Source organism: Dermacentor variabilis, chromosome 3 (genome assembly GCF_050947875.1).
Source record: "Dermacentor variabilis isolate Ectoservices chromosome 3, ASM5094787v1, whole genome shotgun sequence".
In the NCBI taxonomy this organism is placed as follows: Eukaryota; Metazoa; Arthropoda; class Arachnida; order Ixodida; family Ixodidae; genus Dermacentor; species Dermacentor variabilis.
The window spans coordinates 193917596-193989684 of NC_134570.1; the positions used below are offsets into that span (position 1 = coordinate 193917596).

The 72089-nt window shown below is 46.6% G+C and overlaps 1 protein-coding gene across 1 annotated transcript; it reads right to left on the minus strand.

Moving 5' to 3' along the window:
- Positions 1–17329: 17329 nt before the first annotated feature.
- LOC142574968 (uncharacterized) lies at positions 17330–38806 on the minus strand. The gene is made up of 6 exons (XM_075683945.1): positions 38662–38806; positions 36655–36873; positions 32462–34492; positions 31734–32215; positions 30887–31029; positions 17330–17450 (listed from the first exon to the last, which is right to left on the minus strand). Exons 1-6 carry the CDS (start codon positions 38804–38806, stop codon positions 17330–17332), a joined length of 3141 nt encoding a protein of 1046 aa, XP_075540060.1.
- Positions 38807–72089: the final 33283 nt, after the last annotated feature.

Below are 72089 nucleotides of genomic sequence, written 5' to 3' on the forward strand. Positions count from 1 at the left end.
ACTAAGTGGCCCAACCGCTTACGCTTATTATTTCCACCGGTTTATTCGATACTTTCGTGCGTGTTGCGTCATCACTGAGAAGCCTAAGGAAGGAAGGCATCGCTTTCCTGTGAGGCAAAGAAGAGCGAATTGCGTATAACGAGCTGCGGCAGCTTCTCCAAATGTCTCCGCTCTTCGCACGCGTTGATGCAAACGCTCTGCAGCGGTACACATTGACGCTACCACTGTAGGAATATGTGCTGTACTCGTGCAATAGCAAGACCATACCGAAAGATTAATACCTTAAACAAGCAGAACCCCATCACGCGTGCATGAGAACTATTCATGAGACCCCTGTAAAAGTGTTTTCGTATACTACGGGCGGTTATAAAATATCATTCATATCTGTGCGTTCGCTCATTCTATGTACTCAGCGATCGTCGTGCCACTTCTTGGGTAACGAACCCACAATATACATTAGCACAGTTCATGCGCTGGAGCGTTAGGGTTCAAGTGTTTGAGCTGGCAGTCAAACGTGGAAAGTGACATTTGGGCGGCGACGGCATTTCTCGCACCCTACTTAAACCCCCTACTACAGAACATGAAGACGACGCAGGCTATATCGGAGGGTTCGACGCGTTCGCTATTGCACAGTAGCAACAAGATGACTCGGAATACGGGACAAATTTTATTGCTTGGAAGGTCGCTTTCCCGATGTCCCAGATGTTTTTGCAAGAGGATTTAAATCGCTTTTCTTGTGCATCAGTGTCCTCCGTATACGATGAACTTTTCTACGACTGGAAACGCCTACTTACTCGTCATCCGAACATCTTTCAGGAATAAAAAAGTGCTGGCATGCCACAATGACGCCACTTATTGTCACCTGGGCTACGAACGAACGTTTCCACAGTTAGACAAATATACGGCAAGCCGAGGCTCATGGCAAGTGTTACATATTGCGTTCGGACATGTCTGAAACATCAGAGATGCAAAGTTCCATCTGTCAAACCAGCTAGACTCTTCCACCTCATTCCAATTACAATGTACCCGTAGCAGTGTATGGCGTGGTAAGAATGGAACTTCTTGGGCCGTTCAAAACTTCTAAAGTGAAAGCTCTACTCCTCGAGCTACAACTCCCAAGGTCAATCTCGGCGCGCGTTTGACCTTCAGCTGCCGGCGTCCAAGTGTGAAGGTGCGACGTCACGTCACGTGATCCGTTGCGCAGAGGCGTCGCCGCTGTTTAGCAATTCACTAGGCGAGGGTTTAACGCCGGCGCTTGGTCGCTGAGTGCCGCCATGGATGAAGCGCGCGCCGGTGCGAGCGCACAAGATCTCCGCCGCAGGCGCCAGGCTGAGTCTGAGCACCCTGCCGATAGAGCTCACCGGGAAGAAGCACTGACAAACCGTGTCTATGTTTAACGGGGCTTTTGCTTGTATGGCTAGGTTCAAGCTACGTCGAATCGCCGTCACTTTTTCATGTGGGCGCAGATAAATTATCTTTGCAACAGTCTATCTTACTGGTTAGCCCGAAACTAAGGTTATGGAGCAAAGCACAACAGCTGAATTTGCCATATTTTTCATAAAGACTGTTATCAGTCTTGGCCTTTCCGTAGTAGTGATTATAGTAGTGATTACTGAAAGCGGTGCTGCATTTACACCTGGCTGCTTTACACCATCTTGAGACTCAGCTGCGGTGTTCACCGGTGAGCAAAACAAATGGACAGACGGAGCGTTTTAGCAACACACTTGCGGATAAGGTTTGCATCAACTTTGATGTGCAACATAAGAACTGTGACGAGACATTGCAATTTGTAACATTTGCTTCCTATAAATGGGAATAAAAGGTACAGCGATGCTCGATTTTTACGACTCGTATCATAAGAAACCAACAGAAACACCAAGTACAGCATAGGGGAAATTACTTGTACTTGTTAATTCAGTTAAATGAATGATAATCAATTGAAAAAAAGTGGATGAGAAATCAAATGCCTGCAGGAAGTATACGAATCACGTCTTCGAACTACGCCTGCGATGCTATTACCAACTGACCTACCGCGGCGCCGTTTTGCCATACGCTTTCTCGACTATGTATGTTCGTCTAATAGAACTAACCCTAGGAGTGTTGGCAAGCCCCACCACTCAAAATTCTTGGCAGTGGATGTGGCATATCCTTTCTGCCACACACGCCACGTTTAGGTGAACTTTTTTGGTGAATGCAAGTGGTTGATAAACCTACAATGTACCTGAAGGCATCAATGCTGCCGGATTTGAGACTCTCGCTACGCAATAAACGAGAAGAAAGGGAACACAAGGGTCCGGTTTTTATTAGTCATATAATAAGAAGCCAACAAAGACACCAAGGACAGAATATGGGCAATTACTTTTATTTCGTTACTGGACTATGACGGAAATTCAAGTGGATGAAACAACTGGCTGGGAGTGGGATAGGAACCAACGTTTGCGCATTTCGCGAGCGATGCTCTTACCATTTGAGCTACCACGGCACTGTTTCCCATCCCCTTTCATGGGCATTTATGTGTACATACTGGAAATTACCCTAAATGTGTTGGCCAGCGCCACCACTCTCGAGAGTTCGCGGACTCCAAACGACGTTATAAATATTCCTGTTAATACAATTCAGCAAGAGACAAGAATGGCACCTTTCCTTCTTTTCCTCGTCAAGACAATACAAGGCGGAATGCTGCCTTATTAGTGCAATGGCAACGAAACGGATGCCGATGACTTCGATCAACGGGCTGAAGAAGCCCTATAGCGTGCACGCGTACGGATACTTCGAAAGCAAAACTATGACTCAAGACGCTACAGTATTTCTTACCGATTCGTCTCCTACGAGCATGGCGAAAGCGTTGGGGTTGAAGCCCTATCCACCGCCGTGGTCTCTACGAGAAACTGTTGGGGCGGTAGTTCGAGCAGTACAAGTTCTTCGACGCTTAAGTGACGTCAGCTATAAAGTTCCCGACAGCCAACACTGCTCGAGGGGTAAAGATCATGTACCAGAGGTGGTGCATGTTATCCGGCTGAAGTATTACGTTTCTGAATGGCTTCCCACACCACAAACGTGAGCAGCCCCTTGTGACGTGATTAGAGCATCGGGGCCATGTTCACTTTGAAGGGAGGCTAATGCCACATCTTAAGGACACCGAAGAGGAAAATGAAGTGAGGAACATGACCATACACCAGCAGCCTGGTAAGCAAACTGGTAAGCAACCTGGTGGCTGAGGTAAGGACGAAGTTGATGTATCGACTCGATAAATATAGAATCAGCCACTGCCTTACCGTGATCGTGACTCTGATCTTATTTTGTCTAAAAAATATGGAGTTCATTTACTCTACGTTTCGTGAAGTAGAATGAACGTACTAAACGGTAGTGCGAGAATACGAAGGTGAACTTGAAATGGACAAGCTTCCTAACACTTGAAAAAAAAGGAGCTGCCAGCAGTGTGTGTTCTTTCTTGAAGTGGACGATTGCCGCTGTACAGGCGGAATAGTAGTAATCCCTATGCTACGCTTTAAACACGAGCGGTGCCACTTTCATCTTAAAGTGCACTCTAACGACTTCGTAAATGTCCTGTTATTCCTTCTTCAATTTGCAACACTTGCAGATTAAAAAGAAACATTTATGTCGAGATTCCAGCATGATCAGTGTGAAATGTAGGTACCAGCGGCAGTGAAATCAAATTGTATGAAAACGCATTCGTTGTGATTTCGGCCTCCTCACCTGTGGTCGAAAGCAATACCCGACTTGACCGTGCTATATTCCTTGGCCTTGATTTGGAACAATTTCCAGCTGTTCCGCTCTGCTGCGGCAACTATCTTCGCGTCCACGATGACAACGTCGGTGTAGAACAAGTATGTGCAGAGACCTTCGGGCGGGTACATGGTCTCTGCGATGGCAGTACGGCCCACCGAGCATAGCATTTGCCGTACTGTAATGAGATCAGAAGGTTTACCACAATTTTATGGCGGTAACTTATAAACGAAGTATTCCTTTCCATTCTCTAAGGTTAGCTTTCGTGCTCGTAGAGGGTTCTGAGAAGGACCATAACATTTGAAAGTGCCCATAGGCAAATCAACATTTAAGATTTTTCTCATGGGTTGGTAGATAACATTTCTGGAGGGCCTGACTATGTTATTGCGAGAGCTTTATGATGCTCAGTAGGCAAGAAAAGACTAGAAAAGTGAAGACGGTGGTGAAACAACATTATAATTGTTATGCAGACTCCAAATTACGTAAAGAATATTGATCAGCTTGCTGCTCAGTTTAGGCAGCCCGTTATTGTTAGTCAAAAGTTTATTTGTAAGAACGAGCAATATACCTTAGCCTATATACCTAGCTTTTTTATTATAAGATATCAGTTTGGGGGCTCCCAAAATTTCCAATACAATTTCAGTAAGGTTACTAGGCCTACTCAGCAAGAGGGGAACGTTATCTCAGCAATAAATAACCCAAGGACGTCGAAATTTATTGAATTTCACCTATTTTCGGTATGAGATATTTGAATGAGCGAGCAGTATATGATTAGGACTGGTGCTTTAATATAATCCGTAAAGCAATCAATTACATTTGCCTGTCTTCTGCGCTTTATGTGATGAATGGTGATGTCTGTTTTGGTTAATCTATGTGTTTTCGCAGTCGTTGCTTCAATATTTTGTTTACATCTTGACAATCTCCTTCTAAATTATGCGGGCCTTATTGAAAAGAAAAGTACATGGAAATGTCACAGAAAGACATAGTAATTTCTTTTAGGACAAAAAATTTTATGCGAACGCGACGGTCCGCTCAATTATAAAGTTGCTGCGTTTTACTTGCACTTAAACATTGAAATTACGTTTCTGTGTTGCAGCCCCTTTCTGGCGGTCGCGTTGCTCAGCCCCTTACCACATCACCCTAATCATAACAAGAGGGTTCAATAGAACTAGCAGAGAATTCCATAAAGCGACTTTGCTACATCTGGCCTTTTTCATGAGTACTAAAACCTCGCCTCTTTCGGATACGAATATTCTTCCCATGACGCAAGTTATTCTATCACCGAGTATTAATATCACGAGTGGCGTGGATGTCTAGAGTTGCGGGGACTGTTCCTGCAGAAATTGCGGCCTAAGACAGGGCTGAATATTGCGCTGCGTTACCGGCGAGACCGGTTGTAGCGCACGGGGACACTCTGGTAGGGACGCGTTCTCGCCTTTCCCCGTATAGTGACAGCTGGCCTTTTCAAAAGCTTCGCCTCCGCATAAAACCGAAGACACTGTCGTCTGACACGATGCACCGGATTCTAAGCTTATCGCTGATGAAATGGCGCTCGTATTACCGACTGACATACGCGCCACCCATAATACCTTTTGCAACATAGCGCCAGAAATAACCACCTCCCAAATCATGCTAAACGCACTTTTGTATAGTAGCTGGGGTTGCTTTTTCATAAAATTTTAGGGCTCACCCAATAGCACCCAATAGGTGGACATCCTTGGCAAAGGAGGCCCAGTACTTTCTAGAACCTGTTTCACCTGCTGCGACATTGCGCAGCGCTTCTTGCGGCTCCTTTTTCCCAATGGTGAACACCTGATGGGAAACTCAGTTAATCTTCATGTAAGTAAGCTAACACCCTGCCTCTGGGAAGAGTGTTATGAAGGTGCCCTGCATTGGACCCGACAAAGCTTGCTGACCGGCATCGCAAGTACCATCACGATGCGACGATTTCGTGTACTTCGCGCGACAAATGTGACGTAAATGTGTGGCACTGCGATCACTGGTTAGAAATGTGATATTGACACGTGTACTTATATTTAACGGGCGACCAGGTTTCGCCACCTAACAAGTGTTATCGCACAGCGCGGACGCGCCTGCATGTATTCGAAGTTTCTGGAAAGTTATCGATGCTTCTATCCGCTGTCTGTTGTCGCCGAACCTTGTGTTATCTGATTTCATCGTGTGACTCGAATATTGTACAACTTTGTGGAAGGCATGCGGGTCCCAACGATTACTCTGGAACATACGATGACTGGTGTATAAAAGCCGACGCACTTGACCCGCTGATCAGATTTTCGACGATCGCCGACCGTGTTCGCCGCTATTGTTGTCCTATAAGTGCAGCCTGTTTTTGTGGGCAGAGGTTCGCCCAATAAACGTTTTGTCTTTCACACTATTTGCTACTGTGTTCTTCAATGGCACCACCACGTGACATCTGGTGGAGGTGCTTTTCGCTCATGTACCGGACGCACCCGACAAGCCCTGATCCAAGCCAGGACCGCAAAGAGAACACCAACGTATTCCCGGAGCATCGAGCAAGCCGCCGTGTTCAACAGCTGCCCCCGGAGCACGGACTTTTACCTGAGAAGACCAAGAAGATTGCGGACAAGGCAACCCCAATGGCAGCCCCAGCGTCCCCCATCGTGCTGCAGCAGCCCAGGGAACCTCCGACGTTCAGCGGATCAACATTCGAGGACCCGGAAACCTGGCTCGATACGTATGAGAGGCTCGCTACGTTTCACAGCTGGGACAGCGACGACAGGCTGGGGCATGCCTATTTCGCACTGGAAGACGCCGCCAGTACCTGATTCGAGAATCGAGAAGCCACCTTAACGACGTGGGACCTGTTCCGAAGCGGCTTCTTGCAAACGTTTACAAGCGTCGTGCGAAAAGAGCGAGCCCAAGCACTACTAGAAACCAGAGTGCAGCTGCCAAACGATGCGATCGCTATCTTCACGGAGGAGATGGCCCGTCTTTTCCGGCACGCCCACCCGGAAATGTCAGAGGAGAAAAAAGCCCGATTCCTGATGCGGGGCGTCAAGCAAGAACTTTTCGCCGGACTTATTCGTAACCCGCCGAAGACCGTAGCTGAGTTTTCTGCAGGGCCATCGACGATCGAGAAAACTCTGGAGATGCGCACCCGGCAATATAACCACCAGGGGTTCACGCCGCAGTACGCCATCCAATGACTGGATTCCGACGACCTTCAGGAGACCATCAGGGCCATTGTGGTGCGCGAAGAACTGCGCAAGGTCCTGCCTTCGTCGCAGCCCCAAGTGGCTTCGATCGCCGACATCGTGAAAGAATTACCGCAGCCCCAGCCAGAAGCGATATCATACGCCGCCGTCGCACGCCGTCAAGGTCCCCCTCCGCGACCACGCCTGGGCCCTGCAACGACGCAATTCCGTCGTCCTCCGCCGCCGCCGCCAGCACGCCCACCCGTTGCCCAGCGCACCTACGCGAGGAAGACTGACATTTGACGAGCCCCCGACCACCGCCTGCTCTGCTATCACTGAGGAGAAGCCGGCCATGTGTATGGCCGATGTCCATACCGGGAGATGCGACTGCGAGGTTTCGCAGTCAACGCTCCGCGCCCGCAGCGAGGTGAACGCCCTCGCGATATCGCCGACTACCTCGCCGCAACTCAGTGGAGCTCGCGACGACCATCGCGTTGGCCATCACCAGGCGGCTACCTCGCGCCGCAGCGCCGACCATACACTGGCCCAGCCCGAGGCCGGTCAGCGAGCCCATATCCGGGAAACTAAAAACAGGAACCGATGGAGGTGTGGTTGCTGTTCGTCGAACTGACGAAGATCCTCCACCGCCGACGAAGACGACAAAGAAACAATCTCGACGACCTAATGACGACACGCCGCCGTCCCGACGAAGTCAGGAAGCCAAGACTACACCGACGAAAGACGGCTTGACGGCGCGACGTTCCAGCTTCAGTTCAACGCGACGCAGCCGTGATCCGACGCCAAGACCCAACTGCAACGCCAGACAAAGAACCACCGACCTCGATGTACTTCTCGACGGCCACGCAGTCACTGCCTTAGTCGACACAGGGGCTGATTATTCCATAATGAGTGGACACATCGCCGCCGAGTTGAAGAAGGTTAAGACTGCATGGGAGGGCCCCCAAATTCGGACCGCTGGAGGACACCTCCTTACGCCGACTAGAATCTGCACGGCAAGAATAACCGTTCATGACCGGACTTACCCTGCCACCTTCGTTATCCTCCAACAGTGTTCACGAGACGTCATCCTCGGCCTGGACTTCCTGAACCATCACGACGCAATCATAGACCTGAAGTCAAAATCGATATCGCTGTCGGAAGATAAAGCGATACCGCCGGAGAGCTTTCGCAGTCACCATGCCTTGAGTGTTCTCGAAGATCAAGTGAGCATCCCGCCTCGCTCGAGCATTGTTATTTCGGTCGGCACCGAAACACCCACTGACGTAGAAGGCGTCATCCAAGGCGACCAAGGTCTACTGCTAGACCGTGAAACTTGCGTCGCAAGATGGATCGCTCGACTGCATGGAGGGAAAACTGAAGTGTTGCTGACAAACTTCAGGCAAGAGTTCAAGCACGTCAACAAGGGCACGGCGATCGCGCACACCGAGGAAATTCTGGAAACTAGTAATGCGTTTGTCCTCACGGATTCCGCCGCATCTACACGGACGACGATGGTTCCCGAACCAGACTACGACATTAATCCAAGTCTCTCCGTGATTAAGCAACAGCAGCTCAGAAGTCTGCTCCGACGATACAAAGGCTGCTTTTGACGTCATCGAGGATTCGACAAACACCAGTCGCCAAGCATCGCATAATAACCGAGGAGTGCGCTCGACCACTCTACCAGAGCCCTTACCGAGTTTCGCCGCGAGAACGTGCAGCTGTAAGAGAACAAGTCGACGAAATGCTGCGCAACGATATCATCCGGCCGTCAAAAATCCCGTGGGCATCCCCTTTTGTCCTGGTAAAGAAAAAGGACGGATCCCTACGTTTCTGCGTTGATTATCGTCGTCTGAACAAGATCACGAAGAAGGACGTATACACCATCCCACGAATAGACGATGCATTGGATCAGCTCTGCAACGCTAAATACTTCTCGTCAATGGACCTCAAGTCTGGCTATTAGCAAATACAAGTCGACGAAAGAGATCGCGAAAAGATGGCTTTCATCACCCCAGACGGCCTCTACCAGTTCAAGGTTATGTCATTCGGACGGTGCTCGGCGCCTGGAACGTTCCAGCGCGTCATGAACACGGTGTTACCAGGATTGAAGTGGCAGACCTGGCTCGTTTATTTGGATGACGTCGTAGTCTTCGCTGGAAATTTCGACGATCACCTGAGGCGGCTTGCGACACTACTAGAGGCCATCAAGTCGTCAGGGCTTACTCTGAAGCCGGAAAAATGCCGCTTCGCTTACGATGAGCTTCTGTTCCTAGACCACGTAATCAGCAAATCTGGTGTCCGTCCAGACCCGCAAAAGACAGCCGCCATCGCACAGTTCCCACAACCCATCAACAAGAAGGCAGTGCGTAGATTCCTTGGCATGTGTGCCTACTACAGGCGCTTTGTCAAGAACTTTTCACGCATCGCCGAGCCTTTGACCCATCTAACTAAATCCGATGTTGACTTCAAGTTGGAAACGCCGCAGGCCGACTCATTTGAGGAACTCAAACGACGCATGCAGTCGCCGCCGGTACTTGCGCACTTTGACGAGTACGCCGATACAGAAATCCATACTGACGCCAGTAGCCTAGGCCTCGGTGCCGTTTTAGTCCAGAGAAGAAACGGAGTCGAACAGGTGATAGATTACGCTAGCCGGTCACTGTCAAAAGCGGAAGGCAACTATTCTACGACCAAAAAGGAATGCCTCGCCATCGTTTGGGCTACAGCTAAATTTCCCCCTTATCTTTATGGCAGGTCATTCAAAGTCGTCAGTGACCATCACGCGTTGTGTTGGCTATCGAATATAATGGATCCTTCAGGACGACTGGCGCGGTGGAGCCTCAGACTACAAGAATACGACATCACTGTAACCTACAAGTCCGGACGAAAACACTCCGATGCCGATTGCCTATCACGCGCACCCATTGATCCGCCACCGCAAGATGACGAGAATGACGACGCCTTCCTTGGAATTATAAGCGCGGAAGACTTCGCTAAACAGCAACGGGCAGACCCGTAGCTAAAAGGCCTCGTCGAATATTTGGAAGGGCACACCGACGTTGTCCCCAGGGCACTTAAGCGCGGATTATCTTCCTTCGCGCTTCAAAAGAATCTACTCGTGAAGAAGAACTTCTCACCAGTCCGCGCCAATTACCTTCTTGTTGTCCCGTCAGGACTTCGTCCAGAAGTATTGCATGCCCTACATGACGAACCGACCGCTGGACACCTCGGATTTTCCCGTACACTATGGAGAATACAAGAAAAGTATCATTGGCCGCGCCTGACCGCCGACGTCGCCCGTTATGTCAGAACATGCCGAGACTGTCAGCGACGCAAGACACCGCCGACAAGGCCAGCCGGATTACTACAGCCAATCGAGCCTCCTTGCCGCCCATTCAAGCAGATCAGGATGGACTTGCTGGGACCCTTTCCGACGTCAATTACCGGAAATAAGTGGATCGTCGTGGCGACGGAATACCTCACCCGCTTCGCTGAAACAAAAGCACTGCCGAAAGGTAGCGCCGCCGAAGTGGCGAAATTGTTCGTCGAAAACATCCTGCTGCGACATGGCGCCCCAGAAGTCCTCATCACCGACAGAGGAACGGCCTTTACAGCGGAGCTCACCCAAGCCATTCTGAAATACAGTCAGGCAAGGCACAGGAGGACAACGGCCTACCTCCCGCAGACGAATGGTCTTACGGAGCGGCTGAATAAGACCCTTGCCGACATGCTAGCGATGTACGTCGACGTCGAACACAAGACCTAGGATGCCGTCCTGCCGTACGTAACATTCGCTTACAACACGGCGGTGCAAGAAGCAACACAGATCACGCCGTTCAAGCTGGTCTACAGCAGGAACACGACGACGACGCTCGACGCCATGCTGCCGCACGTCACTGATGAGGAAAATCTTGACGTCGCTACCTATCACCAGCACGCCGAAGAAGCCCGACAGCTCGCCCGCCTGCGGATCAAGAACCAGCAGAGGACCGACAGCCGACACTACAGCCTCCGACGACGGTTCGTCGAATACCAGCCCGGCGACCGTGTTTGGGCCTGGACCCCGATACGCCGACGAGGACTCAGTGAAAAACTACTGCGACGATAATTCGGACCCTACAAGCTCATCCGACGTATTGGCGCACTGGACTATGAGGTCGTGCCAGACGGCATTTCGCATTCACAGCGGCGCCGCGCACGATCTGAAGTGGTCCACGCGGTGCGCCTTAAACCCTTTTACGGATGCTGACGAACTTCCTTATTTTGTTGTTTTCTTTGCTAGGAGTGCTTTTCTTTTATTACTGTCGTTTGTTTGCAGCATCGGGTCGATGCTATTTAAGAGGGGGGTATTGACACGTGTACTTATATTTAACGGGCGACCACGTTTCGCCGCCTAACAAATGGTATCGCACAGCGCGGACGCGTCTGCATGTATCCGAAGTTTCTGGAAAGTTATCGATGCTTCTATCCGCTGTCTGTTGTCGCCGAACCTTGAGCTATCTGATTTCATCGCGTGACTCGAATGTTGTTGGACTTTGTGGAAGGCATGCGGGTCCCAACGATTAGTCTGGAACATTCGATGACTGCTGTATAAAAGCCGACGCACTTGACCCGCTGATCAGATTTTCGACGATCGCCGACCGTGTTCGCCGCTATCGTTGTGCTATAAGTGTAGCCTGTTTTTGTGGGCACAGGTTCGCCCAATAAAAGTTAGTTTTGTCTTTCACAGTATTTGCTACTGTGTTCTTCAACGTCACCACCACGTGACGATATTATCGTGCGCGTAGTGCGAACTAAGCAGCAACATTGCCTTGAACAGGTATTTTATTCGTCGCCTGATTATCAGCATCCACGCGCAAGGTGACGAAACCGTGCAAGCACAATGAGTGCCCACGTCCGACTCGCGGAAGCTGCGATCACTATAGACACGACACCTGCCCTAGTTGCCCTAGTGGCTTTGGCGTTGGACTGATAAGCTCGATGACTGGGGTCTAAATGCCAGCCACGGCGGCCGCGTTTCGATCGGAACTAAATGCGAATGGGCCCCTGCAGCATTAATTGGGTGCGCGCTAAATAACGCAAAATTAAGCGGAGTCCTTCGCTACGGCGTGCCTCATAATCATTTCGAGGTTTCGGCACGCAAACCGACCGAATGCATTTTATATAAATAGATGCCGCGCTATGGCCTTCGAAATCGGACCATACTTGTGTTGATGTGCGTTAACTATTCTAATTCATTTTGATTTAGTTTTTTGACGTGCTAACAAAAGGTCTCGAGTGAGAAATGCGACCTTAAGGATGTGTTGCTAGAACTCTCGAAGTACGTTTCCGGTTTACGCCGAAGAGAGTAAACTTATTCTACTTTTTAGAACTCACCAGTCAGCTGACGAAGATAGGGGCATTTTTTTGCGCGATGGAAATCGCCACATGTGTGCGAGTAAAAGATTTCGAGGCCAAGTTAATATTTTTCGAATACTTTGCAAATAATAGACTGTATAAAAGAATTGTGGCATCGCTGTATTAACAACAATAAACGGTTCAGGCGATGACACTACGTAATATAAACATATTTAATGAAAAAATTCGTTGTGTCCCAATTAACACATCTGCATACCTTCGGGACTCAACCAAAGCGTGTATCGTCTGCGGCGATGGTACAGATAAAAAATTTCGCTTGATACCTTATTAGAATAGACAAGCTAGATGGCATCGCTATCTGGTCAAGTATAATGCGATGAAACGTGTTTGGATATAAATCGATGAGAAGGCACAACTACTGCATCTAAATATAATATCAAACACATACCTGTTGCCGCGCGGCATGTGGAAACAATATTCTGTTGCAACTTATCGTGGTGTCATAAGAAAAATCTCACTCCCTGAGCGACGCAGCGTTCTATGTTATTTTATATGCGCTGAGGCTGGGGTGAAATGTAGCTTCCTTTTGCTTCAATTTCATATTTTATTGTACGCAGCCGATGAGGTGAAGTACGGGAAAGTGTGTTCAGATTATGTCAGGATTTTATAATAGGGTCTATATGACTCGAGGAGAGAATCGAAGATGAAACTATTCGATTGATTATTCGAAGGTTTTGAATATTTGCACAACCCTACTCTGTGAAAACAAATTAACCGACGTGAGCGTTTGAACATCTGACATGCCCGCATTCCTACCGGCCTCTAAATAAGTACTACCACGGGAAAGAAAATACGCTGAAACCATTATTTTATCCCGGCGTTCGTGTTGCGGTGCATTAAGGCGATGTCGCCTGTTTCTGCTCCGTAGTAAAATGGTTTTTTTTAAAGATACTACCGGTACGTACATATATAGGGACTGTTAAATTGCGGCCTTATGAGACGCGAGCCACTCAGCGCCTTCTTTCTCATGACCAACATGGCTGTCAGCGTGAGCCGCGTGTTCAGAAAAATTACTTCTGCAGTCAGATTTGAAATACCTCGCCTAATGTGTGTGCACGTTGTTTTCTTGTATGGAGTAGCCACGCCTTGACGCTGCTGAGAATGCCACAAGCCGAAACTACGCGCTAGGAGCGCAGGCCTTCAGAGCGCGCGCGTGCAAGAAGCGGCCAAGAGCCAGCCATTCCCAGCAACGGCGCATCCTACCATCGTTGTTGGTGCCTCGTGCAGTTTTGATCAAAAAGTAAGTGATTCTCAACGACCGCAGCATGCTCTGTCGCCAAATATATATTGTAATGTGAGAAACAGCACAGATATGAGTTATTGAGGAGTTAAGTGCAAACACTGATAATGTAGAACCGTTGGGATAATCGTATATTGTGCCTGCTTTGGAAAAGGGTGTTGTGTTTGAGTTTCCGCGTAATGAATGACGTGTTCTGGTATATTAAAACTACGAATCGATTTTATCGCCTCTGTAGGTTGTGTTTAAGTCGTAATTTATATATTTATTGCGGTCGCAATTATATGGACACTTCAAGCTTAATTTTGTCGTCAGCCTACAGTTGCTAATTAAGTCCAAGGGCAATAACGCGGTCGCCCGGCGTACGTATGCTCTATGTACAAGTGAAAGCACACGAGGGCAGCCTACTATCGCGGCTCAATGTATCGCGCGCAAACCAGGAAAGCGGAGAGCAAAAGGCTGGGGGGGGGGGCAGCGTGGTGCTCTAGGAGCAAATGCTCATTTCGCGACCGGGCGCAAGGTGATCTGACGATCGCGGCTCAATCTGGTGTGCCATATATGAGGAAAGCAGGAAGGCAGCGCGGGAAGGAGTGGGGTGGCGCCGAGTCCGCCAACAAGTGCGTCCAGTGCACGGCCGCGAATAGGCGTGGGCACCGTATTTTTAAAGGTATGTGGGAGGGGGGGGGGTTTATTCTGTAAGAGTCCACCGAGAGGACTGTCCATTTCGGCAGCTGGTGATTGACCGCAGCTGTACGAGCGAGGAGGAGACGAGCGGCCCTAGCCAATCAGCTGCGGCCGAAATGGACAGTCCACTCGGTGGACTCGCTGTTCTTGCGCTGAAGCAAAACACCGCGCGAAGGTCACATCGCTCGCTGCTGCTGCCGCGCTTGCTCACGCCCACGTTTTTACAGCGAGCGTCTGCGCTCAACAAGTGTGATCTATTCATGTTGGCTCGTCAGCACTAACACCCTGCTTGTTAGTTCAGTTAGCAAGCGGATGTTACTAACCTTACTCCGTAAAGCTGCGCACGAATTTGCTACCACAATCCATGCTTCGCCTTGCGGTCGAAACTACGTTTTTACGCATCTTACTTTGAGGAATTTAATTAGTTCAGAAATGCATGTGTGCCACGCGGAGTGCCTACGCGGTTGTGGCTCGGAATGATTTTTCGCAAAAGGACTCCGACGCCGTGAGGTTCCGTATAGAGCCCAAGGGCAATAAAATTGTGGCCGCGCGTGGTATGCTGTATATGCGAGTAAAAGCGTGCGAGAATTAGCCGGCAATGGCAGCTCAATCTATTGCACGCAAGCGAGAAAAGCAGCAAGGAAGCGTGCCGTTTTCCGTTGCCCACAAGGTTCCGGAGCGAAGGTTGGAAATGTAAGATCACGACCCGGGAAGCGCGCCCGCCCGGGCCGTGACATTACATTTCCTAGCACCTTCGCAGGGCGTGGCGTGAGATGGGTATTTCTGGAGTCGCCCGAGGTTTGTGCGCATGCTCGAGTAAGAGGCGGTGCAGAGAGAAAATCTGGGGGCTTCTGCTCCTTGACAGTGGGTTTTTGCCTCGGTTTCTTTGCGCGTTTTGTATGCGTTTATTCCAAGGCGTGCCGCCTTGTGGAGTGACGTCGAAGGCTGGCCATGTCCATGCGCGAGTTTGTTTAGGCGCATTTATAGTTCGACGTTTCCAGCGCGCGGGAAGCGTCGCTTGCGGCCAGTCCCACTGCACCGCTCCCACTGCGCCAGTCGAAATGACACCCCTTCTCTACTTCGACGTCGGCGGCTCTGTTTGGAGCATATGCAGAACGACCCCCAACGCGCGTGACGCTTTGTATGACTGCCTGCGACCGTCGGCGAAGCGGCATGGCGCCGTTTTTTCTTAGCGCTAAGCATTGTTGGTCGGCGCTGTCCGCATGGCGCGACCTACGCACGGATCTAACAAAAGCCATCCCGACGCCGGGCCGGTCAAAGCGCGTTAGCCGCTGCCGGTTACATTGGCTGTGCCAGTGCGTCGGAGTATAGAAGCTGTTGTTACCAATTTGACGCAGCCTGTGTGTGTGCGCGCGTGCTTTGCAACGTCAGAATATATAAGCGCCATATACGATCCTGCGCAGGCTGCCGATACGATGAACCAGGTGAAGCAGTGGTACTACCGCCCCATTTAGTGTTACCTGTGCCTAAAGGAACGTCGGACGTACGCGAATCACAGAAGCTAGACGTACGTGGAACAGACTTCCTCGCACTTCCGGCGCTCGTGCTGAGTCAGTCATGCCGGATTATAATTTTTTAGCGCCTTACGGTGCTCTCCCTTTCAAATGACATCTCTGATTTTCTTGTGGGAGCACCTAAAGAGATTGGGCCTGCTCACTGAAGCGGTATGTTCGCACGTGACAGGCCTTTCGTATGCTGCTCGCCGTGCCTATTCAAAACCATTTTTAACGGTCCCTCTTGACTGATGTAAGTGTCCTTCTTTAAAACATGTGCAAAAATCGGTTGGCGGGAGCCGCGCAGCTAGTTAAACGCAAGTAAAGCAGGCGCGTCCGATGTGCAATTAGCATGGCACGATCGAAGATACTGCTTCTGGAGAGCGCGCCCCGTCTCTACTGTGGCCCCTAGTGCTCCACGGGAAAATCAGTGTTGTTGATTTGAAGGCACAGCACCGTAAGGCTCGAGAAAGTCTGTTCAGGATTTACTTATAGCTTCTGGACATTTTAATATGAATCAATTTCAAATGCTTAGATTATTATGCTGATATGCCTATAAACAAACCTGATGCTCTCTGTACTTGCGAGTTGCAGCACGCCGAAAAAACACCCGAGACTTCTTTAATATATTGTACGCGTACTTCGCCCTGCTGAGCTTCCTCCCTTTCCGAAGTGTGAATGGGGCGAAGAAGCTTTCCAGGTCTTTGATTTGTAGGAAACCGTGCCTCGACACAACGGAAAGAGGAGGGTCCATTGTGGCCTATGCACCACCTTCGCTTGCGGACAGCTCGTTTTGTACTACGCAGTTCGTGCCAAGGCTGGGATGGGGGCGCTGGTGACGGTTTTTTTTTTTTTTTTTTGCAGCGACGCCTGGGCAGAGTCTGAGGTCTATGCCGGCACGTCTAGGGACAAGCGCATATAATACGAGCAAATAAAGTTCTCTTCCGGTAATACCTAGGCAAAATCACATATTAAAGGAGGAAGAGCCCCCACATTTTCTCTCTCGCACCCGCTCTTGCTAGCGCCTGCGCACAAGCCTCGGCCGATTCCTGAAATGCCGCGCCCCGCTGTGCTCCCTAGCCATTGCATAGTCGCAACCGGGCCACTGTATCTTGAAAGTCATTTGCGACGGGAACACAGCCCGCCGCGCGCTGTGTTTTTGCGACTTAGTTCACATTGATACGAGACGCAGCACGAAGGTCAGTCCGCTCGCCGCTGCTACCGCGCTTCTTCACTACAGCATTTTAACTGCTAGTTTCCGTGATCATTGAGTGAGATGTGTTGATGTTTGCTTGTGCTCGCGCAACACCATGCTTGTTGATTTAGTTAGTATAGCTAGGTTTATAAGTTTATACAGACAATAAAGATACTATCCTTACTTCGTATAGCTTGCACTCCACGAATTCGCCAACGCAATCGATGCGTCGCCATTCGGGCGAAACTGCGACATTTTTTTTAGCGTAGAAATCACGCATGGCTTACGTTCCGGGTAGCGGCTGGTCGAGGTAGTCGAAGTTGTCGGCCTTCTTGTGGTTGTAGTAGCCCTCTTTCTAGTTGTGGTCGCGGTAGTCCTGGTAGGCGTCGATGTTGGAGTGGTCAGTGGACTTCTCGAGTATTCTGAACTCTTGATCCTTGTATTTGACGACGTTGTGGACACCGGTGGCCGCACACCTACGGCGACACGTAAATACAACCGTGAACACCGCGTTTCTCGTCCGACACGTGGTACTGCTCACGTATGATGTGAGTCATGATTATATTTACTCGATTGTAAGATTGTCTTTAAATATAAATCCTTTTCAAGGGTCCGTAATATAATAATATTTGGGGTTTTACGTGCCAAAACCACTTTCTGATTATGAGGCACGTCGTAGTGGAGGACTCCGGAAATTTTGACCACCTGGGGTTCTTTAACGTGCACCTAAATCTAAGCACACGGGTGTTTTCGCATTTCGCCCCCATCGAAATGCGGCCGCCGTGACCGGGATTTGATCCCGCGACCTCGTGCTCAGCAGCCCAACACCATAGCCACTGAGCAACCACGGCGGGTTTCAAGGGTCCGTAGGCTTGTTTTATATTAGAGACAGTTTAATGAAGCTGACGATACTGCAATATAGATGAACTAGTCTACTCTTTAGAAAAGTTTGAAAAATTAAGTCGAGATGAATCTGCGCATACCAATGAGTTATGGTTAAACTTTAAGCGAACGGTTCACAAATGTATAGGCCGCTATTTACCTCTCAAATGTAAAACAAAACGAATGCACAGTCCATGGATTAGGAGAGAGGTCATACAACTGAAAAGAAAAGTGGCAAGACGTAGGGCACTTTATAAGCCTACACATGATTCTGCTCTTCGTGATGATATGTCAAACTTAAGTAAACAGCTAAGAGAAATAATTTGAGAGAGATAATTTAATTGAAAGAAGGCAGAGAGGTCAACCTGAGCTAAGGCGTTCTAGCCTGCTACCCTGCACAGGGGGAGGAGGAAAGGGGACATAAAAGTCTGATGAGGGATGATGATGACATAGCAAGAGGGATGCTGAATCGTACGTACTAAACAGCTAAAGTTAATGATGAAGGAATCGAGGAACAAGTAGTATGGTGTCACTATGGATACTGTTCTACATGAATCACCCCAAAAGTTTAGGAGGCACCTCGCTCCACCTAAGAAGGTAGTCACTAAAGTGAGCACAGAAGAAGGACTTATTGAGGATAAAGCTCATATATCGGAGGCCTTCAATAACTGTTTTGCTAGTGTGTTCACCAGTGATGATGGAAAGCAGTCAAAATTTGAGCTACGCCAACAGCTACCAGTTGCAGAGGAACTGCGGGTAACGTATGAAGGAACACTTAAATTGCTGCTGAACCTAAATACAAAAAATGGCAGGTCCTGATGAGGTACCATACTTGTTTTTAAAGGGGTATGCTGAATTGACTGCGAAGTACCTCTTCATTATTTTCACGAAGTCACTAGGGTCAGCTACACTTCCTGAAGTATAGAAAATGAGTAAAGTTATACCCCTATTTGAATACGGTGACACCACGTGTACCGTCAATTACAGGCCCATTGCGCTAACGTCCGACTGTTGTAAAGTGTTAGAACATAGTGTTTCTAAGTACATTTGGCAGTTTTTGTCACAGAACAAAATTCTTAGTAACTATCAACATGGGTTTCGCGAGGGCTTGTCAACCGTAATACAATTACTATAAAGTGCTCAGGATTTCAGCAAAGTTATCGATGGCAAGGGACAAATGGTTCTGATCCTTCTCGACTTCAAAAAGGCATTTGATAAGGTAAATCATAGAAAACTGTTAATTAAACTAAAGGCTATTTTAGGAGATACATGTGTAGTCAGATGGGTGGAGGACTTTCTTACTGATCGTCGACAGTTCGTCAGTATTGATGGAAATAGATCCGGGGTCTGTGACGTCAAATCAAGCGTTCCTCAAGGTTCAGTTCTTGGGCCTGTGTTGTTTCTGGTGTATATTAACGACCTAATCGAAGATTCGGCCACAATTACAGCGAGGTTATTCGCAGATGACTGTGCCATATATACATAATTGAAATCTTTTAGTGACCAGATACTTTTAAATAACTTCTGAGGAAAAGTGCACCAATGATTCGACACGTGGCAGATGTTTCTTAAAGCTAGCAATGACTGTATGTATGACCATCACACACAAACACACAAATCCGAGAAATGATGATGACATAGAGCTACTGCATGAAAGCGTAAGTAGGATGGCTTCAGAGGCAGCAATTGAAGTGGGAGGCAAGGCACCAAGGCAACCAGTAGGCAAGCTCTCCCAAGTAACAAAGGACCTAATAACGAAACGACGAAAAATGAGTGTCCAACTCAAGAGGTAAGATACAATTCGCGGGACTGTCAAAACAGATCAACAAGGCGAAAATAAGTGATATTCGAAGCTATAAAGTGAGAAATACTGAAGAAGCCGTGAAAAATGGACGCAGCTTGAAATCAGTGAGGAAGAAACTTGGCATAGGACAAACCAAGATATATGCACTGAAAGATAAGCAGGGTAATATCATCAGCAATCTCGAAGATATAGTAAAAGCAGCGGAATTCTACACTGACCTGCACAAATCCGGAGGAGTCAGGATACCTCAATTAGAAACAGTAATGAACAGGATACAGAAACTCCTCCTATAAACAGCGATGAGGTCAGGAGGGCCTTGCAACGCACGAAACGAGGAAGAGCGAAAGGAGAAGATGGAATAACAGACAACTTATTCAAAGATAGGGAAAACATAATGCTTGGAAATCTTGCGGCTCTGTATACGAAGTGTCAATCGACTGCAAGGGTCCCAGAATATTGGAAGAATGCACACATTATACTAATTCATGAAAAGGGAGACGTTAAAGAATTGAAAAATGATCGGCCCAATAGCTTACTCCCAGCGTTATATAAAATATTTATGAAAATATTCTCCAATGAAATAAAGGCAACACTGGGCTTTAGTCAACAAAGGGAACAGGCTGGCTTCAGGAAGGGATACTCGACAATGGGCCACATCCATGTCATTATTCAGGATACTGAGAAATCCGCAGAGTACAATGAGCCTCTCGATATGGCTTCATAGATTACGAAAAGCCATTTGATTCAGTAGAGATACGAACAGTCATAGCGGCATTACTTAATCAAGAAGTAGAGAACGCTTGCGTAAATACATTGTCAAATATCTACAGAGGTTCTTCAGCTGCCGTAATTCCTTCAGATACCTAATAATAAGAAAAAGTGAGCAACCCAACATAATTATGCGCTGCAATAGACCATCCTTTCTACTATAATACCCATGATGACTCTCTGTAAAAAAAGTCAGCAATGCGTGTTTTTGCGCTCTTCAAATGTCAACATTTCACTGATAATGCTCAAAGTGAACTATCGTATTCTAGAGAATCTTGGGGCCATACATGCCATTCTCACGTAAGACCCCTTGTAGTTCTCCAGAAACGCGAAATTCATTTAGTGTCAAACAAATTATGCGGCGTCCTGATGTCGTGCCTAAGAGACATTCGGCTCGCAGCGACGACGACGATGAGAGGAAAGGGATCGAAACGGCGCAAGTGCAGGAGGGGCAAGTTCCGGAGGATCGAGGAGCCGAGCCGTTTATGGAGGCCGTGATGGTGGCATCCCGAGCCTTGGCTGCCGACCTCGACGACGTTTGAGTGATGCTCCTTGGCCTTACACCTGCGTCCCACGGTAGTTGCGGACAGTCCCCGATGCGCTTCTTCGACACCTGAGCAAGGCACTAGAAGGAAGCGGTGCCTAAGCCCATCGCTAGGCTTAATTAGCTAGGAGTCGGTGCCACGTCATAGACGACGACTGGGAAACAGCCATCGTATACGGATTGCCAGTTGATGTACATGCAACGGCATCTACAGGACCGTCAAGAGTACCGACCACGGATAAGATGCCACCAAGTTCGGACTTTGACGAAACACAAGCCTTTGACAGAAAGTAAGAACATTTCATTCGCGTAGCGGCGTAGCCAGACGCGCTAAGGTTGTTCAGACTGCTGTGATCTGTGAGGACGAGAATTTACGTGTTGACAAGAACTCTACGATTGATTGTCAGCTGTGTGTTTGTATCTTGTAAGGTTTTCACGTATGTTCATGGTTATCGATTTTTAGTTTTTGTTTTCTTCTGTTGAGCTCTCGTGATGATAAAATAATGCCTGTGGTGCCGCTCTGCGTACCACATTTCTATCTCAGGAACGCACGCCCCCGAGATTGGTGACAGCATTTTGCGAGCCTGCCAAGATTTCATCAGCCGTGTCATCGATTATCGGGAGTTGCATAGATGGACTATGAACGTTTCGCAGTTGTAGCTAAAGACTTAAACTTATCAAAAGAGGTGATGATAGCGTTTTTGTGTATGCTCAGTAGGAGCATGATAAATATCACGGGAGAGTGCGCGAACAGTGCGAACGGGAAAAGGAAATCCTGGAGTTGAAGTTGACGGCTAGCTGATGTTAATGCTTGTACCCGCGATGACATTAATAGACCGACGTTGGTGCCATCCGACTTACCCTCTTCTACACAAATTCAGGTTTGTCCTATATAGGAAACTAATGGTGCGCTTCGATGAACGAATATATGACCTGGATGCGTATTGGCATCCATTTGAGAGAAATGCGGTCGGGCAAGGTTGGCAGAAGGGCAAGTGAGTCAGCGCCCTGAGCCTGTGTTAAGTTGGTGAGGCGTTGATCGTGTTTGATCGAACGCCAGCGGAGGAATCGTGAGGCTTGAAGGACGCCCTTTATTGCACACCTTTATTACACAGATTCAGGCTGACCTGAGGCGCTTTTCGTGAGAAGTTCAATTCATGCAATCCTCAAGATTCAGAAACAGGAAGGCAGTTCGCGTGCTGTCTCAAAGAGTAATTCGCGAGCTGGATATAGCTGTCCGAAATGAAAAAAAAAACATACGAAAGAGTTCGCGACAGAATTGTGGGTGAACAATTACCAGGTGTAGCAAGAGATTGGCAATATTTCCTGAAGTGAGAAAACTACAAACTGCGGAAAAGATGCCAGAACAAGCAGATATGTTTTAGAGGCGCAGAGATTCAGAAATTTGGGAATACGTGATGGTGATGCGCCTACAGCAACAACACGAGAAGTGAGGTGCCAGGTTCAGACTAACAGAGAAAAAGTACAGCAGAGATGTTTCCTATGTAACCGGTTGGTTCATTTAGTGGTGAACTGCCGTGTTAGAAATAGTCGACAGGAACCACAGGTGACGTGTCCGTTCTGCCATAAGGGGGGTCACAGACTCACAGGGTAGACGAATGCAGGATGATCCGTGGAATAGACCGCATGTGTAATGAGGTCACGATACAATGAACAAAAAGGACATTCCCCTAGTGGAAGGCCAGGTACAAGGACGCAAAGTTACATTATTAAGAGACACAGAAGTAAACACAGTCCAAGTAAGAAGGAGTTTAGTTTCAGCAGAAAGCATGACGGCCGCGTTGAACCCGTCACCTTTGTAGATATGTCCGTTAAATATATGCCAAAGACCCGAATCAATGTATCGACACCATTTTACACAGGGATAATTACGGCAAGATGTGTGGAGGACCTTCTTTACGATTTGATTGTAGGAAATGTACCTGGGGTGAGGAAGGCAGACGACCCTGACCCGAGTTCGATGGGGACAGGAACGGACGCGGAAGAGAAGGAACACACAGAAGCTGAGAAAAAATGGGAGCCAGAGACATATGTAGCGGCTGTAGTACAAACACGAGCAGGAACTAATGGCACCAAACCGTTGACCGCACTGCAGATTACAACAATTAATGGATTAAATATAACAGCAGCACAGTTCAAAGAATTACAGGAAAAAGACAAGTCTACACAGACGTCTGAACGGTAGATATGAGAAATAGTGACAACAAAAAAGATTCACGCAATAGTGGAATTTGTATAAAGGAACAACCTATTGCACCGAAGGTGCGTGTTTAATTTAGGTAGGGAAGTACAACAATTGGTGGTCCCAAAAGAAATTAAGGGCGCAGTACTGAAGATAGGGCATAACAATGCGATGTCAGGCATTCAGGGAATGAAGAATGTGTTAGAGAAGATCACGGAAGAGTTCTTTCAGGGCGAATCGGGGTGCGGGGTGATGTAATATAATAGGTGATGTCGTGCGATTTATGCAAAAAGATGGTGATCAAGGGCCGTATGAATAATGAGATAAAAGGAGCGAAGAACGAAGAGAAGGCCATAATTTGCAAAGTGACTGCCGAAGAGATTGCAAAGTGATTGCATGCTCACTGACCTGGAGAGGCAAAGCAGAAGAGTGGGTCTAAAAATTAATCTGCAGAAAACTAAAGTAATGTTTAACAGTCTGGGAAGAGAACAGCGACTTACAATAGGTAGCGAGGAACTGGAAGTGGTAAGGGAATACATCTACTTAGGGAAGGGAGTGACGGCGGATCCGGATCATGAGTCGGAAATAATCAGAAGAATAAGAACGGGCTGGGGTGCGTTTGGCAGGCATTCTCAGCTCATGAAGAGCAGGCTGCCATTATCCCTTAAGAGAAAAGTGTATAATAGCTGTGTCTTACCAGTACTCACCTACGGGGCAGAAACCTGGAGGCTTACGAAAAGGGATCTACTTAAATTGATAACGACGTAACGAGCTATGGAAAGAACAATGATGGGTGTAACGTTAAGGGATAAGAAAAGAGCAGGTTGGGTGAGGGAACAAACGCGAGTTAATGACATCTTAGTTGAAATCAAGAAAAAGCAATGGGCATGGGCAGGACATGTAATGAGGAGGGAAGATAACCGATGGTCATTAAGGGTTACAGACTGGATTCCAAGGGAAGGGAAGTGTAGCAGGGGGCGGCGGAAAGTTAGGTGGGCGGATGAGATTAAGAAGTTCGCAGGGACGACATGGCCCCAATTAGTACATGACCGGGGTTCTTGGAGAAATATAGGAGAGGCCTTTGCCCTGCAGTTGGCGTAACCAGGCTGCTGCTGCTGCTGCTGCTGCTGCTGCTGCTGCTGCTGCTGCTGCTGCTGCTGCTGATGATGATGATGATAAGGCAAGGTTCTGAGAGCTTGTCAATGAGGCTGTAAAATTACGTTTATTGAGATCATGATTGGGCGGTATGTAAATTCCTTGCACATATACAGCCTGAAGCACATATACAAGCATCTGAAGGTCAAAAGTCCTATTCTCAGCTATAGCTACGCCTCCGGACCAGCCAGACGCGTTGTCACAGTCTTTACGAAAAATGGCAAACTGCGTGACAAAGTTCTACTGTGCACATTTTAGGTATGTTTCTTCGACACACCTTTACGAAGATGCCATATTACGTGACAAATTTTCACTGTGCAGGCTTTAGGTGTGTTTCTTGGACACACAGTACCTTTGGAATAAATTTATGTATGAGTTCTGTTATGTTGTTGAGGTTACGAAGAAGTCCTCCGAACTTCCACTGTAGTATCTGTGTACCTATATTGCAGAAGATGTTTGTGTTGTGTGTCTAATATACGAAAAGTAACTTAAACAGCCCCTTTGGTGTCCTCTGATGTAGATGTTTTTTCTGTTTGAACGATCCCAAGAATATCGCTGCTGCATAGGCGCTGGCTTCGCCTTCTGGCTGGGTTGTCCATCACCTCTTGAAAGGCGCTACACTCGCGTTCTTGCAAGCAGTTAGACTGACGTAAGCGCCTCATATCGAGTGCTAGGCCCTCGTGGTCATTATCCCAGAGTTGACGGTCTCTTCTTCTAGAGGACCAGCTAAGACTGTAGGCGCCAAGGGAGCGGATAGCGTCGCTGCTGGATCACTGCGTGTGGGCCGCACAACCGCCGGAAACAGTTGTGACGCTGCCATCTTCCGCACCAGAGCTGTTCATTGACAGGTATGATATCCGCCGGCGTGCTTACTTGAATCAGATATTTTCTTTCATTGTTACAATTTCTTTCTTCTTCTTCTATGCTTGGCACGACCGCGAGCATGCTGGATGCTACCGATCAAAGTTGACACAGCGTGGACTCTTCATGTGCGTGCCGGAAGAATGTTTATTGGTGCTATACTTGGCGCAAGGCAGCTGGCCTTGAAAGTTATGTGAACTATGGCCCAATCTTTGGCGCTTAAAACGTTTGGAGGAACGTGGCACGCATGGCCCAACACGAATCGTGGCCTACCCGACATCGCTGCACTCGGGTAGAACACTTGAGCAAAAAGGAAGCAATAGGTGCATGGTATGGATTTCTTTTCCGTCGCGCTTTATTTCAACTCGTTTAACGTCGGTCACGCTTTAATCACTCGAGCCCTTTAGAATTTCAGCCTGACTCAGCCCAAACATCAGAATCTGAGATGACGCCGCGGGTGGTATTCATGGTATGGTGCGAGTTACTGTTAATGGAACATCTCCAAATGACACTAGATTGGGTAGTTTTATTGCGATGGCAATTATATGGACATTCCAGGCGCATTCCCCCGCCTCGTCGCTGTCGGCGTCGCCGTAATGTGCCGTATAAAGTCCAAATGTTATAACACCGTCGCCGCGCACCGTATGGTGTATGTACGAGCGAAAGTGAGTGAGGAGAGCCAATGATCGCAGCTCAGTGTGACGCACGCTAGGGAGTAAAGCCGGGACTCTACGTGTGCTACTTCTACGCGCCCACGCACCGGTTGGAGGGGAGGAAGGAAGGAATGGGGCCGTCGTTGTACTCTGGCAGCGAGTGCGTATGCGCAGCCAAGCGGGCCAGATTTTGAACGCGATCTGCATTGGGGACAGAGATTAGGTGCACGGACGATTCATACCTTCGTGCGTGCTGTGTTCTCGCCGCTAAGTTTGCAGTAAAGCGATAGACAGCCAGCACGAAGGTCACTTCGCTCGATGCTGTCCCAGCGCTTCCTCACGCCAGCGTTTTGTCAGCGAGTGCCCGCGGTCATTGAGTTTGATGTGTTCATGTTTGCCAGTGTACGCTGAAACCATGCTTATTTAGTTATTATGCCAATGTTCACATGTTTTTACGGACAATAAAACTATTACCTTTTCACTTTGCAGCTGTCTACGAATATTCTATTGCATTCGATGCTACACCTTTCGGAAAAAATAAACTGCGACTTTTATATGCATAAGCATTGCGATGGTTACCGAACGATAAAAGTGTTCGTCTGCCCTTCTTTCCTGTAAGAAGATCGCTTTGAACAAAGAGCTAGCCAGCTGTGGAAGAAGACGACAAAGAACGCGCGAGCAGTCGCACGAAAATTTGGAGGTGAACCAATTTGAAATTGGGGGGTAGGCCAAATTACCTTTCGGGGTAGGCCAACTTAAATTTGGGGGTGGGTCAACTTGATGTTTGGGGATGGGCAAGCTTGAAATTTGGGGGTGAGATAACCTAGATTTGAGAGTGAGCCGACTTGGAATTTGTAGATGGGCCAAGTTGCACTCTGTGGGCGGGCAAACTTTGAATTTGACGGTGGGCCAATATGAAATCGGGGGGTGGGCCAACTAAAGTTTGAGGGAGGGCCGATTTTGGGAGTAGGCCAACCTAAATTTTTGGGTAGGCCAACTTGAAATATTGGTGTGGCCCAAAGTTCAATTCAACGCTGCTGAGGGTCCTTCGAGTCATGAATACCTCGCGGGCAAGCGAGCGTGTTGAGCCGCTTGGCGCGTTTTCACTGAACCTAACTGAGGCGAAGTCATAAGGCAGGTGAGAGTTTCAGTGGACAAGGAATGCGTGCATAATACAGGCTTGCGTGACTGACAGCGAGGGTGACATGGCATCGGGGCGACGCACTCGCCCTTCTCGTAAGGCCTCATGCTCTGCTTCGGTAGCTGGCGTTTGCTTTCGACAGCTCTGCTCCTTCGAGGCGCACTCGTGCCTGACTTTCCGGGTAGTTGGCAAAATTGCCTTGGAGGGGTTGGATGCGGCGAGAAATTCTATTAATTGTCGACTAAAGACCAAGCATTCGTTTCCACTACAAGGGCCATCGGTCATGGCTCTTCCATGGTTTCGCAAGGGCCATGGCTATGGCCACCTTGTGTATCAAGTCAGCCTTAAAGAAAAATACATAAATTATGGGGTTTTCCACGCCAAAACTACACTTCCTTATTATGAGGCATGCCGTAGTGGAGGACTCCGGAAATTTCGACCACCTGGGGTTCTTCAACGCGCACCTAAATCTAAGTACACGGGTGTATTCGCATTTGACCCCCATCGAAACGCGGCCGCCGTGGCGGGGATTCGATCGCGCGTCCTCGTGCTCAGCAGCCTAACACCATAGGCTATGAGCAACCACGGCGGGTAGCCTTAAAGAAGTCACGCAACATAATATACAGGAAAACATTGACAACTGGATTGTAAAGTTAGAAGAAGCTGGTTCCCCGCAGTGAGTCGTTTTAGCAGTAGCGGATGCCATGCTTAAGATGAATAAAAGGGGAAACAATATTAATGAAGCTGCGAGGGAACGCAAAAATAAAAAAAGAAGTAAAGTTGTGCTTTATGTTCACAAGACTTCCAGCAATTTAAAAAAAATTTGTGAAAGGACATGGAGTTGATGGGGTGCTTTTGGCTCCTCCAAAGCTTCCTGCATTATGCTTGCGCATTAAGAATCATGAATAGCGACAATGGTGCGGAACAAAGCACACCGATTCTTACGTAGATTACAGTGTTTTGGTAGTCTATAAGAGTCCTCTATCACATGGCAAAGTCTACGTAGGCCAAACAGGAAGATGTGTGAATGTGCAGTTGCTTGAGCATGGATTTTCCGTTAGAAATAAAGCGACTGAGCACCTTCCTACCCCCTGCTTCGCACGCCCGTGTAAGCAGATCCTGAAAATAGTGAAGATATTGTGCCAGCGTCGAGAGAGCCGAGCGAGAGTTAGACAAGGCATATCATATAAGAAAGAAGGGAGATGGTTGTGTCAGCGACACCTGAGTTTATCTGTACAACAATGCGATCTCGTTTATTGATGAACGTAGTTAGGTTGCGTGTTGCGTGAACAGAAAGTATTTTTGGTGATTATGCTTTTTCCGCGCACGCGTAGTGATGTATTTCTCGGATGCACCTATATGTGGTCTTTGTGGAATAAAGATTAGTTGCACGCCTGCGCCTGTGTTTGTGTGCTCCCTCAGTGATCGTTTGTTCGAGCAGTTATAAACCTTTTGGCCATGGGTAGACGTCTATAAGCTACGGAAGGCAAGTAGGCAACATTATGCAAATACGACGCCACTGCCGAGTCAAACAATGCTTACGCTTTAGTAGACAATTCTCAAAATTGCTATATTTAATTTTTTAATGTGCCTTTTTAATCACGGAGCTGCAAAAGCCGATGACCCCTTGTCATTATCAATAGTATATAAACTGGACGGAAAGCTTCTGCCAGACGGTTCGAAACATAAAAAGGTGAAATTCTTCCCACGTGTTTCTCTGGTTTTTCAAAATGAAGGATGTGGCACCGTGAAATTTTCTGTATTTGGTGTCGAAAAAACTGTGACATATATACGGTGCGCCTTTGTTTCCGAAGGCAATCGGGGAAGTTTGCAGAAAGGGCTGTGCATAAGTAGAGCTGGCCTTTTCGGCAGCGTGCCAACGACCTATCAACGCTTCCAACGCGGGAACGCGGCAGAAATTCCTGCAAGGGAAGCCCTGCCAACATCAAGTGTACATCGCTGCTATGACCAAATACAGCATAACCAAGACTCGTTAGCCACAAAAGGATAGATCACAAGAAAAAAAAAACAGTGCAAGAGAGAGAGAAAGAGCGTGGAGAGCGGGATAAGAAAAGTTGACTGCCGATTTCCTTAAGGTGGGTGAGCCTGAAGGCGTCATCTTTGTGAAGCAGAGGCAAAAGAGGTGTTTTGCCTACATGGCTAAAAATTGCATCCCTTCAGTTGTATCTTGTCCCACAACAATAATCGTCGTCTGTCTTGTCCGCATTTCCTTCCTTTAACGCTGCGTGCCCGGTACTTCGAAGGCCCGAACAGCACTGTGTGCGGGTTATGAGCGCGACTTAGCATTCTAAACAGAAAATTTAGCGAGCGCAGGCATTTCAAGAAAGGAAAGAAAATCAAGGCAGTTGAAGATTATTGCTGTGTTGTATTGTTATGGTTGTGTTATTGTTGTTATACACCATATACGCCGAGGCGCCTTAATGCTCCGAACACCCAGCATCGACTCAACCCACAGGATCGCCGTTTCGATAGAAACGACTAAGCGGCGCACGGCGAGGCGCCGAAGGGTGCAAACGTCATGTGCTCGGGTCCGTGGTGTCGCAAGACACCAAACGCCGGCTAACTCAGACGCCCCTGCGGCTCCTCACTTTTCAAAAAGTGTGATAACTTTCACATAAGAGCTAATTACACATGCCAAGTAGTGGCTCCGCATGTAGCGGCGTGAAAATGTGTTTAGTCTTTCAGTGACGTGGTACGTGTGCAATTATTTGTGCAGCTGTCTTTTAGGCTATGTATTTTAGATAGGTGAGAAACTCTCGTGGTACCGCGCACAAGATCGCAGTATCTGAGTGTTGACAAGGGAATGAAACAGCAGGGGTTTACACATAGCTGCAAAAGAACCATATTCGCTATAAAACGCCAACGGTCCGCGGGAGCTTAGAGTTAACATGTTCGGCCTGTGCATTACTCAGCATGTTTTCTTGAAAGGGAAGACGGAGGCTTCTTACTACAGGCATCAATCTTGGATAATGCAGCTGGGGGGCTATGTCTAGCGTAACAGGTTTTTGCTTCGGGTGGGAAAGAATGGATTTTGTTTCGAGACATTTACTGTTAAAAAATTATTTGTGCTTTATGTATTCAGCAACGCGACTAAGTTGTTTACTTTGCATATGATTTAAGGTAGATCGTTGTTTGTAAATGATGAGCTAGTGCGGCTTGCACAAAGAATAAATTTCGTAGCTTCATCCACATTTACAATGTCGTTTACGTAAATGTTATAACGTAGCGGTCCGATGATACTATGTTGAGGCATGCCACCTGTCCCTAGTTCGAGGGGATGTTATGTACTGGGAATTACTTTATTCCTCACATAGTACACATAATAAAGAACGTAGCCTTGTCGTGGATATGGCGACCACACTACACCACTTGGCGCGAACACACTGTCCACGTGATCGTCCCACACCAGGGCTTGCCAGGGATGCGCCTCCACCCATCAGCAAAGTAGGTAATGTTCGCATGTAGTTCCGGACACTGCCACTATGCGGCTGCACCCGTCCGCATCCGAGGACCCAAACCCGAACTAATCACGGACACAACACTTTGCCCCCCTTAGAAGGATGCATTGTACCAAATTGGCTGCCGTCTGATCCGTGCTGGTCGTTTCGGTATGCTCGATTCGGATTCGAGTGGACGTGAAGATGGCATAGCTGGTGTGCTTTCCGCTGGATGACTGTCCATGCCCCACGTGAGCGTTGCTGAGGCTTGTCTTTCCAGCTTCACTTCGCCGGTGCGCTTCCTGAGCTGGTTTAGATGGCGTCTAACAATTCTTCCTGCGCATTTCACAAGCCAGGATCTGTGGCTCATCCTTTTAACCAGAGTTCCTTCTGCCCAGTCTGGCCCCTTGCCGAATCGTTTTACCCATACGGCTTCTCCTTGCTTGGGTTGACGACTCTTGGGTAGGTCAGGTTGTGCAGCCTCCTGTCCTTCCGGTGCAATGATGAGGTCCAACTGGTTTGGCAGCTCCCGCCCGAACATGGCTTTAGCTGCTGTCAGCCCAGTTGACTGATGTACAGTGGTATGCTGCCGAAACAGGAAACGTGACAAGGGAACACTGAGCGAACCGGATGGTTCTCTGGCCAGTGCCCTCTTCAGTTCTCCAACATAACGCTCTGCTTGCCCGTTTGTAGCAGGATGGTAAGGGGCTGACGTTACGCTTCAAATGCCATTTCTCTGGTAGAAGTCTTGCATCTCGGAAGACACAAATGCAGCCCCATTGTCCGACACAACCTTGCGTGGTATGCCAAATGTGGCAAACAAAGAGCGCAGCACACTAATGACTGCTGTTGATGTCGGGCTGTTCACCGGTCGCACCTCTACCCACTTGGTGAAAGCGTCGACAACAACCAAAAGGTATGTCCTTCCACTGGACCTGCAAAGTCCACGTGCAATGTGTGCCATGGTGTCGTTGGCTGCGTCCAATTTGGAACTGGAGCCTTTTTTGGATCGCTCTGGGTGCACTGGCACTGGTCGCATGACTTGACAGTTGTTTCGATCTCGGCGTCCAAGCCAGGCCACCAAAGATAACTACGCGCACAAGCTTTCATGGCTACAATTCCACGATGGCCTGCGTGAACTAATGAAATGGCCTGTTCTCGTGCTCCTGCCGGCATGACAATTCTTGAGCCCCAGCTGATGCATCCTCGATGGATAGCAAGTTCGGTGGCTCTTCTGCGGTATGGGGTGAAACTGTCTCGCTGCAGGCGCTGCACGGTGCCATTCTGTACTGCTGAAAAGACCTCTGCTAGAATTGGATCCTCTTTCGTTAGTGTGGCCACAACCTCAGCTGTCAACGGCGGTCGTGGTAACGCCTCGAACATGAGCACGTCTCCAGGTGGGTTAGGCTCTTCAATGCGGTCTGGCAGAGGCAGTCTACTCAGCGCATCTGCATTCTGATGACGACTACCTGCACGATACTGGAGGTTGTAGTTGTATGCTGACAGTTTAAGGCACCGCCTTTTCATTCGGGGCGAAAGCATTTCTGGTAGCGGCTTCCGTGGTCCAAGAATCCCCAGTAACGGCTGGTGGTCAGACACGAACGTGACGTCTCGACCCACAATGTACTTGTGGAAGTGTGTGGCTGCAAAGACTACAGCAAGACCTTCACGGTCAAGTTGTGCATAGTTACGTTCAGCAGCACCCAGTGTACGGGATGCAAACGCAATCGGTGCCTCTCTGCCTTGGCTGTCCAGCTGAGCAAGCACTGCACCTACACCATAAGGTGAAGCATCACATGAAATATAGAGGGGTTTGTTTTCGTCATAGTGTGACAGGACAGTCCTCGACAACTAGCACCGTTTGAGCTCATCAAACGCCCTTTGATGCCTTTGCTCCCATTTCCAAGTCTTGTCCTTAGCCAGAAGTTCATACAGGGTTGGTGCCACTGTAGCACGGCGCTCCAGAAAGCGATCATAGAAGGCCAACATGCCTAAATATGACTGCAATGTCTGCTTACTTGTGGGCGCTGGCGCCTTCACGATAGCTTCCACTTTTTCCTCAGATGTGTGAATCACTGCTGCATCAATCTTGTGACCCAGGAATTTAATCTCCGCCACACCAAACTGACACTTGGATTTGCACAATCGTAGGTTTGCCTGAGCCAGCCGCTGGAGAACTGACGCTAGGCGTTCCTTATGCTCTTTTGCGGTTGCTCCACTCACGATGATATCGTCCAGGTAAACACAAACTCCCGGCAAGCCGCTCAAAGTGGCCTCCATAAAACGCTGGAAAATTGCTGGGGCAGCTGAAACACCAAAAGGAGGCCTGTTTACCTTGTACAGCCCTTTTGTAGTGTTTACTGTGAGAATCTGCGCTGTCGCTGGAGTCACGTGAAGTTGAGTGTAAGCGTGAGCCAAGTCCAAGGTGCTGAAAACCCGGCCACCTTTCAAAGTGCTAAACACTTCCTCTGTTGTGGGCAGGGGGTATGAAGCCTTTTTCGCAGCTTCATTCACTGTACAGCGGTAGTCACCGCAGGCGCGCAAGCTTCCATCTTTCTTCCGCACCCATACTAGCGGTGTAGCCCAGACCGAGTGTTGGACCGGCTCCCAAATACCGTCTTCTACGTACTTGTTAATCTGTGCCTCTGTTGATGCGCGCATGGCAAAGGGCAGATACGGTGCCTTCAAAAACTTGGGGCTTGCCCCCTCCTTCAGTTCCAGATTCACTGGCGCACCGGTGTGTCCTGTGGTGCCTTTACGAAAAATGACTCCATGCTTCTGTAGCAACTCGGTCAAACTGCCTTCCTCCGTTGTCTGGTGAATGCCGTGAAGCTCGATGCCCAGCTTGTCAAACCAATTGCGTCCCAACAAGCTACATCCAGTGCCCTCGACAACGAGAAGTGCTAGCTTGCAAGCTGTGTTCTTGTGACGAACCATTACTGTTGCCGTTCCGACAACCTGCAGTTGCTGACCTGACCAGGTGCGCAGATGTATGTCGTCCTGCCTCAGAGAGGGTGGGTGTGCATGCCATACGGTTTGAAATGTGTCTCTGCTAACCATGGTACACGCTGCACCGGAGTCGACCTCAAGATTCACAGGTTTGCCGTGCATTGTAAGCGTCAGAGTAAACTTCGGGGTGCTGAATCCGTCTGCCACTGCACAGAGGTCATGCAACGTTGAAACCTCATGTTTGGTTTCGTTAGTCACTTCCGCAGTCCGTGAAGTTTCTAAGGAGATGCTACGCTGGTATGTCTTTTTCTCAACCTTCTTCCTGGAAATACAAGCCTTGGCAATGTGTCCTTGTTTCCGGCAGTAATTGCAAATAGTTGTGCTGAACTTAAACGTCTTGGGACTGTGCGAACCGTCGCAACGCCAGCAGCGTTGCCCTTGGTGAGAATGCGTCTTGGACGTCGAAGCGCTGTAGCCGGCGCGCGTGGCCGCCTTGTTGACTTCCGCATGATCAACTTTTATCTGTCGTTGCTGCTGGACGGCGCTTTCCGCTCGAATAGCGAAATCATAAGCCTTGCAAAAGGTCAGATCCTTCTCTGCAAACAGTCGCTGTTGAAGATTCTGGTCGCGGAGACCACACACGAAGCGATCGCGCAACATCACATATAATGGCAGAAGCGTTGGATTGCAGCCCGTAGCTCCCTGCTGTGTTGGTGATGCCGTTCCCTCAGCTGGCATCACCGTAGCTGTTGTTGCAGTCGGCAGCGTGCCGAAATTGCAGCTCGTAGCCAACTTGCGTAGAGCGGCAACGTAATCGTTTACCGACTCGCCTGGCAGCTGATCTCGCCTTTGGAACATCGCACGACTGTAGACTTCGGACGGTCGAGGGTCGTAGTGTGCTTGAAGTGCGGCCACGATCTCGGCATAGTTCACTTGGTCGGGCGTCTTCGGTTGAAGCAGCGCGCAAACCACGTCGTAAATTTGAGCACCGCACAGTGTAAGCAAGTGTGTTCGTTGCTTGACAGGGTGAGTCACATCGTTGGCCTGGAAGAAAAACTGTAGCCGGCCGAACCACGATGCCCAGTTGGAGCCAGTAAACTCTTCCAAATGTGCAGAAAAATCATGCTGGCGCTCAGCCATGATTCACTGGGTGCTCCACGATGCCCTCGGGGCTTCCCAGCCACGGGTTATTCGCGTCGTCGCCAATGTTATGTACTGCGAATTACTTTATTCCTCACATAAAAAACGTAGCCTTGTCGTGGAGATGGCGACCACACTACATCACTTGGCGCGAACACACTGTGCACGTGATTGTCCCACACCAGGGCTTGCCACGGATGTGGCTCCACCTATCGGCACAGTGGTAAATGTTCGCATGTAGTTCCGGACACTGCCACTATGCGGCTGCACCCGTCCGCATCCGAGGACCAAAACCCGAACTAACCACGGACACAACAGGGGAGACTTTCAGTCATTCATTGCAACGCTGTCTAGTCAATAAGGAAGGTATGTGTGTATAAGATTATGAAAAACTCTCCAGAATCCACAATGTTCCAGCTTCTTTCGTAATGCAATGTGCCCAATTGTATCAAAGGCCACGGAGACGTCGACTAAAATTCCGAACGCCTACAGCGGACGTTTTATAGGACGATCACTTTCAGGGACTCTATCGCCTCAGCTGTCAGGCGCACGCTGATTGGCTGCTTGAACACCACGTCACGCGAAGGTGATAGTATCGCCGAAAGCGATCGCCCGAGAATAAGTCCCCTGTCCACTTTCGAAAGCAGCAAGAATAAATTCATTTTACAAGAGAAGAACACTTACTGTTAAGCGTCTTTTTGAAAAATCAAAGTGACCCGTCATAATATACTGTTCAGTAATAGACGACATGATTCGCTTGTGGAATATTTTTTAAAAATTATTTTAGAAGATAGAGGAAGACTTGAATCTGGCCTGTTATTTGACATGTCTTTTTCGCCAATTTAGTGACGTGGAGAAGGTGAGGAAAAGTGCCTTGTAAATATTTCGTTATTAATGTGCTCCAAGATAGGGACGCTATCATATTTGAGAAATATTAATATTCCGTATTTTTAAACCAAACAAATCACTAGAACGACTAATTTTGAAACAAATCCTGCAACAATATCTTCTGCCGTCAGTGGAAACAGAAATGCGCTTTCATAAATTTGCGAAGCCATAAATTTCATAGAATTTGTCTCGTGTGAAATTCTGCCAACAGATATGAAGAAATCATTAAATGCCTCGGCCAGGTGCGTGCCAGAGATTACCTTATTCGTTACAGTTATACCGATATACGTTTTCGTGAGGCCATCGATTAGGAAGCGTATTTAATCGCTTCCAAACGAGTTAAGGCACTTGCACTACATCCGGGTGACGTAAGCTTGCAAAGTACTCTCACTTAATTATTCCTAAAAGAAAGATATTTGTTTTGTTTCTCGGCTCGTTATAAGTTATCCAAGGTCCTTTATATCCCTTGCTTTAATTTAAACTGCTAAAAACTGACATTCTTTATATTTATTGCTTTATATGCAATTCATGGTTCTTGTGCACTTCGGGGCTGTTCTCTGGTTGCTGAGGGAAAGCACACGGTATACGCATCTATAATTTTCCCCATAAATACAGCGTACGGTTTCTCCGCCTCAATACTGCGGAAGGCAGCTTCCCAGTAGAGTTCAGAAAAAAGAGGAAAGAGGCGTTCAAGGGTACTGTTAATTATTTGCCGGAAAATTAAATACAAGCTGCACAGTAATATCAGTCCCCTCTCTATAATATGATGCAACGTTCGGAAATCGCTGATGCACCATCTAGCACACCCTTCTGGACACGTGCATGGTCCTGTGACACAGGCAGCTCAGTGAAAAGAGGGCCAGAATCAAGACAGCCAACGCTGGAATTCGGCTGCGCTCCACTTCACAAGCTTACTTAGGCCTCGATAGCTGACCCATTCTTCGACTGTAATTAATGCACCAAAGCGCACCAAACATCTGAGCTTTGAAAATCTATCTTGTATTTCCTTCTGGGCATTTAAATTCCATACGGAAGCGCTAGTGTACTTCGATAAGCGCTTGTGGGTTCAGCCTGAACATCAAGGCGGGTTCGTTGACGAATAAAGGCCTCAGCAGCAGAATGGTCGAGCTCGCAAGTCAAGGCAGTGGGGTATTTGATTTCAAGTTATTTATCACAAGCGGCAAGAACACGAAGTTCGGGCTGTCACCTCGATAGAACTTCCTTTGCGACGTACCTGTTGGTGGCAGGGTTGACGAGACGGGCGGTGTTAGTTTTGACGGTGCAGCTGTGGGCACAGGAGGAGCGGTTGCGGGTCCTGGTGGTGAGGGTCGGGATGTCACAGGCTTAGTAACGGTTGGCTTGGAATAGATGGTGCCCGGAAACGGTAAATCTTGCGTGTCATCCTGGACGCCGCCACCCCCGCTGCCGTCGCCGTCGTCGCTGTCGTCGATATCTGCAGGGTACAAAGCGAGAACGGGGAACAGCTGCACACGCAGTTAACAGGTCTTCACGCTTACATTTAATATTGGTTTGCACGGTGAATGCAAACGTACCTGTCTCCCGCCGCACACATTTTCGTCCGCCTTTCATTTCTCTTCACTATTCTTTTCTTCAATTTCAAGCAATTGTAGTTAGGCCTGTGCTTTCCTTGTCCTCATTCCTTTTTTGCATTATGTAGTCGCGAATATGAACTTGCGAGACATGTGGGTGATGCGCGACGCAGGCCTCCTATCTGGAGTGGGACGACGCCCTTAGGAGAAGCGAGCTACAAGAGCAACTTTGGGCTGTTCAGAAGGCCTGTGAAGCGGCGGGAAACCTACGGCTCCCCGTCCCGACGTGGAGGGTGCCCTCTACAGCTTGACGAACAGGCGGGTGTCCGTGAGGACCTTATTGGGAAATAAAGTTTCAGCAGCGATGATGACCACCCCCACGAACAAACACACACACACACACACATACACACCCATATGTGTATATATATATATATATATATATATATATATATATATATATATATATATATATAAATATATAATAGTAATTTCCCCTATATATACAAATAATTTCCCCTATATTGTCCTTTGTGTCAGCGTTCGTTGGCTTTTTAAAACGTGATAAATACAAATCGGACCTCTCGGTTAACCCCCTTTTCTCTGGTAGCTCAAATGATAGAGGATCGCACGCGAAATGCGAAGGTTGTGGAATCGTTCCAGACCTCCGGCAAGTGTATTTGCATCTACTTTCATTGCCATTTTTTATCGTTTTTTATTTCATTTATTAAGCACAAGTAATTTCACGCATGTTGACCTTGGTGTCAGTGTTCGTTGGCTTCTAATATTATGACTAATATTTATTTATTTATTTATTTATTTATTTAACATACTGCCAATCCCTCATGGAATTATAGCAGTAACGGCAAGCACAAATGGCAGTATTTGGGAACAAAGAATATAAATACGTCATATAATCACGATTGTGTTATTGCAAAGGTTATTCCTTCGCTAAACAAAAGAATTAATTACTTTATGACATATGCAATATATGGGTACAACATATTATAACCAAGAAGAATTTGAGAAAAGAAGAAACCAAATTAAAAATAACCATGAACGCACATGTGATATAAAACACCTAATGATCATGATAAGCAGGAGGCAGTCATGCATATAATGCATTATGCAAAAAGAACACTTATAGATTAAAGTGTTAGGCTATCAAGATTGGTAACAAACCGGAGTAAGTGCATCAGAGCTTTAAGGCGAGGCGATGTTTTCCCGCTGAATTAGCAAAAGTATTTAATGAGGGGCTGTTACTAATCGATTCACTCAGTTTATTGCACTCTCTTTTTGCTAGAGGAAACAATGAATTCTTGAAGCAATCGGTACGAGAAAAAAATGCCCATTGAGTGTTTGTGTGTGTTTATGCCGCGATGGCGGTGTTTTATTTTTGGGGATGTATCTAGAGGTATCAATATTAAGCTTGTTTAGGAGGTGGCAAATAAGTTTAGAACGGGTTAGGCTACTGCTTAGGTTTTTACTGTTAAGATGTGTCAATCGGTCCTTACGTTAAATTTCGTAGTTTGGTGGCGTGATTTCTCATTCCCTGATACTGATTGTTGACCATGTCTCAGTTATAGGAACAAAATCTGGTTCGATACCGAGGAGTTATGCTTCAAGGAAGTCACTTTTCTTCAGTATGCTACGCGCAATAATATTGCAGAAAATTATTTTGGACGAAGTACGTGGCGCCGACAGTACGTCGCGCCCTCCGCCTTCCTGGTTTTGTTTACTCAAGGTAGTTGAATGTGGTTGGATTAGGGCCACATCAACTGTTTCGTCATCGTATCGGTAGAGGTCGTCATTGACACGCAGTTTGTCGTAGACCATGGATACCTTGTCCCCAGATTATTTTCTGGTTGTCGCATAGTTCCATAATTCTTTCCTGATGTTTCTTATACGCAACGAAAAATCTTCGCTGACGGAAGAACTGATCCCCTTCAGCTTATAACAGTTGCATAAGATTTGCGATTTGTTGCGGTAGTCCAAGAGCTTCAACATAACCGGTCTGGTTATTTTAGCTGCTGGCCTGTTGAATCTGTAAATCCTTCAAATCGTTACATCTTCCACTTTGAAGACACATATAAGAATGTTTTCGTGCACTTTATGCTCGAATGCTTCCTTAGCTTCCTCGGTAAGACCATACACGAATAGCTTTGATCTTATGGAACGAATTTCGAGATCGTCCAATTTTAGTTCAATCAATATTAGTGCTAATATATATATATATATATATATATATATATATATATATATATATATATATATATATATATATATATATATATGTATATATTTGAAAAACTCCCAATACTGCTTTCTATTGCTGAATACGTGCTACATAAACGTTTTTTTCCGAGCATGAACGAAGCCTGCAAATGCACGCAAAATTGGCGCGCAAATTGCTGCTCTAGGCACTTTGCGTGTGTTCGTGGGCTTTTTTCACACTCCGAAAAACATTTTTATGTAGTGCGTAATCAGGAACAGCCAGCTGTATCGTGAGTTTTCCATGTCGCTCTACAATTTTCTCATTAACGCTTTTCATCTGATTAAAATATTCGATCTGTTGAATAATTCAGATTTTCATCTAATAAGACGGAATAAAAAAAATAGTTCGTCTATCTGCAAGCGACGGCAAACAACATTACTTTTGGTCTGTCCTACTGCGTGGATTTTGCATACTTTTAAACTCTTGCTAAATTTAACTAGGCCACCCTGTGTACATCGCCGCTTAGTGTTCTTGGGAAAAGCGTGCACAGAAGACAAAAAAGTGGAGTCTGAGTGAGCGGTTCCGAGTAAAACGAAAGCACCTTGTCATCTTGTTCACTTTGTCGTCCAACGACGTGACAAGACTTGTGGAGTTGTTGGCTACAATGACAATGACGCAACCCATGCAGAACACGCTGGCCAGCAACTGGAACACGAATCCTATGCCTGTGAACGGCCCAGTTCAAAGCACAAGCCGTCCGCAACGAGGCCTACCAGTAGGTGCACCAGGACTGCCTGCCGAGACAGGGGCTATGACGTCGTCTCAAGTCACCACGGAAGTTACACCACCTCCTATGCCAACCTATTGTGCCTTTCAGAACCCGCTATTGCCCCCTAAATTTATATGAGGAGGTGGATTACTGGCTAGGTGAGTTGGAACGTGTCGCTGCGTTTAACTGCTGGGATGATGCCACAAGACTCGGGAGCATTACTTCAGCTTAAATGATACCGCCCGCACGTGGTTCCAAAACAGATAAAATGTGTTAACATCCTGGCGTGAATTCCGACATTGCTTTCTGGAGTGCTACAGGAACGCCGACAGCCGCGAAAGCGCTTAGCTATAACTACAATCCGGCGTTCAGATATCGGCGTTTAGATATCGAATGAGGCCGTCACGATGTACACCGAGGATAGGACTCAAATTTTCGAACAAGCAGATCTGGCTATGCCGTAAGGCAAGAAGCTGCGCCACCTGATGAACAGTGTGAAGAAGCAACTGTTTGCTGGCCCGGTGCGGAGCCCCAAAAAGACTGTGGCCTAGTTCCTCTCAGAAGCTGTGACTATGGAGAAAGTCCCTGACCGGTGGTCTGCCCTCTTCGACTGTAAAGTGAATGGCCCGTCAGCTCCCAAATTGTTCGACACTTCTGGGAGCAGCAGCACCGAATGGGTTCGTGAAATCGTTGGCTCTCTCGTACGCGAAGAAATGTAGAAGTACTCTGGAGTGAGGCAGCCAGTGAGTGGCTCTGTCACCAGTGTAATACGCGATGAGGTTCAGCAAGCACTGCACAGCCACCGATACCCACTGATGAACAACGCTGTGTCCAACGTTGCGAGACCAGCTGCCATGTTCGCTGATATTCAGCACCACACGCATGCGCAATCCTTGAGAAACTCCATGCTTGTTTCTCGGCTCGCAGTCTAAATTCAGACGACGCCGTCAGTTGCGATTCAATCATCACACGCTGGTTTGGAGATCGACGACTGCCGTGCAACCTCGCGGAACTCTTATCTCAGGTGTGTGTCGTATAGAGAACCCATCTGCTACCATTGTGTGAAGCTGGTCACATCTACCGCGAGCGTCCAATCGACATCTTGGGCTACGCGGTTTCTCAATCAATTCGCCTCGTCCTCAAGTTCGCCCGAGGCCAAGGGAAATTGAAGAGTATCTGGCCCAGCAGCGGATAGCTTTTTCACAACGTCAAAAGCAGTGACCATCTCCGAGGCGACCCTCGCCCATTCGCCTACGTTTCGGGGCGACGGCACCGAGACGCTCGCCAAGCCCCCATCGGATCAAGTGAAGTCAGCTGCACTCGTGGCCGAGGTCGTTGAGACTTAAAGTGTGCAAGACCACCCGTCGGCGGTTGCACGGAATGTCACACATTCACTGAAAATAGCAAGTTGTACAGGTAAGGAAGATATCACATGAGTCACATACCCACTTGAAAGCAGTGGCAAAGAATCGCCGGTGACACCATCTGAACTTGTTGAGTGAGTGTGGCTTGAACTACCTAAGCTGACAGATGGTCTACGAATGAGTTCATTAGTGGACACAGTTGCAGATTATTCAATAATTAACTCAAGGCTGGCTACAACTTCTTTTTTATTATGTTTTTTTTATTTTGAAATAAAATAACATAAATAGTCAGCAAGAAACCTGCTACAATTTTTAAGAAAGCTATCACCCTTGGAACGGAACGCGCATTCGCACAGCTGGAGGTCACGTTGTTGTTCCGCTGGACCGCTCCACTGCAAGAGCTTAAATTCATGAGTCTTCAATTGTACTCGCTTGCCTCGCCCTCCCCGACTATTTATGTCAACTCATTCAGTATCGACTTTCTTCGTGGGTCCGGCGCAATAAATTTCCGTGAGCGCATTGCGACAGAGGAAGACGCTGGTGTAGTTGTAAACCGGCGCTGCATGTTGCTGGCGATGGCGTGACGTCACCGCCACGAGCAACTGTTCCCGTACAATTCACGTGGGAAAACCTCTGAGACGGGGATGCAGTCGCCTACAGAAACGCCTCACTTTGGCTCAACCCGCCGTGGTTGCTCAATGGCTATGGTGTTGGGCTGCTGAGCACGAGGTCGCGGTTTCGAATCCCGGCCACGGTGGCCGCATTTCGATGGGGGCGAAAACACGCGTGTGCTTAGATTTTGGTGCACGTTAAAGAACCCCAGGTGGTCAAAATTTTAGGAGCCCTCCACGACGGCGTGCCTCATAATCAGAAAGTGGTCTTGGCACGTGAAACCCATAATTTAATTTAAAACTTTTGCTGCTTCAAGATGTATGCGCTGCCCGAAGCCTTGTTCGTATTCGTGACCGGCGGTCGCAAATGCTCATCACGAATGTCAACTGCGAAAACTAGCATCTTTTCATCGCTATCTCCTATAGAGATACTGTAGCCGACGTTACAGGGTGTTTGCGTCCGAGGAAATGAATGCTAATAGACAGTTTTTTGCATGTGAGAGAAGCCCTAAGTTGTCAGGCAAATGTTGGGCCTCACACTCACCTAATTATTGTGCTTTCGATTTTTCTTCATACTTTTTGAGCATATTTGATTACATTGGTATTGATACACACAAAACTTATGATCCGTCATTTCCTTGCCAAATGCCATATTGCAGTAAATCACCACATTTCGCTTGAGTGCCATACAGCACTGCAGAGGTTAAAGAACTGCAGCGACCACTTCATTTATTGACAATGGTGTCAAACTTATTTTTTACAGCGCTTGCTGTCAACAAAATTAAAATGTTTGTGGCTAACGCAGCATGCGATCTACCACCCTGCGCGCACTGAGAGCAGGGAAACGCTTAATTCATGACAGCATAGCGACAGCAGTTCTTCGAGCATTTAGTGCTGCAGGTATTTGTCGGCAATCTAGTATGAATGTGCAGCAACCACGGAAGTATGTATTCGAAGTCACCCATGTTCAAACCCACGTGTAACACTAATGGTGAGTAGGCCGATAAATCAACACAAATCAACACAAACCGCGGTTCTGACGGCGGCTGCCGTGATTTTTAAGGAGAACAGAACTGCAGAATATTCCATTCGTCAGTACCCTCCTATGTCTTTTTTATGATGCACACTGCACAAGGAAGGCTTCTTCCAGCGATGCCCAAATTGAGAAAGCTTGTTCCAACTTGTTAATACTAATGTTCCAATTTCATCACTCTACCTAGGTCTCTGCCGTCCTCGGTTTCACCTCCATTCCGTTGGCACCCAATGCGTGTATCTGATGAACGACCGGCTATCTGCCCGTAGGGCTGTCTACACTTGAGTCGACGAAGTGGGCACGGGAAGGCAAGGGGATTAGTTTTTTTTTTCGTCCTATTATGTCGCTCTTGACAACGGGAAAAGCGCAGTATCTTCCTCGCTCCAGTTGCTACCAATGGAGATAGAGGTACCACGAACGGTTATAGGGCCTACAGAAACAGTAGGACCACGACAAAGATGAAACTTGTATGATTATGATAGTTTTCAATAAGAGGGTGGTATAAAGTAAAATATTCCATTCTAATTTCATTCCAATGTCCTGATGTAAATTTACGCAACTTACTGCGGGAGAATCGGGCGGTGAATCAGAGCATTGCTTGAACAGACGAATCAAACGATTTCCTCGTTTCTAGGTAACTATGCTTTTAATGTAAATAGCATTGCCTACCTTAACAGATTTTCCTTATCTAATTGCCTCACAAAAGGCGGGGTGCACGTAGAAGTGGGGAGGGTTTTGGTAAATGTGGTCTAGCGCATTGAATCTTGATAACCGCACGAGCGGATCAGGAGCGCTGTGCCGGCGTCTGCGATTGGTCCGCTTCCTCATGCTTAGCTTGCAGTGACTGGTCAAAAATCATGGTGGCTTGCCACTTAAACGAATCCCCATAGAGGAATATTTGGCAGAATGATGTCGTATACGATCGTAACAGGATTGAGAACATTATGCTCCCACGCAAGAATGTTTATTATAGGCAGAGAAATCTATTACTGGCAGGTTACTCTTACTTTGGAAATCAAAGTTGTCTAATCTTTTCATTCCACAAGTACTAGCATATAAGGCATAAAAAGGTTTGAGGCTAAGAAGGAAGCTTTAGAATAATTAAGGAACAAATTGATAGGGCACAAAAGGACGTCAGGATGAATTGGAGAGAATGGGAGTCCCCGATTCTCCAGTTGGAATAAGGAGGAACAATCCATGTTTAGGCAGCTGCGCAAAGAATAGATGATATTAACGGTGTACTACTTAGGCTCGTTCTCACAGGCGTCTCGCGGAGTGCGCGCGACCGAGCACCACTTGCATGTGGTTGCAAATTCTTGCTTTGGTCGAAAACAGACTCTTGTGCGTCAGTGACTCCTGGCTCCATTTCCCGGTCACCTCACCTGCAATCGTAGTCTTACTGAGCCAATCAGCGGCGCAGAAGCATGACGTCTGTACACGGTGAGGCTTATTTTACGGAGCAAGCGGACGTGAACCGCATTATTCGCGGGACATTTCAATGTGGCCATGGGCAGGCAGCGTCTGTTGTGCTGAATGCGCCCTTTAAATGAAAGAATAAGTGTGAATGAAAGGGAAATACAGCCGAAGACGCCAGTGAATTGGATAGCCTGAAGTCGGGAATTTGCAGGCATAGGATTCGACATTAGTTGAAGCAATAGAGAAGTAATTGAAGACAACTGGTAGAAGCTTTAGCGAAGCCGATTACATAGCTATGCCGATATTATGACAGCTACTAGTTTGCGAATTAACACAACGAGTCAATCTTGTGGCCGACATTGAGTACATCAGACATTACCTTAAGTCAAAGTATTTTAGTTAGGCTTCAAAACCGTTGACAAGGAGGCAGACAAAAAAGCAATGAATGCCTAACAGAGTGTCAGCCCCTTTCCCCCGCTTCCCAAACCCGTCACCCAACATTACTGTAATTATTGCTACATTGCCTCTCGACAAAACTTTCAACATAAATCAATGGAAAGCACTGGCAACAATGCATCAAAAGAAAACTTTGGACAAGACCAATTTGTACAGCCAGCAATACAAATTCATTAACGAATTGTAGACTATGGATATCGTAGACTATCTCTAAAGCAACGAATATGACAGCATATTGCATGCATAACACTGGCTCTACCGGACTCCCCTCGTTGTGCCCGATAGTACTGAAAAGACGCACTGATGAAAACGCCCAAGAAAATATCATTGTCTGCAATGGCATTTACTGGGCCATTGTGGTACTCAAAGATTTCCAATACATGCGTATGCACAATTACATTGGACTGGTATCAAATATTTTGTCTTGGACTGAATTTCTGCGGCCACTTGCGGAGATATATTGAGTGCACGTTGTACACCTATTACACTCGCAAAAACTTTGCTGAAAGAGAACTTACGTGATTTTATGTTCACAACACATACATACCGCCTAAATCTGCTGAGAGAGCCGCGCGCTTGTAAAGGCCGCGTCTCCAAAATGGCAGCGCATAATATTGAGCAAGAGAATGTCTAATCGTTGGTTCAGTGCACTGACGCCACGCGCCCGCATTAGTGGAATTTTTGTAGGAAAGTACATTTGCACGCCGCAACTAAATAGCGAAAGCTGCTCCTTCCTCCAGGGCGTGGCTAGAGATGACCGTGGCCATGACAAGAGTGCACGATCTAGCCCTGAGTGGCTCCATCGGGAATGCGCGCAAGTCACCAGCGCCCTATTTTATTGACTGTCTAGCTTTGGCAGCTAAATAAGCCTGCTCATTTGTCTCGTCTGTCAGCTCAGTGAACATTACGGCGCATTTCATACCGGTAGTCGGAAAAAATTTGATTAAATGTCGTGTAGCGTATAAAAGTTGCACATCGTCAAAATCACCGGAAAGCGCGCGGCCCTTACACGAGTCTATAGGGTAAAAAGAGGTGCAAAGTGACCCTGTGTCAGCATGCGCACGGGGGAACCGTCTCCGCGTGGATAGGCGTTGATGCACTCACCTATGTTCGCCGTTGACGTGAGGAAAATGATAAGAGCGATTATGCCCAGGAACAGCAGACAGCCCAGGCACACCACAAATGAGGTCTGGCCAGCGAGGTCACTGCAATGTGTATTGTGCATGAGATATCAGTACGTTGCCTTGTAATGCGTAGGTATTCTAGGGCTACTTTCCTCGGAAATCTGTCCGACGGTCTGCGTCTAACGCGCGACACGGTGCGCTTCACAGGCGTATACGGAATCCTAACGGGGCAGAATAGATGATCATTTTAAGTTTCCCGGCATTTTCAAAATTCGCCTGTGGGAGATAGCGGGATTCTCCTTCTTGAGCAGGTTTATTCAAACGGGCGGATATAACTAGCACAAGAAATCAAAAGTTACATTCATCTCATGAACAAGCATTCCAAAACTACCTTCTTATATAATTACTTTACTGCTCATTTCGCAATTAGCGCATCGTAGCCGGCGAACTTCCAAGACTTCAGCACTTGAACTGAACCTCCGTTATAACCACACGGAGGAAATGTATGCGCGTTCTAGTTTTTGTGCCTCAATGCATAAACGAGGGTTTTCTTAAAGAAGAGGACACCCGCCGCGCTTTCTTAGTGGCTGTTCTGTTCGGCTGCTAAGCACGAGATCGAGCGATAGGGTTGCGGCCACGGTGGCCTCATTTAGATGGGTGTAAATTGCGAACACACCCGTGTACATAGATTTATGTGCACGTTAAAGAACCCAGCTGGCCCAAATTTCACGAGTCCCTGTGTACGGCATGCCTAATTATCGAATCGTGGTTCTGGCAAGAAAAATCACATCATGTAGTTTATGACGCGCACCAACAGTGCTTTTCTTAGCGGGAGTTTGATGGCGCATATCTTCAAATTAGTGCCATTTTGGAAATTCATTTGAAATGGATAGACCTTGCAAACTCACCGGCGACAATTCATAAATTGCAATGTTTCCCATAAATCATTTATTTAAGCAGTTAATAACCAATTTTCCTCAGTTAGCTTTATTTTTGATCCGATTTCTCATGTAAGTAATGAGTCCCTCTATGAATACTGCAGCTGAAGGACGATATCTATAATATCTGCGACAGGCGGTTTTTAAAAATTGCGGATATCTTAAAAATAATTACCCCGTTTATGATAATGCCTTATGACTATATGTTACATCGAGCAGTAAAGATGTATTAGGAGTAATTAAGGTAACGATATATACTATAGAGATAATTGCGATGAAATAATCAGCCCAACATAAGATTCATTAATGCTAACGAAAGGTATGGAGGCCTAATGGAGATTAATCAGCACAATGAAAAAACTATGCTGTTGCGATGAAATATTAAGGTTAAGAATAGTCTGACTACTTAAATTTAATTAAGGTTGAATTACGTACTTCAATGAAGAGAAATTATGGTTGAAATATTAACCATAAGCAACATTATTTAATGGCACTTAATATTAAAGCGCTAATTGCTATACTATATGCTAATAATCAATTGATTAGGACTACTCAGAATCCATTCAGCATAATTAAGACGACTTTAGCCTAATTAACGTTATCTTCATGTACATTACGTAACCCCATCAACATTAGTAAGGGTAATGCAGAATGATCCATATTACGTAACCCAAATTAGAAATAATTTCGTCCCATAAGAGTAATTATGACAAATTAGGTTCATCAGTTAGGTATTTGTAACAGGTCATTGAAATACTTGCAGCAGATTGCGTCATTCAGAAGAATCAGAAGGACGCAGGTAATCAAAATTGTCGAGGCAACACGCACCGCGTCACCTTCAATGCGGTAGCGCCGTGCAAGCCGCTTTCAAATTATGTTTTATTATAGCACATTCACGCCTCAAAGAGTTGCTTCTGGCCTTTTGCTAAAGTAGCTACGTCTAGACAAGAAGAATGGCACCGAACACGCGAATACGTGCGACGCCCAGGCTTAGTGCACTTAACTACCTATGTTCCTCTGTGATTGAAGCGAGCACATTCCCCTAAAAAGGTTTCCTTTTGATTTTGTTGAGAGTTTTCCGACTGTTTAGCTTCCTATCCTTCTCGTGAAAATGTTCACACATTGGAATGGATTATTCATGCTCATAACAGGAAACAATACCGGAACACCGGCACACATTTCGACGCCGTCGCTTTGCAGAGCTCTTTACATGAAATCATCACGGCAGCACAGCCGCTAACAGTTCTGGTTACCTCTAACGGCAAAATGTTTAAATATATGTGCCGTTGACATAACCGAATATCTAACATAGGTGTACGATCACGAAATCCCTAATACCAGCTAGGATATTTATTGTGCACAGCACTAACAGCAGGTGGAGAAGGCGGCCGTTACACTACGCTCGCGTCTTTTGTAACAATACAGCGAACAGCTTTCGTTAGTTGCTACACCCAAATTAGATGCACGATTGCATACCTCATAGAATATATGCGGTAGGAGAGTCAACTTGAGCAAATAGATATCTGCTGTCTGCGGTCTTGACGAGCATACTGCATGGGCCACAAGGTATGCACTGCAGTAGACAATCTGCTGATGGCTGCTGTTTGGCCTAGTAGACAGCTTGGATCACTGGGTATGGACTCTAAATGCAAGTGCGCCACCGCGTGTTTTATACTGATATTCGCCAATTCTTGGCCATTGTCATAGGAGAGCAAGAAATCTGCTTGTTTGGCACGCTCGCAGCGGGCCTTACGCAATGGAAGAGTAGAAATTGAGGGGGTCACGTCGCCTTCACTTTTCGCCCTGGATTGCTGTGTCGGCCGGTCGCAGTTCACATGTTATTGTGTTATATCTATGAATACTTCACAGACTTTCCGGGGGTTCTATCTATCTATCTATCTATCTATCTATCTATCTATCTATCTATCTATCTATCTATCTATCTATCTATCTATCTATCTATCTATCTATTTATCTATCTATCTATCTATTTATCTATCTATCTATCTATCTATCTATCTATCTATCTATCTATCTATCTATCTATCTATCTATCTAATGTATGTTTGTATATAACCGTTCTACCTGGGTCACTGTGTGGTCCATAGCCTACACAGTGGGTGAGTGGGTGGCATTACAAACAGAGCCAATTTGCTTTTACTTACATGACGTGGAAAAAACCTGACTCATCCCAAAAAATACCGTACATAACATATCACAAAACATCTGATTTCCAAGCATTTCCTCATTCCCGGGTCTTATTTCTTACACTTCAAGAACACAAATAGATGGGCAACTGCTTGTTTACAAAAGAACTTGGCTTCAATGGATGTGTCACTGTCTCACTGTGTAGTACATGGACCACACAGTGATCCAGGTTGGCGGTAGAACGGTTAGATACGAACATACATTAGATAGATAGATAGATAGATAGATAGATAGATAGATAGATAGATAGATAGATAGATAGATAGATAGATAGATAGATAGATAGATAGATAGATAGATAGATAATGTGTAGAGCATCGAACTACTATGCAGTGGGAGCAAGGTTCGAAATCAATTATCAGAGATTCAGTCACAGAGTATATGACAATGTGTGTGTGTGCATATGTGCCACTCTTCAACGAACCTCTTTCGGACCGACATGGGTCACTAGATGCGGCACTGGATAAGTACCGCTATTCAATTAAAATCTGACGAGTTCGAGCACTGGATGAGTATGTGCCAGTCGGCCTTTGCTTGTCTACAGCGAACCTCTTTGTTGCCAGCTTCGGTCACTCGGTATGATCCAGCAGGTGCGTTCTGTTCTACAGCGGCAACAAAGATCCTTGAAGTTGCTCCGATGTTGGGGGAAATAAACCCTCGTCACACTTTATCCTCAAGGACAGCCAACCGACGCTTTAGTAGGCTGCGCAAGAAATGCACTCGACATGGGCTACTTGTAATGTGTCCGCATTCTTTGGGTACATCAAGTACTTTGCACGCGCTATACATATATATATATATATATATACATATGGGTATATGTCTAACACTTTTTCCACCTTGTTGGGTCACTGGGTGGTTAGTGGTGGCATGGCTAGTGCATCGGGCTGCTGTGCTAAAGTACCAGGGTTAGAACAAACCATCAGGCAAACTTCGGTCTACATACGTGCCACTCTTCGATGAACCTCTTTCACGCCGACATAGATCACTGTAGACACGGAAGTTAGTAGCTACCGCAGTTAGATAGAAACTCTTTGACGCCCACGTGTAGCACTGGGTATGTGCCACTGAATCTCTTCGGCCATTAACCTCGTTGATGAACATACAGCACTAGGTTTGCGCCATTAGGATTGTGCCGCTCAGCAATAAACGTCTTTGATGCCAACCTGGGTAACTAAATACGTGACAATGGGAATGCGTTGCTCTAGAATTAGGAAAAAAAATCTTAATGTTTTACACTGCAGGAGAAACACTCCTACGTCACAAGGGCTCCTCAAGGACAACAACCCGACGCATTAGGAGGTTGCGCCTTCTCACCCCTTTCTCTTCGCCCTTTCCATAAATTGTACCTCCACCACCACCACCAGCAGCTTGCGCCACAAATGCACTGTATATGTGTCGCTTTCCAATGAACGGCTTTCACGCCAACGCTTCATCGAACTGCGCCATGAATCCACATGGTATGGGCCACTTGTTCTTAAACTAACCTCTCAGCAACTTCGGTCTGTGAGTGTGTGCCACTGAATGTGCTGCCGAGCGAGCGAACAATTCAAATCGCTTGCAGGCTCTGGCGCGCCACGCTTTTCGCCTTGCAGGCTACTCGTGGGCTTCTCGGCAGTGGCACTAGATGGCGCAGCATGTGCAGAATGAAGTGCGTGAGAGGTGCCCGGCCACCCGGGCATGAAACGTTTCTCAGCGTTTGCGACGAACCGCAGGGCCCTGCGTTTCAGAGGTAACACGCAGCCTTTGCGGAGGCGCCGCTGTATGGAGTCGGGTTTTCAAAGAAAGCGCTAAAAGAGGAGTCCGGCTTCTATGTACGCCTCATATAACTCGTTTAGATCGTGGCAGTTCATTGTGGCGCTATGGTGATTAAATGCTAAGCGCATAAATGTCCACTGTCATGACGGGATGGGTTCCGCCAAACTTTATAGATCCATTTTTGTCTTCAATAAGGCTACTGTAGCATGTTTCCCACGAAGCAGGAATTTTGTCAGAGAACGTTAGCACCACGATTAATAAGTACTTTACCCACCTATAGTGCCGCCTGCATGTATACCTCTATATTGCATCGGAGTGTATTAAGTTATCATTTATCATTTATTTTGAAAACTATTCAAGTCTTCGTTCACAGGGGTGGCCGCTGGTTGTCGCTTGGCAAGGATGAGAATATCTGTGGTCATTGTTTGCCGGCGTGTCAGTTTGCTTCCTCGGCGTGACAATCTTCTATGTTTCTCATTATCCCGCAACACGCTCTTTGGCAGCCATGGCAATGCGGTTCTGCCTGGATAGCGGAGTTATTAAAGCTGATATGGGCATTGGGTTGCTGTGCGTACCACTGACCTGGGCGCTCTGATTGAAAACGAGGAAGGGCATAAATGTCCCGTTGCACGCGACACGTTTCCAGTTTATCGCTCCTCTCAAAGGAAATATTATCTTCGGGAGCTGGCGCGGAATGGCAACTGCCCCATCCCAATGAAAGGCGAAGATTTTCACTTATACAGGAACACAGGGATCTTCTACCTTCCAGAAGCACTGGGATCCAAAGCAAGTCAGAGCATGAACTCGTCATTGGCCGAGGTAATTAAGATAGGTTTAGAGTGGCCGTGGAAAAATGCTGAAAAAATATTGACGGACATTGTTACATGCATAGGTTCAGCACAGAGGTTTTCATATACAGATGAGGACAAGAAGAGATAGGTAAAACATTAAATTGCAGTAAATATAGTTAAGCCTAGTTAGGTCAAGGGTTCTAGGTGACCATATTTCTCACCACGCCGCTTCAAAGCGATCACAAAATAAATAATCATCATCTTTATCAAGGGCTCGCGGGGTCCGTAAATTTTCGTTCTCCATTGCAGGTTTTCTAATTCCAGCAGGAGACACATAGTGCCACTCGGCATCTAATGGGATGCACTATGGATTTGAGAAACTGGCAGCTGCAAGCCTTGAAATTAGATGGAGGCTGTTGGAAACTTGTTGAATGCAGCTGTCAGAAGCTAGGTTAAATGCACGCCACATCGTATGAGCATGTGACGTCGGCTTGGAGGAAGGTATACACATAGTATGACGGATTGTTTTATATGACGTGCGACGCATGTCCAAGATTGCTGCTCCACCTGTTAAAGTTCTTGCAATTTTTTGACGCGGTTGTTGGTAGTAATCTTATTTCGGTGTCCAAAGGAACGAAATTATGCGGATGTATACACGCAGGCGGCGTTCCACATACATGCTGGTCTCGCACCCAGTTTGCTGGAAACATGCGACTGTCGGAGCTTGTTTGAGCCTCCTAAGAACGTGTCGGCGCAATTCTCGCTACGTCGAGCCGTACGTCGCATCGCAGTTGGAATTCTAGTATGCGGATCCTTACTTAAGTTCCAACAAGTAACAAATAGCCTGGCGTGTCTTGGTTAAAAGTTACAAATAGCCATGCGTACTATCACTTCACGGACAAAAAATTTGCTGTCATACCTCGGGGCCAACTCCCATTACCCTATTTAAGATGCTCAACTGCTTCGATAAGGCAACCGCTTGACCAATGTGAATGACATTTGCTGAATTTCTAAGAGAAAGTTAACTTGTAATAACATCTTGAAGCAAAATTTGAATTACCATTCACACATCTTTTCTAAAAGCTAGGTAAAACTTGCTAGGTTTAAAAAAAAATAAGCATTAGCTGCTGGTGAAAGGGCCCTTATTTGAAAAATCAAATACTTGGCATCCGGCCTAGCTTAGTCTCCATCTCCTATCTCAGGGCGATTAAAATTTCTAAACTCGGCACCACAACCCGATGCCGAAGTTATGTAAACTGCACCTGTTAGGGCCTCTAAAGCGGACAAAATGTACGTATGAGTTCACAGATCACGTGGAATTGCTGTAATGTTTAGTAGTGTTCTGCAAAAGTCCAACACAAATCAGTGATATACTTGAGAGCAATGTTTAATGCATACACATTGTTCTATGCATAGGTACTATTAGGCGCAGTTGATATAATGGTTATATATTTTTATTGCTGAACTACGGAATTGTAAACTTCATACTAAGTTTGATATTAACTTGATAGATTGGTAAAGAAATTGGTGAGAAATTGGTAAAATAATTAGTAACTTGATAATAAGTATTATATTGATTTTAAGATTCCCTAAAATATTTGACGTCAGAAATTGAAAGCTCACTTCCTGAGGTTTTCAGCGTTTCAAAAGTGCAAGAATAGTCAAACTTGCTGACGTGGCGACCAAGAAAAAAGATTTCCCCGTTCCCATGCATTCATGAGGTTCCGTAGCGGAACGTCTTAATGATAAGAAACATGTAGAGTCGTGTGCAATACGAGCTCCAATACGGTGCCCGTATTCAAGAGGGTCAAGAACTGCACGGCGACCCCAGAATATGAATAGTTCAAGAAATACACACCGTTATAGTTACCGGTATTTGTTAGAACAATTTTTATGTTGGCGCTGCCGTTGAGTCTTGGGTACCTTTGGACACAGCCACAATATTGCAGCGCATATTGCACGCGATTTTATATCAAACGCCCCTATTTCTCGTAGGATAATTTGGACAAATGAATGCTCGCTTTTTTGTAAATTTAATGCAGGCTGTTGGAATATTACAGAAGCCTGTTGCAAATCCATTTCATCCATAAATTCATTTATGGAGTAGCACATCAGATTAGACGGTGCTCGCGCGCTTGTGTTCCCCTCACAAAGTGGAAAACACACAGGGGTCAGACTATCCGATACTTCTCACATCTCTTCGTAAGAATGGGCACTACGAGTGTGAGAGTCCGCTGCGAACTGTCTAAAATCTGATGGATGTCTGTAGTAGTCGTACTGTTGTTCGTACCTAGTTTATGCACGCATGCTTATAGCTGGATATGTCCATGGGAGTGCATGGAAACCAGGTTATTATTTCCTGATATGACAACTGCGAGGCATAAGGTACTTCGGCCTGAAGAGGCAGAGCCTTTCATGAGACTACGTGGGGCTATTAGCTTGTGCATAAAGAAACCATCTGAGTCCTTTAGAAAATGGTGATATGGACAACCTTCAAAATAGTTTACACGGTGGATTTTCATTGCGAGACTACAGAGCAATCCCAGGGTATAAACTGAAAATGGCGTGCCACACACAACCGGTATGAGAAGGCCGTTTAAAGTCGACACTCCATGTTATCTCCTGTATATTGTTCCCACAATTCCTCCCTTATTCATAAATATATCTCATTTCATGATATTACCCGAAGGACACTAGCAGATAGATAGATAGATAGATAGATAGATAGATAGATAGATAGATAGATAGATAGATAGATAGATAGATAGATAGATAGATAGACAGACAGACAGACAGACAGACAGACAGACAGACAGACAGACAGACAGACAGACAGACAGACAGACAGATAGACAGACAGACAGAGAGATAGACAGACAGACAGACAGAGAGATAGATAGATAGATAGATAGATAGATAGATAGATAGATAGATAGATAGATAGATAGATAGATAGATAGACAGACAGACAGACAGACAGACAGACAGACAGACAGACAGACAGACAGACAGACAGAGAGATAGATAGATAGATAGATAGATAGATAGATAGATAGATAGATAGATAGATAGATAGATAGATAGATAGATAGATAGATAGATAGATAGATAGATAGATATTTTTCACTGGCAACGACGTGCCGTCAGCATCACCGAACCACTTTGAATTTCACGGCAGATTTCTACTTGTGTGGCGGCGCCTCTAGCACTGGGAAAAACTACGTCAGGCACGTGTTTAAGCTGGAAAATGGTAGCGTGCCGGTCGACAGTTGCAGCGATCAGCGCGTTACGTCCCATGCAAGACAAAATAAGGACGGTCCACAGTACGGCGTTTTTCACTGGGCAGTGGCGATGACGTGCTGCCGGCAACCTGTAATTCATCTGCAATGTTACTGTAGGTCAGTCCCTTTAGCGACGTTGTTTTAAACACATTAGATGTGCTCGCTTTCGTTGCTACTGCTAAAATTCGACTTTTCTTGCGTGTCGTTGTGTCTTGCATTTGTGAGGAAAATATCTACACAAATGACAGAGGACCTTGTAAGATACAAGGAAGATTCTAGAAGTGAATTCCTTCAACTGAAGCAAGACACCCTAAAGACATATATCTCAGAAATGAAATTCGCAAATTAAGAACTGAAGAACGCAACATGACGCAAAGTATCGAGTTTCCACAGAGGAAACTCACAAACATGAAGAAACAATTGCATGATTAAATCGTCATGAGCGCTCAGTTGAATAAATAAAATGAGGCACTTCAGCGTAAGTGCAACGAAGAGGAATGCCGAAACGGGGATCTTGAGAGAAATTGAAACGGAACATTACTCCGGGAATACAATGTTGAAATTCAGGGTGCTGAAAAAGAGGAAAACGACAACGCCGTATCCATCCTCTCCATCATAGGGGATGCACTCAGTGAATCAATTTCTTAGTCAGATATCGGGGTTTGCCTTTTAGAGCTCATCTCTTAAGCCCCATCCACTAGAATGCGTCAGAAAGCCCGTAAACTCTACAGAAACTAACATTGCCATGCCGTTTAAATCTCATACTGAGCGGGACCTTGCACTAATAAGGGCAGAAGAAACATGCTTAGATAACTGGGGCATCGTACTCATCCGTGAAGCACCAATTTTCGGAATGAATACCTCTGTCGTGTCCAAAAGAAAAACCATCAAGAAAAAGCACGAACGTCACTGGAAATCAGTAAAGAAATAAAATGGACGAACAGAATGATATCCTGCTCCTATACACATCCTTATGGAAGGTGACCTAACAAAGGTGAACAGCAGTGAGTAGCGTTATGCCTCTAGCATACAGTATGACACACTCGATGTCCCCTAATCTATTCAGCTTCACGAGCCATCATACAGGTCAGCTTTACACAAAGATGTTCGTTCCGCCTTTTAAGAAACGATGCCATCATTGAATTCCTGAATGCCTTTGAGAGCGCATCTCTTAAGCCACAACCATTGGAACGTGTCAGAAAGATTCGGAACGCGCCGAAGCGTGAAAAGCATCAAAGACATCGGTCGGGGACGGCAAAGCGTGACCACGCGCAGCGATTATGTCGACCACCAATGCTAGAAATTTACCGACGCGAGGCGAAGCTTCGCCGGCGTGCACCAATCAGAGGCTGCGACGCGTCGCCGGCGTCAACCAATCGGAGACTGCAAAGCCTACGGCTGTCTTGCCTATTGATGGCCGCCCATGCGAATGCGCCGACACCAAAGAGAGTAAGAGTTCTTTGGACGCACGACGTGCGCGACAGTGTTCCCGAAAGACAGTGTTGTGACACTAGTCCGACAACGACACGACCGACGACCGCGGTTGTGGCAGTGCGATGTAGATACCAAGCGGCTTCGAACGATGCCGACTAATCCAACCTGCCCGCTGGGTTCCGCCGGCCTCAATGTGATCGTCTGCTAAAACAGCCAACCGAATCATAATTGCGCCAACGTCTGTGCTTGTTGTGTGTGTATTTTGTTGTGCTCAAAATGACTGGAAACATGTTTCCGAACTCGGAAGTCTGGATAATCAGCACTCGCCTACCGCCAATGTTGTTTACATTAGGCGTAGGTTTAGCGCGTCCGTCGAGTTCGTCACTGGCGAGTGAACGATCCCAGCTGAGAAACTCTGCCGAAGGGCATGAATTTTCGGTTCCGTTTGGTGCTGCAGCGATTTAAAATATGGCACCCCTGACTTCGTGTGGTGTGTGATGGGATGAATGAACCTTGTGGAACTTCAGGTGGTCAACCTCGGCGTGTTTCCTCTGGTCTCAGGTGATTCAAGTTTAACGGGCGAGCTCTCCGCTGTTTCCAGTGGCAAACATAACTTTCGAGAGCGAAAGACACTAGTAGCCGAACAATGGTAAGTACGTACATCATGAGCCATGCCACCCGTTTCAGCTGACAGTGCGCTATTTTATTAGGCATGTGAATCCACTTCAGTACAAGTTCACTGTACTCCTTCACTCACTTCTTTCAAGTGCATCCGTCTTTTTGGCTAGTTGTGGATAAATTTTTCGGCTGGTGATAAAGAACACTGAGGCACTGAAGCATACGTCGTGACAGCGCAGTCATGTTTGAGTCACTGTGCCCTTATACTTGAGCACAGCAAAAAGAAATGCTCTGTTTGCAACGTGTGCACCGTGTGTAGTGCATAGCAGGACCTGATCACGCAAGACCTACGCATGTAGCAGCGTATACCAGGATTGCTTCGATGTCTGCTTCAGAAGAAGAAAGTACTGAGTCCATTAAAGTGCAAGTCCTCTTTTATATCACTTTTTCTTTATGGAAAGTGTAGATGGAGTGAGTGCATTATGGGGGAAGTGCAAAGGTGTCATGAGTGCTTTGTGTAGTCGGTATGCTTAAACGGCTCAAATCCATTCAGATTCTACTAATATGTTTCTTGCTGCGGTACTATAAGTTGTAGTCAGGACAAAGATCTACTCAAAACGAAGTTACTAATGCATCTTCGGAGAATGTGTTTGATTCACAAATTAACACTTTCTCAGCAACATCACTCGGATACACAGCATATGTGGTTGAAATAAATACATTACGTAAAGGTGAACGACTCTGCCTACAATAACAAACTTTGCAGTAGTATTGCAAAATGTGCTGTCACGCGTATCAGCCACAACGAAACTGCTGCGTGTCCAACCTACTTCCTCGGAGACACCTCAATGAAGACTGTTCGGGCCCTTTCCATTCTGGGTGTAACATTCGGCTGTTCTGTCAAGTTTTCCGCATATGTCACCTGCACTGTATCTAAGCACCGGCCCGTTCTTGGGTTTGTACCCCGTCTCTCCCTTTTCTGATGACCTGAGGTTTTCTGAGCACTCTACATTTCTATCATTCTGTCACGACTTGAGTACTGCTCACCAGTATAGTCCCCGTACAAAACTCGTGACGCTAACAAACTTAAGCTTGTTCAGCGCCAGAATACAGGCACCCTCTCCTCCCGTCTTTTCGCTTGTCACAAGCTCATGCCAGCCTACGAAGATTGCCTCAAAACCCTCAAGTGACACACCCTGCAATACTAACGCAACATTGCACTAGTCTATTCTGCATGGTGCTTCACGGCTCTCTAGACAGCACTCATCTTTCTTCTTCAGTTCTTCTGAACAAGTGGTCAGCACAGCCTGAGCCCCATCACGCCCGTATGGCCCGAAACCCCAGCTCCATGATTAAATCTGGCATACAGAGCTTTCTCCCTCCCCCCCCCCCCCCAGGCCATTCGGAATCCCCTTACTTGCGACCAGACTGAATTGGCACTCCTGTGTGCTGTGCACCCTTCGATTGTGTGCGTGTGTGCAGTGCTGTGTGACTGAGCGACTGTGTGTGTGCACGTGAACGTGCACGTCTTCTGCACCATGCAAATTCCTGCAATAGATTTCTTGCTCTCAGACGCTCTAACAAGAAAGCATCAGCCTTTCTTTAGTCTAGAGTGCCATCGTAAACACTAAGATTATATTATTATTATTATTATTATTATTATTATATTATTATTATTATTATTATTATTATTATTATTATTATTATTATTATTATTATTATTATTATTATTATTATTATTATTATTATTATTATTATCACTACGGCCACATTAATTGTGTTGAAGCCAGCGTGACACATACTTCAAAATATTTCTGGAGGTTCGTGCGCTCTCGCTCTTCTACAAAGAGTGGGAAAGATGTATGTCTTCTTGATGAAACTGGTGATGTTGTCTCGAACACTGCTGTTGCCTTTGCAGAACATTTCTGTTCGCTATATGGTGTGAAATATGCTTCAAGTAACCTTCCTTCTCAGTCTGGCACGGTGTGTATGCTATCAGTCAATCAAAACCTTGTTTTCAAGTGTATGAAGTGCTTCAAATCTACCCTCTCTTGTGGTGCTCATGGTATTTCTTCAGCAGAGCTTAACCCTTGGAGACGCTGTCTACACAATCGTGCACAGCAGGAGAGTGCATCCATAGTAAGCGCACTGATGAAAGTAATGGTACTTAAAATGTGGTTCATACATCTGAAACCCTATTATTGGAACTGTAATACACTTTTGAATAACGTGCAGAGTGTTTTAGCAAAAGGAGTGGGAAGGTAGACGGCTGGGTATTTTTACTGTGTGTCAGTATGTAGTATGTAGCAGGTTCACTTCTTTGTTTTTCACAATCTCATGCACCAGGCATAGTTTTCAAGTGGCTGAATAAGTGCTTTTTAGCTTTTCAAAACACTAAATAGTATATGTTCTCATATTTTATGTTCCTGTAGTGAGTTTTCTGATGGAGTAAAAATTTTGTATTCTTGACAAAACTCGCTTAACAATTGAAAATTCTTAATCTTTTCTCCAACTGCACACTTCCTTTCCTAGTTCAGACTAGTTCCTTTCGGCTATTTTCACTATCATTTGAAGCTTCATCCCGAAACGTGACATTATTTCTAATCTGGTTTCGTCATCTTGCAGTAACCTTCTAGTATTAACGGAAACATGACTTACAGGAGACGCACCGGACAGCAAAGTGCTCGCTTACCTACCCAATTTTCAACTGTTAAGAAACGATCGCGGGGCACGAGCGGGAGAGGGGTACTTGTCGCCGTAAACAAAAATATATCATGTACATCTGTTAACATTATGTCCGCTCTTGAAATCCTATGGCTTAAATACCATGCTGCACCCCATTCAATTCTTTTGCGTTTGCTATAGGCCCCCTCATAGTACTCCAGACTTCTCTTTCAAGCTGAATAACATCTTAAGTGAAATAACGACCAAACACCCCAACATGCATGTAATTCTATTTGGAGACTTTAATTTTCCCAATATCGATTGGTCAAGCCGGCCTGCACCAAAGGCTACATCAAGGGAATCGAAGGAGTTCCTTGATGTATGCCTCAGCTTTAACTTATCTCAAGTGCTCACAGAACCAAACCATGTCCCCGATTACTGCCAAAATATTCTAGACCTTGTCTTAAGAAGTAATCCTTAGGGCGTGTCATCCATCGCGCATCTTCCCGAAATCAGCGACCATAAAGTCAATCATGTCGACGTCGCAATTAAAGCCGTTTTGACTCCTACTGTTAAAAAGAATATTCGCTTGTATGAAAGGGCAATTATGAAGCTATTAATCATGAACTAACGCAATTTTAACCCGGTTTTGCAAGTTCTTTTCCATGGCATACCATGGGTGAAAATTGGCAAATTTTCAAAGAGAAACTAAACAATTTAGTTGGCAAATAGATTCCCCAAATTAGCATTCATTCCAATTCAGCACAACCCTGGTTCAATAAAGCACTGAAGCGATTAGAAGACAAGATAAAAACGTCTCTTCCGCGTAGCTAAGTCCCGTAACACCCCTGACGCATGGAAAAAAAATACAAAGCCGCTGAAACTGCCTATCTGGAAGCCATACATCATGCCAAACAATCATCCTTTTATTGTGATGTTCCGAATATGCTTAAGAACGACCCAAAAAATTCTGCCAACTCTTAAGCCCACAGGACACGCGAACTATTACCGTATCAAATGAATCAGCTGATTCCCTAACCGACGCTGAATGTGCTCACTTGTTCGACACCACCTTTACATCAGCTTTTATTCAAGAAACTCATTTTATATTGCCCATGCCAACTTTCAATGTACCATGCCACCAATTACATTTTTTACATCCGGCATTTCATTCCTCATAGACAATATCAAACTTTCAACGGCAGCTGGTGTGGACGATATTACGTCAAAACTTCTAAAAAACACAACATATTTGTGCAGCACATATTTGCCTTCTATTTTCACAGTTTCAAAAGGTGTGCTGCCTCCATATTGGAAACACGGAAAGGTCATTCCAGATCACAAATCGGGCAACAAACACTCTCCCTATAAATTATCGCCCCATCTCATTAACCAGTATTCCCCGCAACATCCTTGAACATATCATCTACACACATGTCATGGACTCTCTTGATGCCAACTATTTTTTTCGTCTTGCGCAGCATGGCTTTAGGAAAGATTTTTACTCTGAAACGCAGCTAGCTATGTTCGTTCACGACCTGCATGTAAACTTTGACTCTAACTTCCAGACCGACGCCGCCTTCCTAGATTTTGAAAAAGCTTTTGAGAAAGTTCCTCATGAGCGTCTACTACTAAAACGTGCCCCATTACATCTTAATACCAATATCTAAGCATGGACGTAAGCATTCTTAAGTAACCGTGCACAATCAGACTTTGTCAACAATCAAGCATATAACTCTACCCATGTAGCCTCAGGCGTAACCCACGGGTCATTCCTTGGCCCACTGCTATTTGTAATTTACATTAATGACCTACCAATGCATGTATCTTCTAACATCCGTATGTTTGCAGACGATTGTGTAATTTATCGTAAAATTAACAGCGTTTCTGATAACACGTCCCTTCAAAACGACCTGCGAAGTGTACAGGAATGGTGTAACCTTTGGCTAATGGAACTAAACCCAAACAAATGCAAGACTGTCTCCTTCCACCGCCGCAGAAATCCACTTGTTTTCTCGTACCAAATTGCTGACGTTAACCTTGAATTAGTTCCTTCCTACAAATATCTCGGAGTAAACCTTTGTAGTCATTTAACCTGAGAAACGCACATTGTGAACCTCATTTCATCTGCTAACATAACATTCGGGTTTTTAAAACGCGATTTGCGCCACGCCCCCCAAAATGTAACAGTACTTGCCTGTCAGTCTCGTCAAGGCGAAATTAGTATATGCATCCCCATTTGGAACCTTCATCAAGTATATCTCATCAATCAACTCGAATCGCTTCATAATCGAGATGCAAGATTTATTCATTCTATGTACTCCTACGACATCAGTATATCGGCACTAAAAACAGAATCCAGCTTATCATTGTTTGCATCTCGCCGCCGCATTGCTAGTCCTTGTCTTTTTTATAAGTTCTTTTACAGCTAATTTGCCAAAGCCCCATACCTTCTGCCCCCGGCACGCATATCCAGCCGCACCGGTCACCCGCAACAATTCGTGCCCACGTGCACGCACTGTCACTTTTTCGTCTTCATTCTTTTTTCGTGCAGCAACAGACTGGAACGGCTTTTCCAACGAAATCAGAGTCAAAACCTGTCCTAGCACATTTTTAAACACCGTAACAAATTATCTTACCCTGTAATAAAAATATGGCCTTCAATTTTTTATGTATGTATATAACCACCCCTTATGTAATACCCCTTCAATGGGGCCTTTAGGGAAATATGAAATGAAATGAAATTAAATTAAATTGTATGCGGAAACACACCATGTGAAATTTTCATACACCCTACGGAATGCTCCACTCCTTAGGGTCGACGAAATGAGAGATCTTGGTGTGTACTTCGATAACAGGCTAAGCTTCTCTTCAGATAATTACATAATATGCCCTTAACATTATAGGAATAACATGTCCTATACTGCATGATTTCCACTCACTTGTTGTGTTTCTGCCCTTAACATTCTAGGAATGGCATGCCCTATACTGCATCATTTTCACTCACTTGTTGTGTTTCTGGAATTTTGCTCTGCGCCTTCCACTACTAGAGTATGCCTCTCTAGGAGGGGTGCAAAGTGCAAATTTAATTCCAACCTCATTGAACGCGTCTAAAATACATTCATATCTATCTTAAAGCACAAATTTTTGCCATTCTGCCGACCGCAGTTGAGCCTTCTCAAATGTACCTCAACTCGCACCTCAAGATCTCAGCTTTTGTTCCTGCATAAGGTGGTCCATGACATTATACATTACCCAAAGCTTCTTCAGCATATGCATTCGTTCGGGCTGCAACAGTATACCAGGCAGCATTCCACATTATTTGCCTGGCCTTGTTGCAAGACTGTGCTATATATGACTCCACTCCAAAACGCATAACAAGAACTGTGCCAGTAATGAGATACTTCATAGTTCATTTCCTGTGTTTTTATATCTATAGATAATCATGTAGGATTAACTCTCTTTTATTCTTCCTCATTTTCTTTTTTCCGTATTTGTTTCTCTATCTCGCATTTTCTTGTCTTCCAAATTCATGTTTTCTGTGCATTTCGACTCACTTATTGCTCATTAAGTGCACCAGTATGAATGGTCTCTAACTGTTTCTGGGCACTAAATAAACATTTGAATGATTGATTATTATTATAGTATAATATCGTGCTTTTAAAGTATGTACTAGTATATTATTTCAGTGCACTAGCTTTTCTGCAATTAAGAAATACACGAATCAAGAAAGTGCAGTAATATGCTACGTGCCTGATCATATGCCTTGTGCTGGTAATTTTTTCTGAATTTTAGTAAAGTTTGGCTACTGTATCCAGTGTTGTGCTATAAAAGAATATGACACAGCAATTATTGCGTGCCTCACAGAACAAACTGAATATATCTTTCTTAGTCAAAACATCATAGCAGGCTGAAAACAATAAACTGGTATTTTTGGGGGCTGACGAAGTGTATAAATTATGAACATTCCCTGTTTATATCATCATCATCATCATCATCAGCCTGGTTACGCCCACTGCAGGGCAAAGGCCTCTCCCATACTTCTCCAACAACCCCGGTCACGTACTAATTGTGGCCATGCCGTCCCTGCAAACTTCTTAATCTCATCCGCCCACCTGACTTTCTGCCGCCCCCTGCTACGCTTCCCTTCCCTTGGGATCCAGTCCGTAACCCTTAATGACCATCGGTTATCTTCCCTCCTCATTACATGTCCTGCCCATGCCCATGTAAGGTTTATATGTATATTTCTTATATTATGCAAATGAGTTGCCCCCATACATTGGAATAAGCACTTCAATCGGATGAATTCACAAATGGCAACGATAGACCCCTATTAAAACCCTCCAATTCTCAAGGTTGTATTAGCTGACCGTATGTCATTTCATTAATGTCCAGAAAGGCAAACTAGACATGTTGAAACCACTTACAACAGAACATGGCCTTTACACTATGAAAACGTTTTCTAGTAATACACTCAATGTGAATGCCTCCCGATGCAGTGTTGATGCATCAAAACAACCTAGAATGATAAATTAGGTGCTTCATGGGCAAGATTTTACAGAATCGAAAATCAGGAGGAGACACGCAACGAATTTCGTAAATTTGAGCTATTGTAAGTTTTTTTGTCAGTGATACAGGTGTTTCAATTCTTTATTTGCTGATTTTCTTAGAACCCACTTTTTTACGTTTCTTTCATGCACCAGCTAGCATAACTATATTGGCACAGATACTTTTTTCTGTATTGGGGGACCATATTTCAACTGCCAAAAAATTTTAAACGTTATCGCTCGGCGCAGGATGCTCCTGAACGTATAGGAAGTTTCACGAATGTTATCGATGGTTCTATCGGTTGTCTGTTGTCGACGAACCTTGTATAATCTGATTGCATACGCGACGCGAATTGTCTAGTAGTTTGTGAAGGGTGCACGGGAACCAGCGAATACCCGGGATCTTTCGACGGCTGATGTATGCAAACCGACGCGCTTGGCCCACATATGAGATTTTCGACGATTGCCGACACTGCTCGCCGCTATCGTTGCGATTGAGTCTGCATCGTTTTTTACCGTAACTACTACGTGACAATGTTTCCAACACAGATTTTTTTTTCAATAATACATTGCATGCCTAATTCTTACATAGCTGGCTGTTCAACGACCTATCAAAAAATGAAATCGTACAACAGTTTTGATATGACATAGCATCGTCATGCAGGTGTTTGCAAAGCGATCTTGTATTCTGAAGACGCGCGAGCGCGAGCGCTGACGTCGATATTTTTGTAGACTATTGTTACTTCAAAGATAAAAGTAAACTGTTGCGGCAGACGTAAGTTCATTATTGAAACGTGTTTCAAATCTGAAAGGGCATACAGATCACTAACTTATTGTCTCAAGTTTAGTGTACAGCAGGCTGTTTTCGGCCGGACTTTGACGGATGAAGACAAAATAGTCCAGCAACAGTGCGCCGCAGCCGAGGAGCGAGCTTCGGCGCACGTCAAAGCTGCTGTTCATTGGTTGCGTGCCCTCTTCCTCCAACCAAAGCGCAGCGAAGCGTTCGCTTGTCGGCGTGTGCCGGAGCTTGTCGACACGTGCCTGTGGTTAGGCGCCCCATAGCGAGCGTCGTCGTCGCCGAGCGAAGAAAGCGAATGCGGAGCGCAGCGGAGGGATGAAAGACGCGAGAAGCAAGTCAGGGAGGAGGGTGCAGCGCAACCCGCGCAACCAGCAGGAGGCGGAAGGCGGAGGAGGATGTGGCAAAAAGATGTGAGGAGGAAAGCGGAGTGCGGGTACGACCAGGCACGCGGCGAGAGAGCGCAGAAGCAAAGTGCTCACGTCAGCTTCGCACCCACTGCGCATGCGTTACTTCTCCTGCAGCGCCGTCGCCGATAGAGAATGCGATCCCCGCATGCCACGCGTTCCCATGTTGACGCTTTCTTTCTAAACAACGAATGACGCAACAGGTGGAAATGCTTTGTCTGCCGCTGAATTTAAACGAACTGCCAAAGAGACTCAGCGCCACCGCTGTGGGCCCTTCGTCCTTCAGAATATTTTTTTCTATCACATATCGCGAATTCAAAACACCTAGGAAGCTGCGCTCGAATTTCCCATTAGGGGGTATCGTGAACTTCGGTGAGATTTTGCTTTCAACACACTCACCTTGACGGAAACATGCTACTCTGATGATTGCATTATGCTTCAACTTGACAGTTTCAATAATTATTTCACAAATTGTCCTAATCGGCGCGGTGATTACGTCGCTGTATATTGTCACAAGATGATTTCAAATTACGCGCGCCAGCCGCCTCCTGCGTACGTCCAGTTTACTGCTACCTGCGAAAGATAGCTGCAGTGAAGCGGGCAGTGACTGCGCGCAAGGCACGCGCAATCGGAGCAACCGGTCATCAGCGCGGGACACGAGCGAAGAAGAAGAGGTGCGGGACTGTGGTCAAAAAGACTGTGGACGTTCTAGTGAGGCTCTCGCTTAGCTGTTTTTCGGGCACAAGTTCGCCCAACGTAAAGTTATTAAAGTAGCGTCACTCAACTGTGCGTTACAGTTCTGGTGGAGGTGTGGGTTATGATTTCATGCCCTTCTCTAGTCAGAGAAAGGAGCCCGGACTCACGGCGACTTGGACCCATCGAATTGGCTCCTGTTTACCAACGCGGCAGTCGTAGCCTGCGTGGTGAGCACCCCCCCCCCCCCCCCCGCCTCGAGTTTTCTCCTTTGCCGGACTCTATCGGAGCATCAGCATCTGCTAACGGAAACGCTACCGAGAAGACAACTCAAATCACGCCAACTCAGATAATAGTGGACTCGCCAATGACGCCAGAGCCTTTCCACGGCGACACATTTCAAGACGCAAAGGACTGGCTGGAATGCTTTGAGCGCGTCGCGGAGTTCAATGAATGGAACGGAGAGCGAAAGCTACGAAACGTTTACTTCGCGTTAGAGGACAGCGCATGAACGTGGTTTGAAAACCACGAAGCGACATCTGTGTCGTGGGATTCTTTCCGGCAAGAGTTGCTTGCAACTTTGCCGAGTACTGACGCAGGGAGAGGGCCGAAGCTGCCCTGCAGGTAAGAAACCAGCGGAACAATGAAAGCGTAGTCATGTATGTGGAAGACATGTCCCGCATATTCCGCCGAGCTGATCCGAACATGAGCGAGGACAAGAAACTACGCCATCTAATGCTGAGCGTAAAACAGGAACTGTTCGCAGTGTTGCTTCGGAGCCCGCCGCGCACCGTCGCTGAGTTTCGTTCTGAGTCGACAGCAATGGAAAGCACGTTCCAACAGCGATCAAGGATGTATAACCGGGAAATGAGCATCACGCCTGTAGACGCAGTTCCAGCCGTCATCGGGAACAGCATGGAGTTCATACGGAAGCTCCTGCGATCTGTAGTGCGGCAAGAGCTTCAGAGGCTAAGGCTTGAGCACAACACTCCAACGCCCTCTTCGCTGGCAGACATGGTTCGCGAAGAGGTCATACAGGCGGTCCGGGAACCACAGTTCAGTGCGCAGCTCCAAGCGCCACTACTGCGCCAGCCGAGCGTCTCGTATGCCGATGTGCCACGGCAAACTCCCGGACGTGCTGACGTCACAGCCACTTCCTCTATGAGTAGCTCGATGCCTCGAAATAGGCTGCCGCCATCCGAGAGAAGATATAGGAAGGCCGATGTATGGCTCACTCTTAACCGAATACCTCTCTGCTACCACTGTGGTGAGGCTGGCCACATATACAGAATGTGTCACTATCACCAGGCAGGGCTTCGCGGTTTTTGGGTGAGTGCACCTTGCCCTCTGAATGGTGAGCGTCCATTTGAAATCGAATAGTACCTGTCTTCTCGTCAAAGCTCGCAATACGCCTACACCAACACTACCTCGATCAACAGCGCCTGCGGGGATCGGTCACCGAGCCCCCGCCCGTCATCAAGCTCCCCATGACGCCGTTCACAGAGCCCGCGTTGGAAAAACTAGAGTCAGCGGCCTCGGCAGCTAAGGCCGCTGCCGATGCGAAAAGAGAAGCAGCTGCATTGATGCTTCCGAACGACAATGAGGGACTGAGAAACCAGTGCCGTAAGAGCGACTTTGCTTCCGATTTACGTGTGTGTGTTGGCGGTTACGAAGTGAATGCGTTAATAGATACAGGTGGAGATTACTCGGTTATAAGTTGTAAGCTCGCCAGGAAACTGAAGAAAGTGCCGACTTCTTGGAAAGGGCCACAAGTTCGCACAGCAGGAGGGCACCTCATCGAACCGACGGGTAAGTGTATGGCTAGAATAGGAATACGAGGCTTCACGTACGTCGCCAGCTTTATCGTCCTTTCTGAGTGCTCAAGAGACTGGATTATTATCACGGACTTCTTGCAGGATAATGGCGCTGTAATCAACTTGCGGGGATCATTTGTTTCCTTGTCAACCAAGCACGCTGTCGCAGCATTCCACACTGAAGAAAAATTCGACGCCCTTTACATTGCCGATGACGACTTGATGCTTCCTCCGTGATCCAGCGTAGCCGTCGCAGTCAGAAGCGACGTTTTCAGCGACTACGAAGGAATCGCAGACAGTAACAACAGTCTCCAACTCGAAAAAGGGATCTGCACTGCAAGAGGCCTTTTTCAGCTGCGTGGCGGATGTGCGAACGTTTTCCTCGCTAATTTTGTAAATGAGCTGCAACATGTCGCGAAGGGAACCGTTATTGCCAGCCTTAATAATTTCGTCCATGATGCAGATCTCAGCATTCCAGACACTTCACCAGCAAATTTCCAAGATCTGTATTCTGTCCTTGCAGCCATCGACATCGAACCAAGTCTATCGCCCAGACAGAAGGAGAAAAAGAGTCCCACGTAAGAGAATTCGCCGAATGTTTTACAATGTCATCCAAAGTCCAGCGGACCTCTATTCCCAAACATCGGAGAATTTTCGACGAATCAGTGAGGCCTATTTGTCAGCATCACTACCGAGTGTCACCAAAAGCGAGAGAAGCCATCGGAAGTTAAAGAAATGCTTGAAGACGACGTATTTCAGCCGTCGGCGAGTCTGTGTGCGTCGCCTGTGGTATTTGTAAAGAAAGAGGACCATACCTTGCGCTTCTGCGTTGATTACCGAAAGGTCAACGCCTTCACAAAGCGGAATGTGTGCCGACTTCCAAGAATCGATGACACTCTGATAGGCTACGAGATGCCAAATTCTTTTCCTCCCTGTACCTCAAAAGCGGCTACTGGCAGATAGAAGCGAACGAAGGAGATCGTGAGAAGACGGCGTTTGTGACGCCAGACGGACTGTTCGAGTTCAAAGTGCCGCCATTCGGCCTTTGTTCCGCGCCTGCCACATTTCAGTAGATGATGGACACTGTGTTCACCGGTCTGAAATGGCAAACCTGTTTTGTTTATCTTCACGATGTCGTGGTTTTTTTCTACCACCTTCGAGCAGCACGTAGAACGACTGCGGGCTGTGATGAAAGCTATTAGATCAGCAGCTTTGACGATAAAACCGCACAAATGTCAATTCGGCTTTCACGAGCTTCTTTTGCTCTGCCATGTCGTCAGTTCAGAAGGCATTCGCCCGGACCCTGAGAAGACTGCGGCAGTGGAAAGATTTCCCAAACCAACCGACAAAAAGGCTGTTAGGCGATTCTTAGGACTTTGCGCCTGCTACAGACGCTTCGTCAAAAATTTTACAAGGATCGCCGAACCACTAACGCGGCTAAATAAAGAAGACACGCCTATCGTCTGGTTGAATAGGCAGGGGAATGCTTTCAATGAGCCAGGAAGGCGTCTTCAGAACCATCCAGTTATTGCTCATTTCCACGAGGAAGCCGAAACGGATATTCACACAGACACAAGCAATTTAGGCCTCCGTGGCCTCATTCAGTGGCAAATTCAATTTAGGCCTCATTCAGTGGCAAAACGGAGAGGAACGACTCATTTCGTATGCTAGTCGAACACTTTCGAAGGCTGAGGTGAACTACTCAGCGACGGAAAATGAATGCGTCGCAGTGATATGAGCTATCTGTAGGTTTAGACCATACTTATATGGCCGACCATTCCCAGCTATCAGCGACCATCTTTCGTTGTGCTGGCTGGCGAATCTCAAAGATCGTTCTGGACGGCTGGCAAGATTTAGTCTACGGCTGCAGGAATACGATATAACGGTCGTATACAAGTCCGGTAAAAACACAGTGATGCTGATTGCTTTTCACTTGCACCGATTGAATACATGGAACCTACGTTTAGGGAAAATGGACAGGATTACCCGTTCCTAGGAGCTGTGACAACATCGCAAATGGCTCAGTATCAGCAATCTGACGCGGAGTTACGCCTTCTCATTGATTACCTAGGAGGACACCCTGTCGACATTCCAAGAGCTTTTGTCCGCAGCTTGTCGTCGTTCGTCCTGAGAAATGTCCTGTACAAAAGAAATTTTCAACATAGTGCAGAGACATTTCTGCTCGTCATACCTTCAAAGTTACGACTCGAGATATTGGAAGCATGCCACGACGACCCATCAGCAGGACATTTAGGAGTGAGCAGAACATTCGCACGCATCCGCATGAAGTATTACTGGCCCAAGTTATTGAATTCTGTGCAAGACTACGTAGGAACCTTCCGGGACGGCCAAAGACGTAAAATACTACCATTCAAGCCAGCAGTTCTCCTAAAACCGATACAGCCACCGGAAACTCCATTCCTGTGCGAATGGACTTACTTGGCCCCTTTCCCACATCGTCATCAGGAAAGCGTTGGATAGTAGTTGCAACATACTACCTAACTTGATATGCCGAGACAGGGTCTCTTGTCAAGGGACCCAGTGAAGGAGCTGATTTTTTGTGCCGAACATAGTGCTACGGCATGACGCTCCTAAAGTTCTCATCACTGGCCAGGGAACCACATATATTTACAGCCCATTTGACACAGTCCATTATGAAACTGACGCACACCAGTCACCGAAAAACAACCCCATATCATCAGCAGACAAATGGACTGACTGAACGACTCAACAGAACGCTGACTAATAGGTTGTCAATATACGTGGACTTAGAGCACCGAACGTGGGACGGGATACTACCGTACGTAACGTTCGCGTACAATACCGCTGTGCAAGAGACGACTCAAACGACACCTTTCCAAATCGTTTTTGGCCGGACTGTCACCACAACCTTAGATGCAATGCTACCAGTAGATGAGACCTCTGAAAATGACAATGACGGCAGTGACTTCACACAAAGAAATGAAGAAGCATGGCAGCTGGCACGACACCACATTCAGCAATATCAAATCGACGCGGACCGATACAACTTGCGACGAAGAGACGTCCAGTATGCACCTGACACAAAGTGTGGGTGTGGACTCCCGTACGTATGCGCAGCCTATCCGAGGATCTTCTTCGTCGTTATTTTGGCCTGTATAGGATAATTCGCCTAATTATTCCCTTGAATTACGTAGTTGCTCCAGAAGGTCAAGTAACCTTATCATGACGGCGGCATCGAGCAGAAATCGCTCATGCCGTCCGACTGAAGCCGTACTACGAAAGGCAATAGCTACTTCCGCCTACAAGCATTGCGAATTCATGACAGTCTAGAAACCACCGCCTTCTGTATGAGCATCGGGATAATGCACTCTTGGAAGAGGGACAATGACACAAGATGATTTAAAATTACGCGCGCCAGCCGCCTCCTGCGTCCGTCGATGTCTTTACTGCTACCTGCGAAAAATAGAGGCAGTGAAGCGGGCAACACGGGCTCGCAAGTCACGTGCAATCGAAGCAACCTGACATCACCGCGGGACACGAGCGAAGAAGGAGAGATGCGGGACTCTGGCCAAAAAGCCTGTGGACGTTCTATTGAGGCTCTCGCTTAGCTATTTGTCGGGCACAACTTCGCCCAACGTAAAGTTATTGAAGTAGCGTCACTCACCTGTGCGTTACAATATGTACAAATCATCGGCATTACGGACTTGTCTATGAATATAGTTAAATAATGAATGACTTTGAAATACCTGTGTTACGAAACCAGCTTAAAACAAAATGTGAAATCCATCGCTCACCGTACGGAAATGTATCGCGATTTCTATTTTTTTTTTCGAACTGCTTCCAGATTGTATTCGTACAAACAACTATCGTCTTATATGCGCAGGTGTCATGAGCGTTAGTCACGGCGCCCTGATTGCTGCACTTGCACCGTATGGGAAGTGCCGAGGCATTTCCGACGTCGTTTTCAAGGACAGGATGGACATCAGCTACGGCAGCCGACTGGTCAAGCTCGAGATGGTAAAACGTCCCCCGAATTTCGTCATGGTGACTGGCTTTCGGGTAATGCTGGAATACAAAGGAATGAAGAGAGTGTGCTCCAAGTGCGGAGCAGAAGATCATTTTGGGGCCACCTGCACATCAGCTCGATGCGCCCGATGTGCCATTTTCGGCCATGCGACGGCAACGTGCAACGCGCCATGC

Coding starts and splice junctions, on each gene's coding strand:
- LOC142574968 (XM_075683945.1), bottom strand. CDS start 38,806: ATGGTCTACGACAAACTGCGTGTCAATGACGACCTCTACCGATACGAT. Junction 36,874..38,661: donor CGACGTACTGTCGGCGCCAC/GTACTTCGTCCA, acceptor TGTACCCTGCAG/ATATCGACGACAGCGACGAC. Junction 34,493..36,654: donor GTCAACCCTGCCACCAACAG/GTACGTCGCAAA, acceptor CACATTTGGAAG/AGTTTACTGGCTCCAACTGG.